This window comes from Dipodomys merriami, unplaced genomic scaffold, assembly GCF_024711535.1.
Source record: "Dipodomys merriami isolate MVZ:Mamm:240054 unplaced genomic scaffold, mDipMer1.0.p SCAF_1625, whole genome shotgun sequence".
In the NCBI taxonomy this organism is placed as follows: domain Eukaryota; kingdom Metazoa; phylum Chordata; class Mammalia; order Rodentia; family Heteromyidae; genus Dipodomys; species Dipodomys merriami.
The window spans coordinates 29,761-101,849 of record NW_027202966.1 but is presented as its reverse complement, the minus strand read 5'-3'; the positions used below and the strand labels follow the sequence as shown (position 1 = coordinate 101,849).

The 72,089-nt window shown below is 38.6% G+C and overlaps 1 pseudogene; it reads right to left on the bottom strand.

Annotated features, from left to right (window-relative positions):
• Positions 1 to 30,532: 30,532 nt before the first annotated feature.
• LOC138828707 (leucine-rich repeat-containing protein 14B-like) lies at positions 30,533 to 45,867 on the bottom strand (annotated as a pseudogene).
• Between the last annotated feature and the right edge of the window lie 26,222 nt (positions 45,868 to 72,089).

Below are 72,089 nucleotides of genomic sequence, written 5' to 3'. Positions count from 1 at the left end.
GCAGGAGTAGCAATACTAATATCAGATAAAATAGACTTCAAATTAAAATTAGTTAGAAGAGATAAAGAAGGTCCCTACATACTAATGAAGGGATCTCTCCTTCAGGAGGATAGTACAATTGTAAATAGTTATTCGCCAAACAACGGAACACCCAAATTTATCCGAGAAACACTCCTTTCTCTCAAATCTCATATAGATCTAAAAACATTAATTGTTGGGGACTTTAACACACCACTATCGCCACTAGATAGATCAACTCAGCAAAAACTCAACATAGAAACCGCAGACCTAAACAGCTGCATAGATCAACTAGATTTAACAGGCATCTACTGAATATTTCACCTAGCAGCATCAGAATACACGTTTTTCTCAGCAACACATGGAACATTTTCCAAAATAGACCACATTTTAGGTCACAAAGCAAATTTGTCCAAATTCAGAAACATTGAAGTTATACCTTGCATTCTCTGAGACCACAAGGGAATAAAATTAGAACTCAACACCAAAAGCCACCAAAGAAAGTCCTGTAACATATGGAGGCTGAACAACATACTGTTGAACCACCAGTGGGTCATGGAAGAGATTAGAAACAAAATTTAATTGTTCATGATATTCAAAAAAAATGAGCACACAAACTACCAGCTTCTCTGGGACACAGCAAAGACAGTACTCAGAGGCAAGTTTATAGATCTGAGTTCCTACATCAACAAATTGGAGAGAGCTGAAACCAACAATTTAATGAGACAGCTGAGCCTCCTTGAAAAAGAGCAGCAAGATAATCCCAATCCAGTAGATGGAAAGAAATAAAGAAAGTTAAATCAGAAATAAATGAATTAGAATCCAAAAAAATCATAGAAAGAATCAACAAAACAAAGAGTTGGTTCTTCAAAAACATTAACAAAATTGAGAGACCCTTAGCAAATCTTATCAGAAAAAGAAGAGAACACACCTAAATAAATAAACTCAGAGATGAGAATGGTAACATCACCACCGAAACAACCAAGATTCAGAATATTATAAGGGAATATTTCTCAAAACTTTATGCTTATAAGTTTGAGAACTTGCCAAAAATGGACCTTTTCCTAGCAAATATCGACATGCAGAGACTAAACCAAGATGAGTTAAACCATCTTAACAGGCCCATATCAAGAATTGAAATAGTAATAGCAATCAGAGACCTCCTTTCTGCTGTTTTACAGCGGAATTCTACAAGGCCTTCAAAGCAGAAATCACACGAGTACTCATTCAACACTTCAATGAAATTAAAGAGAAAGTTCACTACCGAATTCATTCTATGAAGCTATAATAACCATCTTCCCAAATCCAGGCAGGGACTCATCAAAGAAAGAACTATAGACCCATATCTTTGATGAACACTGATGCCAAACTTCTCAACAAAATTTTGGCAAATCAGCTTCAACAATTCATCCAAAAACATCATACAGCACAATCAAACAGGATTCATTTCAGGGATGCAGTGCTGGTTCAATATACGCAAATCAATAAACATAATTCATCACATCAACAAGGGTAAGGACAAGAACCACATGATTATCTCAATAGATGCAGAAAAAACATTTGACAAGATCCACCACCTCTTTTGAAGGTTCTGGAAAAATTAGGAATCCATGGAACATTCCTCAATACAATAAAGGCTGTATAAGACAAACCTACAGCCAGTATTATACTCAATTGTGAAAAACTAAAGCCATTTACTCTAAACTCAGGAAAGAAACAAGGATGCTCACTCTCTCCTCTACTCTTCAATCTAGTATTAGAATGCTTAGTTACAGCAATAAGACAAGACCCAAACATAAAGTGGATCCAAATAGGGAAAATGAAGTAAAACTCTCCCTCTTTGAAGATGAGGTGATCTTGTATTTTAAGAATTCCATGGACTCTGCTCCCAAATTACTCATGGTTATTAAAAACTTTGGCAAAGTAGCAAGGTATAAAATTAATCCCCCAATATCAATGGCTTTTCTATATGCCAACAAGGGGAAAAGTGTGGCTAAAATCAGGAAAACAACTCCATTCAGAATAGCCCTACAAAAAATAAAATAATTACGAATTAACTTAACCAAACAAGTGAAGGACCTCTATGATGAAAACTTTAAAAACCTGAAAATGGAAATCGAAACAGAATTTAGAAAGTGACAAAAAACTCCCATGCTCCTGGATTGGAAAGATCAACATGGTGAAAATGGCAATACTTCCCAAGGCTATCTACAAATTCAGTTCTTCAAGGAAATAGAAGAGGCAATCTAAAAATTCATATGGAACAATAAAAGACCCAGAATAGCAAAAACGATCCTTAACAGAAAGAACACTGCTGGAGGAATATCAATACCAAATTTCAAACTCTACTATAAAGCCATAGTAATCAAAAAAGCTTGGTATTGGCACAAGAACAGACCTCAGGACCAATAGAATAGAATTGAAAACCCAGAAATGAACCTACAGACCTATAGCCATCTAATCTTTGATAAGGGAGCTAAAAAAAATAGAATGAAAGAAAGACAGCCTCTTCAGTAAATGGTGCTGGCAAAAATGGTTAACTAGTTGTAGAAAATTAAGCTAGATTGTTATCTATCTCCCTGCACCAGAATCAACTCCAAATGGATCAAATATCTCAGAGTCAAAGCAGACACTCTGAAAACTTTACAGGATGGGGTAGGAGAAACCGTAGGTCTCCTTGGCACAGGCCAAAATTTTCTTAATAGATACCCAGAAACACAAGAAATCAAAGAAAAGTTGGACAAATAGGATTGCATGAAAGTGCATAGCTTCTGAATGGCAAAGGACATAGTTCGCAAGATTAATAGAAAGCCCACGGATTGGGAGAAGATCTTCACTATCCTTACAACAGACAAGGGTCTTATATCTGAAATATACCTGGAACTCAATAAATTAAATCCCCCAACAACAAATATTCAAACAAACAACTCCCCAATAAATAAGTGGGCTAAAGACGTAAAGGGAAAATTCTCTGAATAGGAAAGAAGAATGGCCAATAGACACATGCTCAACCTCTCTAGCCATAAAAGTAATGCAAATCAAAAAAATATTGATATACCACCTCACACCAGTTAGAATGTCTATAAACAAGAAGTCTAATTACAACAGATGCTGGAGGGGATGTGGACAGAAGGGAACCTTACTGCATTGTTGGTGGGAGTGTAAACTTGTTCAACAACTTGGGAAAGCAGTATGGAGGTTGCTCAAAATACTCCACATAGAGCTGCAATCCCACTTTTGGGCATTTACCCAAATGTTCACAATCAACAACACACTAAAGCTCCCAGCACAACTATGTTTACTGCAGCATTATTTACCATTGCTAAGATATGGAACCAACGCAGATGCCCCTTGGTGGATGAATGGATCAAGAAAATGTGGTATATATACACAATAGAATTCTATGCCTCCATCAGAAAGAATGGAATTGCCCCATTTGTTAGGAATTGGAAAGACTTGGAAAAAAATATATTAAGTGAAGTAAGCCAGGCCCAAAGAATCATAGGTCCCATGGTTTCCCTTATTTGCAATAACTAGTATATGTCTGAGTCAACCAGAAAAGGTCAGATAAGTTGATGTTAGGGGAATGAACCCCAAGGTACGTATTCAGATGTTTTTTGGTTTTTTTTCCTTTCATGCAATTGTTTCTATCATATTTACAAGATTATTTCTATGTTGCTTTGTATGTCCCTCCACCACAGTATAACCCATACTTTCACTGTTTTTGATGTTGGGATAATTTGTGGAGGAGGAGTGAAAAAACAAATCGTTTAACTAGGGATACAGGTGGACCCATTGCACCAATGAGATGTACAAGTTGTTATGTCGAAAAACGAACTTAACAACTTGGGGGAGGATCGGTTGGGGGGAGGGGAGGAGTATGGGAAGGGATGGGAAAGGGAAAGGAGGAGTCAACAATGCTTGATAAGAAATGTACTCGTTATCTTGCCCATGTAATTGTAACTCCTCTGTATGGAATTCTCATAGTAAAAAAAGTAAAAAATAAAATAAAATAAAATTTAAAAAGGGTGGCTTGTCTGAAATCTGAGCTACTCAGGAGGACAAGATCTGAGGTTTGAGGTTTGAAGCCAGCCATAGCCAAAAACTGACACTTTTGTCTCCAGTTAATCAACAAAAACCCTCAAGTGTATCTCAAGTGACAGAGCCCTAGCCTTGACCACAAAAGTGAAGAGAGAGTATAAGGCCAAAAATTCAAGCCCTAGGGCCATCACACACATATACACGCACACACACACACTCACACACTCACAGAGTGGGAGAAGCTACGTGGACTAAATGAACAATTGGGACTCTGCCAGTGGTTTTTTGTTTTGTTTGTTTGCTTTTGTTGGTCATGGGGCTTGAAGTCTGACGCTAGGCACTGTCCCTCAGGTCTTCAGCTCAAGGCAAATGCTCTACCACTTGAGCCATAGCGCCACTTCTGGTTTTCTGGTGGTTTATTGGAGATAAGAGTCTCACGGACCGGGCACCAGTGGCTCATGCCTGTAAACCCATGGTTTCCCTTATTTGCAATATCTAGTATATGTATGAGTCAAGCTGAAAAGGTCAGATAATGTGATGTTAGGAAAATGAACCCTTAGATATGTATTTTAATGTTTTTTCTTTCATGCATGTGTTTCTAACGCATTTATAAGATTCTTTGTTGCTTTCTATGTCCCTCCCCCACAATATAACCCCTGCTATCACTATATTTGATGTCAGTATAACTTGTGGAGGAGATGGGGGAAAAAAAGTCGTTTAAGGATTCAGGTGGACCTGTTGCAACAATGAGAAGTGCAAGTTGTCATGTCAAAAACGAGCTTTACAACGTCGTGGGGGGGGAAGGATTGAGTGGGGGGAGAGGGGGGAGGCTGGGAAGGGATGTGAAAGGTAAACAAAGGAGGAGGCTGCAATGCTTGGTAAGAAATGTATGCATTATCCTGCCCATGTAATTGTAACCCCTCTGTACAGTATGTTCACAAATAAAATAAAAAAAAAATTAAAAAAAAAGAGTCTCACGGACCGGGCACCGGTGGCTCATGCTTGTAATCCTAGCTACTCAGGATGCTGAGATCTGTGGAAAGCGGTTCAAAGCCAGCCCAGGCAGGAAAGTCCGTGAGACTCTTATCTCCAATAAACCACTAGAAAACCAGAAGTGGTGCTGTGGCTTAAGCGGTAGAGTGCTCACCTTGAGCTGAAGAGCTGAGGGATAGCGCCCAGGCCCAGAGTTCAAGTCCCATGACAGAACAACAACAACAAAAAAGAGTCTCATGGACTTTTCTGCCTAGGCTGGTTTTGAACCATGATGCTCAGATTCAGCCTCTTGAGTAGTTAAGATTGCAGCGATGAACAACTGGCACCCAGCTATGCCAGTGTTTTTAATGATCTCCTTCCCTCATGAGTTCTGCTTGAGAATGTGGCTTCTGCCTTTGGACAGTGGCCACCGGTAGCGCTAGCTCTGGTCAAACCCAGGCAGGAATTTCTGAAGCTTCTCTGACCCTGTGTACCCAGGCACCCTCACCACCAGCCCTCGCTGCCAACAGGAATGAGTAATGAACAATCACATGACCAGATGAAGTGCAGAAAATTCCATGCTTAGTGATCTTTTACTCTAAATAGCATTTTTAAAAGAAACGTTTGGTAACACAATGAAGAGACAAAGGTCAAGGGGGGAACCAATACAACAACAATATAAACAAAACAATATGTTGGAAATGATCTGTACAACTTGGGGCTGGGTGATGGGGGTAGAGAAAGCAGGAGAAAATTGAGGGATGGGGTAACAAGTTTGTCAAGAAATGTATTTATTACCTTATGTAACACTAAACTGTACATCATCTTGACAATAAAAATAAATAAATAAAAATGTATAAATAAAAGGAAAATTTCAGCATAGCAGACTGGGAGTGAAAAGTCACGTTTATGAAAGCACAGTCAAACAAGAATAGTTTCTTAGGTTAGTGAAGGAAAAGATGATGTCATATTCATTTTTATATTACTCAGCTTCAGAAGACAATGAGCACATATTTAAACATACATTTTATGCGAGGCACTATTGTCTCATGGATACAATTCTAGCTACTCAGGAAGCTGACATCTGAGGACCAACATTCAAAGTCAGCATAGGCTGACAAGTTTTCAAGACTGTTATCTCCAATTAACTAGCAAAAATAATGATACTAGAGGCATAACTATATGGCATAGCACCAGCCACAAGCCAAAACAAAATAAAACAAAGAACCCCAGTAAGAATGAGAGATCCATTTTTCAAGACCTAATAGTGGGACACATGCACACACACACACACACACACACACACACACACACACACACAGGTAAGCAGGATGCTAGCACTGTATGCCAGAGATTAACTTGTAGGTATGCTAGAAACTACTTCTCAGGAGATCTCTCCCAACCCTGAGCAAAGGACAGGCTCTCTGGGAAGATCCTCTCTTCCCCTGGCAAGTCCCACATATGCACAGCCCTCTGTCCTCCAATTAAATCACTTTGTTTTGTGTTTGCTGTTATGTGGTCTTGAACTCAGGACCTTTTACTGTGATGTAGCTTATTCACCTTTTCAGTGCTTACTTGGAAATAAGAGTCTCATAAACTTTCTTCCTAAGACTGGCTTTCAATCTCTTATCTTTGGATCTCAGATTTAGTACCTAGGGTTACAGGCGTGAGAAATGAGTGCATGACCTCTAAACTATTTTTAAGCCTTAAATTTCTTTTTTGTGCATTCATGGTCCCCCCTCTTCTTTTCAATGGCAGTCTCTGTGGTTTTCTGACTCATTTCCTTTGGCATTCAGTGATATCAGTAACCAGATCTCTGATGGTGGGACAAATCTCATTGTTTGATAGACATACAAGGAAAAAGTTGGGGCTTGAAATTTTTCCCCAGGTAACAGGAGATTAAAAACTTGGTGAGGAGGATAGGAGTAGAGAGCTGGTCGTTAGGATTCTAAGGTGTATTAGTTAATATTGTTTAAATAGAAATTAGGATATACTTACATAATTTTTCCAATTTTTAATGCTACTCATTAAAATCATATTCATTATGGTTCGGACCTGGAATGTCTCCAAAAAGGATAGTCATCCATTGTAGCGATTAATGTTCAGAGATGCAGCTTCAGTGAAGTAATTGCATTTGAGTGCTCTGTCCTCATCAGTAAGTAAATCCATTGTTAAGTTCCTAATTTGATAGACTTTTGGAAGCGATGGAATCTTTGAAGGTTAAAAGACCTAGTTGAAAGACCTGGGGTTTTAAAAGTGATATCCTTTCCTGGCCTGTTCCTCTCATTTATCCTCGTGCTCTGTTTGCTTCCTATTTGGTCCATGAGCTGAGTAGCTTTTTCTTAACACATGCTTCCATCACAATGTGGCAGACTCTCTGGAATCTTCCCAGATTCATCAAAGGACAAAACTGCCCTTGAGTGTGTTTACCACAATGATAAAAATAGGTAAATCTGTCATTTTTGGAGGTTAATTGCTTTTAATTAGAACAGTGATTCTCAGAGTATGGCTCAAACCTACATCATCAGCACTGAGGAATTGTCAGAACTGTCCGGTTTTTTGTCTTTTAATATTTTTTGGTAGTTCTGAGGTTTGAATGAAGGGTTTTACACATTGTAGGTAGTCACTCTAGCAATTTGAGCCATGCCTTTTAAACTTTAGTTATTTTTCCTATAAGGTTCTATGTTTACAACCCCAAGGCAAGCCTCAAACCATTATCGTATCATCTAGCTTTCTGAGTTGTTGGATTTACAGATGGGTTTGATCCTGAGATAGGATCTTGATAATATTTTTTCTGAGTTTTCCTTGCTTCCTAAGTAGCTGAGATTATTGGCTAATGCAAACCCAAATTGTTGGCTGTCCTTTTCCTTTGCCCCAGATAAGTTAATTAGAGAAGAAGGGTAAGAGTGAGCCTATCCAAATGATTTTGGGGAAATGTAGATTAAATGTAGATTGGATTTGCAGGAACTGTGTTGAGGACTGCTTTAGTAGAAATTTAAAAAAATATTCTAAGGATGATAAAGGCTGATTTTTGAAGAGATATGAGTGATGGAAAAACATGTTTATCACTCTTTAATTTGTTATCTGTCCCTTCACAAACATGTGACATCCAAAGCTGGCAAAACTATGTCCATATTGTCAAACATAGCTAACATCCTGTCCACACACAGCCAGCAGGCAGCAGATATCCATTATTAAGTTAACATGCATAATTGAATAATAGTAGAATAATAAACTATTATTTCAGTCTTTATTAGAAAGACAGTCAGCAATGTAGGCCCATATAGTTCAAGCATTTGTGTGTACATCTCATTGCAACAATGAGATGTACAACTCGTTATGTCGAAAACGAACTTTACAACTGTGATGGGGGAGGAGGATTAGGTGGCGGGGTGTGGAGAGGATGGGAAGGAATGGGAAGGGGAAACAAAGGGGGAGACTACAATGCTTGATAAGAACTGTACTCATTATCTTGCCCATCTAATTGTAACCCCTCTGTATAGTATTTTCATAATAAAAAAGTCTACAAAATATCTGGGTTCAAGTTGTAATTAATTAACTTTAATTTTTGTGCCTTTCCTGGGCTTGAATTCAGGGCCTAGACAATGTCCTCATGCATTTTTGCTCAAGATTTTTGCCCTACTGCTTCAGACATGGCTCCACCTCTGGTTTGTTGATGGTTCATTCGAGTTAAGAGTATTACAGACTTTCCTACCCAGACTGGCTATACATATGATTCTCAGATCTTAGTCTCCTGAGTAGCTGGGATTTATGAATATATCATCAGTATCCTGAAAGCTTTTATTATAGAGATCTTAACATGTTCATTTGTATGCAGAATTAGAACAAATCATTATTCTCCTTAAAAGCTTTGATTGCATATTCTAATTATAGCATGTGCATTAATTTTGTTGCTGTCATTAAAAATCCCTACAACTTCGGGGATTTAATTGACTTAAATTTTGTATATCAAAGTGACATATAAGCTTGGTACTGGTGGTTCGCACCTGTAATCTTTGCTACTCAGAAGAGTGAAATCTGAGAATCATAGATAAAACTAGCCCTATCAGGACAGCCTATGAGACTTTTATCTGCAATTAAGAGCCGAAAAATGGCAGAAGTGGGGCTGTGGCTCAAGTTGTAGGGCATTAGGCTTTTATCAAAGCAGTTTAGGGACTCAGAATTCAAGCCTCAGGACTAGCAGACATAAAAGGAGACAAGGGAGCTGCACAGAGGCAAAAGGCCTGAGAAACACTGAAGGTTTGTGTTTTTAAGTTTTAATACAAAGTTGTATAAAGTTGTAGAGATTTGATTACTCACAACGGTGGTACTTAAATGAATTAGCAAGCAACAAGTGAGTGTTTGTGGGTCTCCTTAGATGACTCAGTTTATTAGAGTGTCAATGGAAAAGTTCACCTGACAAAATGAAAAGGGCAAAGATGAATTTTGGCTATTACAATACGAGTTATTCAACTCAGCTGAAACAAAAATTGGGTGAGAGTTTGCTGTGTGTGCCAATTCTGTGGTTTAGACAGGGCCTGGGTGCTGTCCCTGAGCTTTTTATTGCACAAGGCTAGTACTCTGCTCCTTGAACCACTGTTCCACTTCAACTTCTCTGTGTTTAATTGGAGATAAGAATATCACAGACTCCTCTGCCTGACCAGTCCATGTTGCACATGTAGTGACAATACGAAATGGAACCTCATTATCAAAAAATAACCATGGTTAAGTTCATACTTATGATAAAATATTTGAACTATAATTTTTAGATATTAACAAATATATTTTTGTATGCTACGCATTGGTGGCTCATGCCTGTAATTCTAGCTACTAAGGAGGCTGACATCTGAAGATCAAAGCAAATCCAGGCAGGAAAGTCAATGAGAATTTTTTTTTAAATTTTTCTTTCATTTCTTTTGTGAACATACTGTACCGAGGGGTTACAATTACAGTGGCGGGATAATGCGTACATTTCTAATCAAGCATTGCAGCCTCCTCCTTTGTTCAAGCTTCACATCCCTTCCCAGCCTCCCCCCCCCCCCCCCGCCACCCGATCCAATCCTCCCCCTCTCCCTCCCCCCCGCACCAACGTTCTAAAGCTCCTTTGCTACATGACAATTTGTACTTCTCATTGTTGCAACAGGTCCACCTGAATTCTTAAACGACTTGATTTTCCCCAATTCCTCCACAAGTTATACCAACATCAAATATAGTGGAAGCAGGGATTATACTGTGGGGGAGGGACATACAAATCAACAAGGAAATAATCTTATAAATGCATTAGAAACAAATGCATGGAAGAAAAAAACATTAAAATACATATCTAAGGGTTCATTTTCCTAACACCACATTATCTGAACTTTTCCGGTTGACTCATACATATACTAGATATTGCAAATAAGGGAAACCTTGGGACCTATGTTTCTTTGGGCCCGGCTTACTTCACTTAATACAATTTTTTCCAAGTCTTTCCATGTCTTAACAAATGAGGCAATATCATTCTTTCTGTTGGAGGCATAGGATTCCATTGTGTATATATACCACATTTTCTTGATCCATTCATCTACTGAGGGACATCTGGGTTGGTGCCATATCTTAGCTGTGGTAAATAATGCTGAAATAAACATAGTTGTGCTGGTAGCGTTAGTGTGGTCTTGTTTGTAAACATTTGGGTAAATACCCAAAAGTGGGATTGCTGGGTCATAGGGGAGCTCTTTGTGGAGTCTTTTGAGGAACCTCCATACTGCTTCCAAAGTAGTTGAACAAGTTTACATTCCCACCAACAATGAAGTAAGGTTCCCTTCTGTCCACATCCCCTCCAGCATCTGTTGTTGTTAGAGTTCTTGATTTTTGCCAATCTAACTGGAGTGAGGTGGTATCTCAATGTTGTTTGGATTTGCATTTCTTTTATGGCTAGGGAGGTTGAACATTTCTTCATGTGTCTATTGGCCATCCTCCTTTCTTCTTCAGAGAAGTTTCTCTTCAAGTCTTTAGCCCACTTATTTATTGAGCAGTTGTTTCTTTGAGGATTTGTTGTTGGGGGATTTAATTATTTGAGTTACAAGTATATTTTAGATATGAGACCCTTATCTGTTGTATGGCTAGTGAAGATCTTCTCCCAATCCGTGGGATTTGTAGTGATCTTGCTAGCTATGTCCTTTGCCATGCAGAAGCTCTGCAAGTCATGCAAACCCATTTGTCCAACCTTTCTTTGATTTGTTGTGTTTCCGGGTCTCTATTAAGAGAATTTCAGCCTGAGCCAAGGAGACCTAGGGTTTCTCCTATTCCATCCTGTAATATCTTCAGAGTGTCTGCTTTGACTTCGAGGTCTTTGATCCATTTGGAATTGATTCCGGTGGAGGGTGATAGATAAGGATCTAGCTTTAGTTTTCTAAAAGTAGTTAACCAATGTTCCCAGCACCATTTACTGAAGAGGGTGTCTTTCTTCCATTCTATTATTTTAGCTCCCTTATCGAAGATTAGATAGCTATAAGTCTCTGGGTTCATTTCTGGGTTTTCAATTCTATTCCATTAGTCCTGAGGTCTGTTCTTATGCCAATACCAAGCTGTTTTGATTACTATGGCTTTATAGTAGTTTGAAATTTGTTATTGATATTCCTCCAGCAGTGTTCTTTCCGTTGAGGAGCGTTTTTGCTATTCGGGGTCTTTTATTGTTTCACATGAATTTTTGGATTGCCTCTTCTATTTCCTTAAAGAATGAGTTTGGAATTTTGATAGGTATCGCGTTGAATTTATAGATAGCCCTGGGAAGTATTGCCATTTTCACGATCTTAATCTTCCCAATCCAGGAGCATGGGAGGTTTTGCTATTTTTGAAGTTCTGTTTTGATTTCCTTTTTCAAGATTTTAAAGTTTTCATCAGAGAGGTCCTTCACCTCTTTGGTTAAGTTAATTCCTAGGTATTTTATTTTTTGTGGGGCTATTACAAATGGAGTTACTTTCCTAATTTCAGCCACAGTTTTCTCATTGTTGGCATACAGAAAAGCCATTGATTTTGGGGGGTTAATTATATACCGTTCTACCTTGCGAAAGTTTTGAATCAGCCTGAGTAATTTGGGAGTGGAGTCTATGAGATTCTTTAAATACAAGATCATGTCATCTGCAAAGAGGGAGAGATTTATTTCTTCTTTCACTATTTGGATCCCTTTTATGTTTGCATCTTGTGTCATTGCTGTAGCTAGGCATTCCAATACTAGATGGAAGAGAAGTGGAGAGAGTGGACATCCTTGTCTTGTTCCTGAGTTAAGAGAAAATGGCTTTAGTTTTTCACCATTAAATATAATGCTGGCTGTAAGTTTGTCATATTCAGCCTTTATTGTATTGAGGAATGTTCCATGGATTCCTAATTTTTCCAGAACGTTCATCATAAAGTGGTGATGTATCTTGTCGAATACTTTTTCTACATCTATTGAGATAACAATGTGGTTCTTATTCTTGCTCCTGTTGATGTGATGAATAATATTAATTGATTTGGGTATATTGAACCAGCTTTGCATCCCTGAAATGAATCCTGTTTGATCGCGGTGTATGATTTTTGGATGAATTGTTGAGGTCGATTGTCCAAAATTTTGTTGAAAAATTTTGCATCAATGTTCATCAAAGTAATGGGTCTATAGTTCTCTTTCTTTGATGAGTCCCTGCCTGGTTTTGAGATGAGGGTTATGATGGCTTCATAGAATGTGTTCGGTAGTGAACTTTCCTATTTCAATTTCATTGAAGAGTTGGAAGAGTATTGGTGTGAGGTGTGTTTTGAAGGCCTTGTAAATTCCACTGTAAAACCATCTGGTCCTGGACTTTTCTTAGAAGGAAGTCTCTTATTGCTGTTTCTATTTCCATGCTTGATATGGACCTGTTAAGATGGTTTAACTCATCTTGGTTTAGTTTTGGCATGTGAGTATTTGCTAGGAAAAGGTCCATTTCCGTTATTCTCAAACTTATTAGCATAAAGTTTTGAGAAGTATTGCCTTATAATGTTCTGAATCTTGGTTGTTTCTGTGGTGATGTTTCCATTCTCATCTCTGAGTTTATTTATTTGGGTGTGTTCTCTTCTTTTTATGATAAGATTTGCTAAGGGTCTGTCAATTTTGCTAATTGTTTTGAAGAACCAACTCTTTGTTTTGTTGATTCTTTCTATACTTTTTGGCTTCTAATTAATTTAATTCTGATATAATTTTAATTATTTCTTTCCCTCTACTGCATTGGTGTTTATCTTGCTGCTCTTTTTCAAGAAGGTTTAGATGTGTCATTAAATTATTGGTTTCAGATCTCTCAAATTTGTTTATGTAGGAGGTCAGAGCTATACTCTTGCCTCTGAGTACTGCCTTTGGTGTATCCCAGAGGAGCTGTTAATTTGTGTGTTCATTTTTGTTGTATAGCATAAACATTTGAATTTCCTTTCTAATGTTTTCCATGTTCCACTCGTGATTCAGCAGTGTGTTGTTCAGCCTCATGTGTTACCAGAATTTCTTTGGTGGCTTTTGGTGTTGAGTTCTAATTTTATTCCCTTGTGGTCAGAGAGAATGCATGGTATAACTTCAATGTTTCTGAGTTTGCTTTGTGGCCTAAAATGTGGTCTATTTTAGAAAATGTTCCATGGGCTGCTGAGAAAAACGTGTATTTTGATGGTGCTGGGTGAAATGTGCGGTAGATGTCTATTAAATCTAATTGACCTATGCAACGGTTTAGATCTGCGGTTTCTCTGTTGAGTGTTTGCTGAGTTGATCTAACTAGTGGGGAGAGTGGTGTGTTAAAATCCCCAACCATTAATGTCTTTTGATCGATGTGGGTTTTGTGGGAGAATAGTGTCTCTTTGATACATTTGGGTGCTCCATTGTTTGGTAAATAGATATTTAGAATTGTAATATCATCCTGAAGGAGGGATCCCTTAATTAGTATGTAGCGACCTTCTTTATCTTTTCTCATGAATTTTAATTTGAAGTCTATTTTATCTGATATTAGGATTGCAACTCCCGCCTATTTATGGGGTCTGTTTTCATGGTAGATTTTGTTCCAGTCTTTAACATTGAAAATGTGTTCGTTTTTACGGGCAAGATGTGACTCATGAAGGCAGCAGATAGAAGGATCTTGTTTTTTAATCCAACTAGACAGTCTATGTCGCTTACTTGGAGAGTTAAGTCCGTTAACATTAGTAGATAGAACTGAGGGGTATTTGGTATTTCCTGCCATGTTATCCACCTTCTTGGGGGCTGCGAAAACTAGGTTCTTCCTAAGGTTCTTGGATTCTCAGTTTGGGTGCAGTTTCTTGGCCTTTATTGTGGTCTTGTTGGTTTTCTATGTGTAGGACCTCTTTAAGAATCTTTTGTAGGGCTGGTTTGGTGGAGATGTATTGTTTCAATTTTTCTTTGTTATGGAAGGTTTTTATTTGGCCTTCAGTTATGAAGGAGAGTTAAGCTGGGTACAGTATTCTTGGTTGATAGTTGTTTGTTTTTAAGGCATGGCATACATCATTCCAGGCTTTTCTTGCTGTGATTGTCTCTGCTGAGAAATCTGAGGTGATTCTAATTGGTTGCCCTTTATAGGTGATTATTCTTTTCTCCTTGACAGCTTTAAGGACCTTTTCCCTGGTCTGAGTTGATCCTGTTTGGATTATAATGTGATAGTGGGATGTTCTATATTCTTCTTGTCTATTTGGGGTTCTAAAAGTTTCTTGTATCTGAATAGGCCTATCTTTTTGCATGTTTGGGAAGTTCTCTGCTAGCATCCTGTTAAACAAATTTCCTAGAACATTAACTTCTTTTTCTTGGTGCTCCTCTATGCCCATTATCCTTAGATTAGGCCTTCTGATGGTGTCTTCCAAGTGTTGGACAGATCTATCATATTTCTTGGACTTCTCTTGGATGGTAGTATGTTCTTTCTCTATAATATCTATGCTGTCTTCAAACCCTGAGATTCGATCTTCTTCATGGTCTAACCTGCTGTCCAGACTTTCTAATTTGTTTTTTATCTCTTTTCCTTCTAATTGGTCGCTTTGATGGCTTCAAATTCTTTGTTGAAGCTTTGTTTTAGATCTTGTATGAACTTCTTTACTTCCTTAATTTGATGTTCAGTGTTTATTCTCAAATCACTTAGTTGATAAGTTATGGTTTCCTTAGACTCCCATTCCTTCTGTTTGGTTCCATTTAGCATTGCCTTTTTGGTCTTCCTGACTTCCTTCAGCTCTTTGTTAATGTATTCCATGAATTCCTTTAGTGATCTTTGTGTATTCTCATCCTGCTCTCTCAATTCCTGTATTACTCTTTGCTAGCTTCCTCCCTTTCGTGGGATTCCTGTAGTTCTCTTTGAGTATTCTCAGCCTGCTCATGCCATTCCTGCCTTTCTCTTTGTGTATTCTCATGCTGCTCACGCAAATTCTGTATCAATTTTTGAGTAGCTTCCTCACGCTTATGATATTCCTGTATAAACTTTTGGATTGCCTCCTCTCTCTCCCTATCATGCTCATACAGTCCTTTTTATGTTTTCAATCTTTTCATTTATCATTTTTGCCAGCAGTGTTTGTAGAGCTATTTGGGAACTCTCCTCTGGATTATTCATTATTTGTTCCTTCCCCTGGTTATCAAGAGTGGGAATTGAGATACCCGGATTTGCCATTTTTCTTGTGTTTTTCCGGCTTACTCTGCCCGTTTGAGATGAAAAGAGCTCCAGTGTTGTGCTAGTACACTATCTTAAGGCAAGCATCAACCAAAGTCTGAATTTGCACACACAATAGTCTACAGATACAATCTAGTTCAACAGATACATCTATTCCACATCAAACAACTATATGTTAATGGGCTACGAACTGCAAAGAAGAATTTTCACAACCAGAAATTATTAGGTTTAGGGAGAGATGTGGTTTAAAAAAGTAATAGATTGATGTGGGAAGGCACAGGGAGAGTTAACTAAGTCCTAATCTCAAAGCAGGAAATAGGTTGTGTAGGATGAAAGTAGAGAGAGAGATAAAAAAGAAGAAATGGAAAGGGAAAAGAAAGAGAATAGAAAAAATATAAAAGTAAAAATTAATAATATTATGCAGAACAGAAACAATCTATTTAGAGAAGAACGTGAATATATTGAGAGAAGGGGAGGGATATAAAGGAGATTTGAAAAACTTAAAAATAAAAATGCTTAAGGGGCTGGGATGGTGGCTCAGTGGTAGAGTGCTTTCCTTGCATGCATGAGGCTCTGGGTTCGATTCCTCAGCACCACATATACAAAAAAAGCCGGAAATGGTGCTGTGACTCAAGTGGTAGAGCACTTGCTTTGAGCTGAAGAGTTAAGGGACAGCACCCAAGCCCAGAGTTCAGGCCCACAACCGACCAAAAAAATAAAAATAAAAATAAAAATGCTTAAAATATTATATAGGTATAAAGAGGTAGTACTGCTATTAAGGAATTTAAGCCTCAGAGGTTTTGAATTGAGTAATAAATTTGTGGATTAAGTGTGTACACAATGGGGGATATTGTCTAATAGTCAACTAAGAGTTTATCTGAGGATGTGCAGGACAACAATTAAGTCACATAAAGAAGAACAAAAGAGAGGAAATGGTGAAAAGGACAAGAAAGGAAGAAAAAAAGATCAGAAGTCCAGTAGAGCTAAACAAAAAACAAAAAAGATAATTATAAAAGAAAAAAAGAGAAAGAAAACAAAAAAAGAAAGAAAAACGCACACTCAGGTATCCCTAAAATAAAAATTATAAGAGGAATAAAAAGTTACTGGAAAACAATTTTTTTTAAAAAACGCAAAAATTAAAGATTAAAAAAAGTTTTAGAAAAGAAAAAAAAAATTATATAAGGTACCAAAAAAAGAAGAAGAAGTACAAGAAGAAGAAGGAGAAGAAGAAGGAGAAGAAGAAGAAGAAGAAGAAGAAGAAGAAGAAGAAGAAGAAGAAGAAGAAGAAGAAGAAGAAGAAGAAGAAGAAGAAGAAGAAGAAGAGGAGGAGGAGGAGGAGGAGGAAGAAAGTTCTTTGATTTTTTTGGGGAGGGGTGGGAAAAATCCAGTATCTCCCTTGTGTATGTAACCAGCCTCTTGTTGGAGTCTCTGGTCTGCTTGTGGTCCTGTGTCTTGGTTGGTTTCTTAAGTCAGTTTTTTCTAACAGGCAGAAACATGCTCTGCTTTACCCAGGATTTTGCGATCCTCCTCCAAGGCTAGTTCAATGGGAGGCAGATCTACTTTGAGAATCACAAAAGAGGGAGTTGCAGTGATGAAGCTAGGTTCTGGGTAGAGTTGAGGCCTTTCAACAAACAGTAGCTTTTCCCGCTGGCTAGTTTGTGAGAAATTCACAGCACCCACTCTGGAGCCATTCTCAGGGTTTCTGTTTACTGAATTTCAATTGATTGTCGAGGCTGCTGAAGGGAGGGGCAGCTTCTGGCTCTGATTACCCAGTTTGAAAGCCACTGCTAGGGCTGGCGCCTGAGCTGGATGACTTTTCCCTGGGTGGAGCTGAGTCTGGCAGGTCACGCCGCCGTTAAGTTCTTTTGACCTGCTAAATGACTTGTTTTATTCCAAGGCTTGAGTTGGGGCTAGCAGCTCCAACGAGCTTTGTCGGTATCCAAGATGGAGATCTCCGGTACTGGGGGGGGTGGGTGGGGGTGGCCTTCCTTCCTCTGCTCCCTGGGAAGGAGTGAGGATGTCAGGCTTCTACTCCCGCCGAGTCTTGGTTCCTGGGTCATCTCTGGTTCTCTGAACTGCAGGATGAAGATGTCCGCTCCTTGTTGGTTCTTGCTGGTGTTGAGTAGAATCCACTTGCCCGCTGCATCTGGCTCCTTCATGCCAGACTCTCTGTGGTTCAGGTATGGCCCCTGCAGTCGCCGCCACCACCGCCGCCGCTGCCGCAGCTGCTAGCAAGAGCTCAGATCTGTCTCCTAGCCTGGATTTTCTCTCTCTGGCCTGACTCTCTTTTCTGTGATGGCACACTTGGTGTGATTCTCTGGCTTAGGACTGTTCACTGGAACTCTAAAACTGCTTTCTATGGGAGAGCTTGTTTAGACTCCAGCTTCTGCTCCTCCATCTTCCCGGAATTCCATCTCCATGAGACTCTAATCTCCAATAAACCACAAGATAAACCAGAACTGGCACTGTGATTCAAGTACAGTGTTAGCCTTGAGCTGAAGAGCTAACTGACAGCGCCCAGGCCCAGAGTACAAGCCCCATAACCAAAAATGTGCATACTCACACACACACACACACACACACATACGTAGGGATTGTGTTATTCTTTTACCCATTCATCATTGGTGGACCTACAGCTTTCTTAATGATTGCAATAAATATGGACAAGATCACATAGTAGATCTACTATTGCCAACTTAGATATTTTAAAATGTGCATTTCTATGCAATTTAGTACATTAATGATGTTGTCCAGTGATCTACTTTGAAACTTTTTCCATCTTCTCTAATTGAAACATTGGAGAAATGCACCTTCTACAGATCTGCTTTGCTAATTACATCACCATCAATTATTTAATGCATATGGCATTCCATCAAGGTAACTGTCTTTTGAACTAGTGCAGCTGCAAGCACTTAATCATTCATATGTTTACTCATATTTTTTTTTATTTTCAAGATGATGTACAGAGGGGTTACATTGACCTAAGTAAAGTAGAATGTGCATTTCTTCTCAAACATGTTACCACTTCCCTCATTTTTCTCATAATTTCCCTCCCCTCTTACACCGTCCCCCCAAGTTGTACAATCATTTCCGACATATTATTCTGTGTATATTGCTGCTCTGTCATCTTTTCTCACCTTTCTGTTGTTCCCCTTCCTTTTCCTTATTCAGATAAACGTATATAAAATACCAGAGTACCAAAATCAAATACAGTGACAACAGGGGATATATCATAGTGGGAAGAAAATACAAAAAATTTACTTGTTTTTATTTTTTATTTTTGGCAGGGGGCTGGTGGTCATGAGGCCTGAACTCTGGGCTGGGGCCTGTCCCTCAGCTCTTCAGCTCAAGGCTAATGTTCTACTACTTGAATCATAGCATCACATCTGGCTTTTTCTGTTTAGATGTTGCTGAAGAATTGAACCCAGGGCCACATGATTGCAATAAATAGAGGCAAGTACTCTACTACTGAGCCACCTTCCCATCCTGTTGTTGCACTTTTAATGTACTATGTGATTTTTTCGTTTTTTTGGTACATTCTCTTTTTTTAAATGAGTTTCAAATAATTGTGGAAAATTCTTTCATATACAAATAGATCCTGTGGAGATTTTAGCTAGAAAAATTTTCTATGTGTTTCATTATTTTTTATTTTTGTCGGTCATGGGGCAAAAAAAAGAAACTTTGCCACTTTAGCGGGGAGGGGGGGAGGGAGGAGGAAATGGGAAGGTATGGGAAGGGGAAACAAAGGAGGAGCAACAATGCTTGATAAGAAATGTACTCATTTCCTTGCCCATGTAATTGTAATCCCTCTGTGTGGTATTTTCACAATAAAAAACAATAATAAAAAATTGCTATGTGTTCTGGTATATAGATATAATACTGTCTTCTTTGGAGGCCAAAGTAGGAAGATTTCTTGTTCAAGTCCAGCCCTAGTAGATTAGCAAAACTATATTAACCCCCAAGTATAAACAAAAGGGGTTGTGGACATAACTCAAATACTATAGCACCTACATAGCATGCACAGGCTTTGGTTCAATCTTCAGGGGAAACAAAAGTGAAAAGGAAGAGAAAAAATCCTGAATTATCAAAGTTGATACTGTGCAGATATTTCTAGATAACCATTTAGCCATCAAATCTATACAGGAATTTTTAGAAAGAGATAAGAATTTGAACAAATTGCAATTGCAGCAAACATGGCTTATTTATCTTATTTATATTATGGTGGGAATAATAGGCAATTAGAATGAATATGAGAGCTTCAGAAGAAATTATCAATTTATCGAGGAAGAATGTCAAGCATTGCTTTGAGACACTAAAAATGGAAGCAGCAGGTCAGATTTCAGACATATTTGCAGCTGAACTGGGATGTAGACCAGCCATGCCCTTACTACAGTCCCCTGAAAAAATTTTTGCCAACCTCTGCTATCCTTCTGGGCTGTAAAGCCATTCTCCTAACCTGTTCAGAGACAGGGGCTTCACCCCAACCAACGTCTTACAAAACAGTTCACCTTTTGCCAGTCCCAATCAAAAGTCCTGACAAATAAGCAATGGAATTCCCATCTCTCCTTCGTGTTTTTGAGCTAAAATTCTGCAGCCATATTTTAAGAATGTATTTTCAAGATTGTTTGAATTCGTGTTTCCTGGATGGGAAACTGGAATAGCCCCAAATGCATCTATTTTTATTTGTTTCCCACTCTGCTGATGTTGTACTCACTTGACACCATGGAAATCATTGTGGGTAACCCTTGAAGTTGAGCTAATTTTTCAAGGCCCCTGGGCAGTGGGATAGATCACCCTCTCAGATTAGCTATTACAACCAGTGATTAAAGTGTAACCTGGTCTTTCAGAAATAACAGAAATTCTGCCACGTTTTTCAGTTCTGTTAAATGTGGTGGACAGAGCTAACCCTGAATGCTGGCTGCATGTTGGGTTGCCATAGAAGCAAGCGGCATCCTTGGCCACTTGTTCCACAGAGAAGCTCCTCCCTGTGCCAGCTTAATAAAGCAGAAAGTACCTTTCTTTGTTGCTGGCATAGCTATCTCTGCCCTCCCCAAGATAGCTGAACAATAGAAGGGATATCTCACTAATATGTGGCATGGAAAATACAGGCAACAAAGTGATGGACTTAGCTGTGTCCATCGCTGGCCTTAATGACCATAGGGGATAGGTGAGATTTTACATTAGACAAGATCATCAGTAATGCCAGTGGGAGATTCTTGTCTAAGCATTGGGAATAGCTCTCAGTGTTTCTTTTGCCTACATTAAAGGCTGCTTAATGCACTAGAGCTTGTCTTGGAAAAGACACTGAAAGGAAAAAACAGAGGGGATCGAAAGGGCCACAGAGACACAGAGTTGTCCTAGCCCCTTGTTAGGGATCTTAGAAGAGGAGGTGCACACATGTGGAAGCCCTCAATTTAAGCCTCACTTGATTTGTGAAATAAAATCATTCACTGAGTTGATGTGCCTCCTGGATTCTGCCTACCTGCATGTTTCCCTTTACAATTCACCCAAATGCCAAGGATGATACAGTACACTGTACTCAACACTCTTTAAATAAACTGAGGCTCAGGGATATGAGCCTGAGTTCCTTGGTAAGCAGCAATGCTTGCACTTGGATCTATGACTCCAGCTGTGAACCTACACTTCATTTGTCTTTTCTGACCTTGAAATAAGAAAATTCTCTTTTCCTGCCTGCCAGCTAACTAGCTCCATGCTCAGTACCCACTTCCCTATACTCCAGTTCTATCTAGAGAATAAAATACTTGAAGTCATCTATTTTCCATACTGATGTGTCTCTGCTTACCAGGAATCAATTCCTGGGGTGCTGGTAGGGCAGCAGAGGACAGCCTCCTTCTGCCTTCCTTATTTCATGCAAGTTTCTTTGTATATACTATCTCTCTTGTAACGCAAGGCTCTGGTGGAGCAGTGTTGCTAATGGGGCAAGATAGAAATCCTTGGAGGTGGAGTTCTCTTTTAATTTTAAATTCCTTAATTCTCAGTTGTCTCACTTTCTGAGGTATAACATATAAGCAAGGGGACAAAGAAATATGCTTTTAGCAAATATCAGAAGAGTTCTCTGTGTCTATTAGAATTGTTGTTTTTGTTGATCATAGAGTTTGAACTTAGGGTCCCGGCACTGTCCCTGGGCATTTTTGCTCAAGACTAGAGCCCTACCACATTGAGCCAAATTTCCACTTCCAGTTTTCTGGTGGTTAATTGGAGATAAGAGTCTCACAGACTTTCCTGCCTGGGCTGGATTTGAACCACAATTCTCAGATTTCAGCCTCCTGAGTAACAAGTATTACAGTCGTGGGCCACCAGCACCTGGCAGAAATTTTTTCTTTTTTCTTTTTTTAAATACTGTGAGATTTGCAGAGAAAGCAAGAAATTAGAATCTATTGTTGGGAGAGCAAATTAATTAAATGTTTTGTGGACAGCTTGACAAAGTACATTAAGTAATGAAATATGCCTCATCTTTGACCCAGCTAAATACATCTGAATATTCCTCAAAATAAGTCACAGAGAGAGGAAGATATTCTGGGCAAGCATGCCTCAGCACCATATGTCCGTCCTAGGCAAGGTCTGGAAAAATAACCTAGGTGATAAAATTATTACCGCATGTATTCAACTAACTGGAAAGCAATTCTTAAAATACTACATGCCTATTGAAAGGAAAAGGTATTCTTGACACAGGAAGCAAAACAAAAACAAAGTGTTAAAAATAATAGAGTTATCTTGGGGTTCATTTCGCCTAGCATCATCTTTTCTGACCATCTCTGCTTGTCTCATATGTCTATAGTTCTAGCTATTCTGGAACCTAAAGCCAGAAGCTCACTTGAACTCTAGTTCAGGGCTCACCTAAGCAACATATTGAGATACTGTCTAAACACAAATAGCTGTCTTCATCCAACCAGACCATGCTCAAGAAATTATGTAGTCCCAAATGTTTGTATAAAGTACACTTAGGAAGAAGAGGTTCAGGTGTACCTTCACATACAAGGGTGACAGATAGGTAATGACAAATATTTAAGGCTTGAAGACAGAATTTTTATTGTGTTCACTATAAATGCTGTATTTGAACAGATCAGACAGACAGATAGAATTGTGTCCATTCATTGAGCCTAAATCAGAATAAAACATACTTAATTGAATCCATTACATGTTACCACAAATTATAAGGCAGCTATCCAACCTGGGTCCTTGCATCCAGCATAAGGAGAATTCAGGTAAGAAGAAAACATATGTAAAGATGATCGAAGGGTTTAGTAGAAGAGAAAAATAACAAAGAGCACATATTATAGACACACCACAGAGAAAAGGGCAATTCGGCCCAGGTCAGCCATCTTGGCCATCTTCCTCATTACAGAGATTGGTCTTGGGTTAAATAGGGAGAATTGTAGACCTTGAAGATGGCTTTCCGATTGGTGGCTATCCTTTCTGTTTCTTGTAATGTTATGACTTCAAAGATTTATTGCCCCATCCTTATGTACTCAACATTTTGAGCATACTCTTTATTCTTCTGTAGCCCTCTTCGCCCATATCCATGTCAGCTAGCTTTGGTTTAGCAGCTGATCATGCCATCTGCCAGTTCTATAGACCACATGTTCTGATTGACTACTTTGCACTAACTCACACTAGAATTACTCTGATTTAAAAAATATGCCATGTTATACATGCATCTGAACAACATGTGGTAGCACATAGTACATTATGTATCAGGTAAAAATAGGGAATAAACATTTTCAGAACAAATACTGTAGTATATTCCCTAAAGTATTAAGTACTACAATTGTTTTATTGAAATGTATAATCATACGTAACTGGTATTTTTGTCAATAAACCTGCTTTTATTTAGGAGGTAGTATGTACAGAAATAGCTCTTAGACAGAATATTAAGTTATCGTAAAAACAACTCCACTTCCATTTCTATTCAAGATGGGTAATTTAGGTATCAATTCCCTCACTTTCTAGAGCAATGAGTTCTCTTCTTCATAGGCAGAACACAGATTCTGATAGCCTTCTTGCTTTAGAGCTGGCCCTGACATCACCCTGACACACTGGCATGGCTTTTTCTTCCCACCAGGTTTCTATCAGTTAGGGAAGCTTTATGGTTGCACACTGAAGACTGACCACCCCAATCTCCAGTCCATGTCTCCCAACTTGAGATAGGATATTCCTTACAGTACCTGAAGTCCATTAGTCCATTAGTCCATTATCTATCTATCTATCTATCTATCTATCTATCTATCTATCTATCTATCTATCTATCTATCTATCTATCTATCTATCTATCTATCTATCTATCTATCTATCTATCTATCTATCTATCTATCTATCTATCTATCTACCTACCTACCTACCTACCTATCTATCTATCTATCTATCTATCTATCTATCTATCTATCTATCTATCTATCTATCTATCTATCTATCTATCTATCTATCTATCTATCTATCTATCTATCTATCTATCTATCTATCTATCTATCTGTCTGTCTGTCTGTCTGTCTGTCTGTCTATCTATGCTCTATTTTGTGTGCCAGTACTGGAGTTTGAACAGAAAGCCTCATGCTCTTCCTTAGCTGTTTTTGTTCAAGGTTGTCAGCCTCCCATTTTAGCCACACTTCTGCTTCCAATTTTTTGCGGGTTAATTAAATATAAGAGGCTATGGACTTTCCTGCCCAGGGTGGCTTTGAAACACAATCCTCAGATCTCATCCTTCCAAGTAGCTAGGATTACAAATGTGAGCCACCCCTGGGTGACTTCTTATCTTCATACACCTCCTATGGTTTGTGTCATCACCCAAAGGGCTTCTAGCCATAGAAAGCTTACCCATTCTGTCCATGGTTTCAAGATGGAGGCAGCCAAAACTGACAGTCTCAAAGCCTGTGATTTCATCCCACTAGACCCTACCGAAGCCTTCACCACATGAGGCATCTCCCTGCCATGTTCTAGCTCCAATCTTTTTATATCCTTTCTCCCTTTTCTCACCTTCTACCCAGACATGCATAATCTCATCATTACCTTGGAACTAGTCATCTATCCATCCCATTCCTGGCATTTAAAGAACCCCTGGATTCCAATAGCTCAAGCCTGTATTCCTAGCAACTCAGGAGTCTGAGATCTGAGGATTGTGGGTCAAAGTCAGCTTAGTAAGAGTGAAGCCCACGAGAACCTTACCTTCACTTAACTACTAGAAGTTGAGCTGTGGTTCAAGTGACAGAACACGCTAGCATTAAGTAATAAAGTTCAGGGACCATGTACAGGCCCAGGTCTGTTATGCATGTACACAAATACGCATTAAAACACATAATGTAATCTGGTTTTATTGTTTGGTGTTTGAATAAGGCTACTTGTTTACAACCTTAGGAAAGAGCACATTTCAGTTGCTTTTTCTACAGTGAACTTGGATGTAAGTCCTGTGTTGTCCTCAAAACCCTGAGTTTCAACAACTGAATATTACAAGTACTGGGATGTTATGCCTGAATGAAATCAACTGATGGTTGAGTCTGCCTTTGCCAGCTGACACTGTCCACAGGGTACTTCTAGTCTTTAGACACTTCCTATGGAAGTGACTGTCCCTTGTAATGTAAAGACTTTTCAGCGGGGGGGGGGAGGGTGTTGGGCTGGTAGGGATGGTAAGGGGAAAAAAAGGAGGCAACAATGCTTAATAAGAAATGTACTCATTACCTTGTTCATGTAATTGTAACCCCTCTGTACAATGTTTTCACAATAAAATTTACTAATAATAAAACAAACAAACAAAAAAGACTTTTCTGCCCCCTGGCTCCTGAAACCTCCTCTGAAGTTTTCTTCCTCCTGTTGTCAGGATTCAGCTCATGTGTGCTCCTCTCCAAAAGGCTGAGCAAGCTTTGTTGGAAGATGCATTCTGTCTCCAGGGAGAATGAGACATAATACCTCTTTGGGCAGTAACTCAGGTTTCTGCCCAATCCCATCTGCCAGGATTTTGACTGGGCACTCAGAGCTGCAGCTAATATGGAATGAATGAAAAAGACAACAGTGAAATAGAAGACCTCCCAAAAGAGCTTTGAGAAAGAGTCATAGATTGGAAATTGCTTGGAATATGGTCTTCCCTCCATGAGGCCTCTCCATTTACTAGCTAGCATTCCTGGGCTGGAGTGCCTCTTTGTGGCTCCACCCTTGGTCATGTAGACAATTCCTATATTGCCAATGTAACATCAAAAGCTGATGTTCCCAGGGACATTGGAGAGGACAAACTACTTAGGCTGTCTAAAGAAATGAAGTCTGGTCATTTGTAGCATTGTGTTGGCAAATTCACCATCTATGGATGGGAGTGCACCTTAATCCTAGTGGAGCTAGAAGAGTCATACAAACGGATTACCCTGAAGCTTTGAGCAGAGCTAGCTGTTGCTGCTGGCTTCTCGACTATTTTGTCTTTGAAGTACCAAGAAAATGATGAAAACATCAGCACATCAAAGCAATTCTCAGTGTTCTTTTGTCACAAGAGTTCCAAAATAAGTTTCCAGCAATAGTTTTGCAAAAGCTTTGGCTGCTCTGTCCCCAGGAGAGACGTCACCTGCCCAAAGTGCCTATTGGACCTGGACATCATCTTAGAAACCAGCTCATCTGGGCTTGTTTGAGGGCTCTCGAGGTAGAGGCGGGGGTGGGAAGTTGATATAACCAGACCTTATGTCTTTTATTGAGGCATTATCTCTTATTATAATGGTCTCTTTTCTTTTCAGTGAATATCAAGTGTTGTCCTGAATACTGGGTACAAAGCTGTGAACAGAATGAGGTACTTTCATCATGGGGCTTATTTATTGCTGCAAAGCCTAATGCATCATAAATAAGTGGAGATTATGCAGAATATTATGAGAAAAAGGCATGGTAAGGAAAGCCAAACTGTATGATTTCACAATTGAGGGATGTGTAGCTTATACACAAAGCCCAAAAAACAAACAGCTTTAATGTTGTTTCTCTTTTTTTTTTTTTGGTGGTAGTAGGGCTTGAACTTTGGGATTGGGCGTTGTCCTTGTGCTCTTCAGCTGAGGTCGAGAACTCTATTTGGTTTTCTGGTGATTATTTGGAGATAAGAATCACAGGGAGGGCTGGGAAGGTGGCTCAGTGGTAGAGAGCTCTCCTTGCATGCTTGAGGCCCTGGGTTCGATTCTTCAGCACCACATAAGCAGAAAAAAAAAGCCAGAAGTGGCGCTGTGGCTCAAGTGGTAGAGTGCTAGCCTTGAGCTGAAGAGCTGAGGGACAGCACCCAGGCCCAGAGTTCAGGCCCCACCACCCGACCCCCACGCCAAAATAAAAAAGAATTGCAGGGAGTTTCCTGCCCATGTTGGTTTTGAATCGTGATCCTCAGATCAGCCTCCTCAGTAGCTAGGTTTACAGGTGTGAACCACTGGTGCCTGGCTAATGTTGCTTCTTACTTGCTCACCTTTGGTGCCAACGACCTCCATGAGTCAAATCTCGAAGTGTCAAATTGAGAACTATCTTGTACTTTGAGAAGTTATAGGGAAATAAAAAATTCAGAGATATATGCCACAGGTTAGGGAGTCAAAGTTGGATTTGAATGTTTTGTCTCCCTTTGGGTGAATGCTTCCTCTTCAAAGATTTAACACTTTTCTCAAAAACAAAACCAAAAAATATGGGATGGATATACTTAAGCCATATCTTGTCTTGAAAGCCTTCTTGTTTTGAAATTATTTTAAACTCAAAGAAGAGTTGCAAAGAGTAGTGAGAGTTCCCACATACTTCTTCACTGCTTTTTTACTATGAACATACTATTAACATCTTATATAACCACTCTCATTTACTGATTCTAAGACATTCACATTTGCACAATATTTTCAAGCTCCAGATGTTATTTGAATTGTATCATATCCCTCTCTAATGTCTTTGTGTATGTGTTCTTGTATTAAAGTACTGATGGCCACAAAAAGGGGTCAGAAATAATTTTTTCCTTACCTGAAAAGGAAGAGGCATGGGACATAGTGCTAACAGTGTGTAAGTGTGGAGACTGCACATTTTGGAAATGGTTACAAGCCTTATTAAAAGAACTATCTAGTTAATAAAAGTTGTCACCCTGGTCAATTGTCCTGGGCCACTGCCTCAAATGTTGCCTTAAAAACCAGCTGGACACCCGCCTATCAAGCCTATGCCACATATCCTTAACCAGTCTTAGTAGAAATTTGCAGCCCAGAAAAATGTGTGATAACCCTTTTGAGTCAGTGTGGGACCCTGCTGCTGCTTCTACCCACCCTTCTGGATAAAGTTCAAGGACGGCCTTATAGTCATCTGGAAGGAAATCTATGTTGTCATCCTGACCATGTTGACCATAGTGACAGTGGACTGGACTCCTGCCTGACTCCATCACCTCTGACTGCTTCCCAGTGGAAAGCTGCTTTGGATCTGCTGAAACTGAGTCTGTGGTATATTATTTTAGTGATATCCAGTAACTCTCTCTATTCCCACAGTAGATATTGAGGGCAAGGATGATATCACTGGCATGCCTCAGGCACTTCAAGGATTAGGAAACTAGAAATCCACTCTACAATCAAAGCCTTGCTTGGTTTGGGTGTGGTAAAAGGCCGCTTCCAACAATAGCTATAAAGGAGAGATCTTTATCAATGGAGGTAGTAAGAGGAATGAAACTCACCCCTGCTATTAGAATTAAAAATTTAACAAAATTCTCCACCCAAGGGATGCCTTGAGGCAGTTCTGATAACCTGGTTCCTCAAGCCAAAGAAGCAAAATGGGCCCAAAAGCCACAAAGAAACTCAGGGAAAGAAAGAGTGTAGTAAAGAAAGCCTTAGAAAGGAATTGAAAAAAAATCTCATCTGGATTAAAAAAAAGATATAAAAATAAGGATTGTCTTAAAATGTTTGTCACAGTGAAAAGGGGAAGAAGACAAACCCCAGAAAGTTTAAGTATGTAACAAATGGTAGGAGTATGTCTTAAAAATGAAGCTTATGAGTAAGTTGGTATGAAATTAAACTAGCTTTCATATACATAGAGTCAGGATGGGTGAATTGATGTGGAACTATTCTTTATGTTTATCTGTATGGTAGGGAGGAAGGATATGCCCACTTCAATCTAGATGCTGGTTTAGCTAATTAGAGCAGCCAGGTAGACTCGTTGTGAGAGGGGTTTCTCTTAAATTTACCATGACTGAATGACTCCTTCCCTTTGCCCTTTTGCGCTCCCATTGCATTGTCTATTCCAAAGGGTTTATGCCCTGTGAAATTATGTTTGGCAGACCATCCTTCTTGTGTCCTCGCTTAAAAACTGCAATGTTGACATAGATGACTGCTCCAGTCTTTACAGGCACTGCAGACTGTTCAACAGGAACTCCATTCCCAATTTCAGGCACTCCTGCAGGCAGCCCCTGTAGTTGGCCCTAATTACTGATCATGAGACACTGTGTGGGTCATATGACATAAAAAAAAACTAACTATCCTCAATGGAAAGGACCTTATACTGCTATCCTAACAGCTCCAACCACTGTCAAGGTGAATGGGATCTGGTCCTGGATCCACGCTTCACCACTTAAGGTGGCCCTGCTACCAGAAGAGACAAATGGATGGTGTATAAGGACCCTGAAAAGCCTCTCAAGCTAAGACTTATCTCATCATAATTTTTCATTTATGCTTCTGTGCTCTAAATGATGTTAACTACCACTGGCAGTTTAAAATCAGAGACAAGGGGACAGTTTTCTTACTTCTGCTATTGTAATGTCCCTGATTGTAGCAATTTAATTTTACCAACCAACTCAACTTGTGGAATATGACAAACTGCTTCAGGTATCTTGATGTCACACCCCTTCTCCTACTATGTTCTGGTGCAATGGAAGCCTATGTTCATACATTAATCCAACCTTGGTCTCTTGGATTTTGATAACAGCAGTTCCCCAATTAAATCTTTATACCAAAAGTGAAAATTTTCAGAGATTGTTATCCCACCTCTTAACCAAGAGGACAGATTTTATTCCTATAATGTTAGGGGTGAGTATGGTTACCTCTGTTGGAGGAGTAGCTTTTGCTGGAGGTGCTGTAAGACATAGTTTAAAACTTGCTCAAGAATTTGAGGAGAGGGTAGATGAGGATACTCATGCCTCTTCAGTGTCTCTGGCATGCATACAAAGACAACTGAACTCTCTAGCGGGGGTGGCCTTGCAGAATCATAGGGCACTAGACCTTCTCACAGCTTCCAAAGAGGGAACCTATGTTTTTCTAAGGGAAGAGTGCTGATACTGTGTAAATGAATCACGGCTGGAGAAGAAAACATAAAGGTTGTAGGTAAACTGTGTGAAGGACTCCAACAGCATCCATCTGCTAAACTAGATCTAGTATGGGTTCAAAGCCTTTTGGCCTGGTGGCTAGTATCCCTAGCCACCAGCAATTATACTATTTCTTCTACTTGTTATTACTGGTTCCTGTGTGGTTAAGTCTTTGATATCACTTATAGAAAAAATAATTGGGACTGTCAAGCTGATGGCCCTTCAGGCCCAGTACAGCCTCCTGAGTCAGGAAAAAGAGTCAAGAATTTGACTCAGTTACAAAAAGAAAGGGGAATGTAAGGATCTCTTAGGATTAAAGACCCCAAGACCAAGCAAGGACACTGAGTCAGAATATTAACCTCTTATGGGGAACTGAGGAATGCAATAATCTCTTGCTTGAAACTGAGGAATGAAATAACAGGAAATTGCCATTGTAAAAGTCCCTTGTTTGAAAAAAAAAGTTGATGTTATCATATTAATAGAACTTTGCAGCTTGTACCTGCTTGTGTTTTTTGCCTTCATTAGCCTAGGCTGTGTTCATGTTTAGGGTCATAGTGTTAGCTCCCAAGTCTACACTGTGTCCCTGGCAGGACAACTTCTGTAACACCTAAAAAACTTCTTTAATCTCTAAGCCCGCTTTGATGGACTCATTCTCAGACCCTGTAAGAATTGAAATAACAGTGATTAAGTTGTCTTAGACACTAATGAGGGGAATTTGTTTTAAGGATATCTCAGGTAACCTCAAAGTAAAAATAGAGTAGGATCAGACCTAAAATCTAGAAGTAGCCATGAACATCCATTGGCAACCTGGGAATGATTGTCTCCTGAACCCACATACCTGTTTCAGCATTCTCACTGTTAAGAAAATGGAGGAAAACAGAAAAGGAATAGGCCAGACTCAATGATCAACAGGTGGGGACTGTTTATTGCCAGCAAGGTGCATAGACCTTTCAGGTTTGGAGGTTGTTTGAGGGACTATATTTTGGATGGACTTATATAGGGCTTGTTTTCACAAAGAAGCAGAAAATAAAAAGTGGCTTATGCTCTCTTAGGCCACAAGGAGACTTCCTTGACCAGGCCCACAAGTTGAATGTTCTACACTGGATGAAGGGCTATTGTCCCCTGGGGACCAAGTGTTATATCCTTGGCCAGGCACTGATTGGAACCTGCCTGCTGACAGGCATGTGGCCACCCTTGTTTTCTTGTACCTGGTGTCTTGCTTGAGCTGGAGGAATTAGGCAGGAATCAATCTTTCACTCACTGTAACAAATTTTTCAAGCCAAATTGCACAGATTCCAGCCTGTTACCTTTCCTGCAGCAGAATGTGGGGACATCAGGTTATACAGTGCTGTGGCGTTTTAGTGAGAGCAATGAAAAGAGTCCCCAGTATGTGACTTCTGTTGGAGTCATAGGAACTCTTGAACAGAAAAGTGTTGGTAGCTAGTTGTGATTCAGCTAGCTGCAGAACGTCTCTGGCATCTCTAAAGGAGAACTGGGTCTCTCTGTTGACTGCCACTGGCAGGTAAGAATGTTACTGTAACAGAATAGAGTTCTAATGCCTGTTCCCAGAGCTAGGGCTGGCTCTGATTAGTAGAACCAAAGGACGAGGCTTGGGAGTGGTAGAGGCTGGTGGTCAAATGAATCTAGCTGCTCAGCAGAAAATGGAATATGAATTTTACTAAGAAATACTGGAGCATCTCTTAGTCATGAGATACCCTCAAATCAGGCTTTCACTGAGCTGGATGCAGAGCAAAACAAGCACAAAGCCACTGGTAACAACCAAAAACCAGCCCTGCTTCTATTCCCTGCAAACATTCTCCAGGAAATATTGCCACACCATGCAGAACAATTCCTACCAGATCTGCTGAGTTTCTGCTAGGCCCAAAAGTCGGGTTCCCTTTCCATTTTACTTTTCATTTTCAGTCTTTTTCTCTTGTTTGTTTTTCTATGAGATCTTCTTTTATTTGTATTTACACACACACACACACACACACACACACACACACACACACATTTGTGAAAATACCTTACAGAGAAGTTACAATTACATGAGTACATGAGCAAGGTAATGAGTACATTTCTTATTAGGGATGGTAAGAGGAAACAAAGTGGGAGGCAACAATGCTTGATAAGAAATGTACCCATTACCTTTTATTTGTATTCTGTGACAAGTGATCTGATTTTTCCCTGTTACTGCTTCCAGCACATGCTGCCCTAGGTCCAATTGAACACTCTACCACAATGCCTGGACCTCTGCTGTAACAGCTTCACCTAGTCCTATAATTGAATCCCAGGAGGCTGGGAATATGGCTCAGTGATAGAATGCTTCCCTAGCATGCATGAATTCATGGGTTCGATTCCTCAGCAACACATAAGCAGAAAACACCAGAAGTGGTGCTTTGGCTCAAGTGGTACAGTGCTAGCCTTGAGTAAAAGAAGTTCAGGGGCAGTGCAAAGGCCCTGAGTTCAAGCCCCAGGACTGGCACAAAAAAGGAAAAAGAATTGAACCCCAGGGCTTCCGATGTCACATTTAGAAGGCATGTTTTCTTCCTACATTGTCTGTCATGTGTATCTACAGCTTTCTCTAACAAAGGTTTTTCATTGAAACTACATTTGCTTTCATCTTAGCCTTAGGATCTGATATAGGGATTGATCTCTGGGCAACAGGGCTGGTTGAAATGCAAGACATTTCCTTAGCACAATTCAAGGGCCTACTCTACTTGTTTTAATGTTCTGGGAAAGTTTTCTTTTTTTTTTTTTTGGGTCCAGTCGTGGGGCCTGAACTCTGGGCCTGGGCACTGTCCCTCAGCTCTTCAGCTCAAGGCTAGCACTCTACCACTTAAGCCACAGCGCCCCTTCCAGGGTTTTCTTTTTGCTTATGTGGTGCTGAGGAATCAAACCCAGGCCCTCGAGCATGCAAGGCAAGCGGTCTACCACTGAGCCACCTTCCCAGCCCCTGGGAAAGTTTTCTAAAGCAGTTTTGAAAGTTTGAAACAAGAAAGCACCAAGCTCATGGCTGGTCTCATTAACTATTGGGTGAAAACTCCAGAAAAGTGGTGGGAGGTGGGGATGTCTTCCTGCTTGGCCCATAGTAGCATGGCATGCAGCTCTTCTGCAATCAAGCATATTTCTACTGATCATATGTGGACATGGCCAGCTCATACTAGTACTCTCCAGGTAGTATTTCTTAGGCACCAGGAACTCCATGTAATGAAGTTCAGGGAGTTTACACAGTGCAGAGAAGAGGCGCTTGAGGGTGCAGGCTGACAGCAGGTTAGCAAGGAACTTGAGCTCCTAGAGATAGAGGCAGGAACACAGGCCCAGGATCATCATGACCACATAGCTATGGGTAATAGCACACTCCACTGGGGTCCACACCCGCACTATCTGGGCAACCTGTTGCCGGAGCTTGAGGAAAGTAGAAGGATATAAATAAAGCAGATTGTGTCTACTGAGGTGCAACACATCCAGCTGGGCAGCATGGATACAGTCTGCCAAGAAGTTCATGTCCACATGGTTCAGAGCACAATTGGCCAGGTCCAGCATTCTCAATCATGTCCTGAACGGGCTGTAGAACATGGAATAATCAGCACTAATCAGAGGAGTTCCATGTGAGCAACAATGGATGTGAGCAATCCATCTGCTTGTCTGTCACAGAGAACAAAGACTACACCTTGCAGGGCAAGTCTTGTTCTTACCTGACTGCATGCAGTCTATGAAAATAGTTTGTGACACATGATGCTACATGAAATGCAAATGTCTGTGTCCATAAATATGGTTCACTGGGATGCAGGCTGGCTCCCTTGCTTTCAGACAGTCTACAGCTTCTGGGCTTGCTGTGTGGTTCAGAATTAACCTGAACGAACGAAACCTTTGTCTTCATCTCACCTAAATGGCAGATTTTATCAACAACCATTTTCTTTTTTTTTTTTAATTGTATTTTATTTTATTTGAGAACATACTGTACAGGGGGGGCTACAATTACATGGGCAGGATAATGCATACATTTCTTACCAAGCATTGCAGCCTCCTCCTTTGTTTACCCTTCACTTCCCTTCCCCGCCTCCCCCCTCCCCCCACCCAATTTTACCCCCCTCCCCCCACCCAATTATACCCCCCTCCCCCCCACACACCGACATTGTAAAGCTGGTTTTGACATGACATTTTGTACTTCTCATTGTTGCAACAGGTCCACCTGAATCCTTAAACGACTTGTTTGTCCCCATCACCTCCACATGTTATACTGACATCAAATATAGTGAAAGCGGGGGTTACACTGTGGGGGAGGGACATACAAAGCAACAAAGAAATAATCTTATAAATGCGTTAGAAACACATGCATGAAAGAAATGAAAACATTAAAATACATATTTAAGGGTTCATTTTCCTAACATCACATTATCTGACCTTTTCCGCTTGACTCATACCTATACTAGATATTGCAAATAAGGGAAACCATGGGACCTATGCTTCTTTGGGCCTGGCTTACTTCACTGAATATAATTTTTTCCAAACCTTTCCATTTCCTAACAAATGGGGAAATGTCATTCTTTCTGATGGAGGCATAGAATTCCATTGTGTATATATACCACATTTTCTTGATCCATTCATCTACTGAGGGGCATCTGGGTTGGTTCCATATCTTAGCTATGGTAAATAATGCTGCAATAAACATAGTTGTGCTGGTAGCTTTAGTGTGGTCTTGTTTGTAAACATTTGGGTAAATGCCCAAAAGTGGGATTGCTGGATCATAGGGGAGATCTATGTGAAGTCTTCTGAGGAACCTCCATACTGCTTTCCAAAGTGGTTGAACAAGTTTACATTCCCACCAACAATGAAGTAAGGTTCCTTTCTGTCCACATCCCCTCCAGCATCTGTTGTTGTTAGAGTTCTTGATTTTTGCTGTTCTAACTGGAGTGAGGTGATATCTCAATGTTGTTTTGATTTGCATTTCTTTTATGGCTAGGGATGTTGAACATTTCTTCATGTGTCTATTGGCCATCCTTGTTTCTTCTTCAGAGAAGCTTCTCTTTAAGTCTTTCGCCCACTTATTTATTGGGCAGTTGATTCTTTGAGGATTTGTTGTTGGGTGGTTTAATTTTTTGGGTTCCAAGTATATTTTAGATATGAGACCCTTGTCCGTTGTATGGCTAGTAAAGATCTTCTCCCAATCGGGGGGCTTTCTATTGATCTTGCCAGCTATGTCATTTGCCCTGCAGAAGCTCTGCAACCTTATGCAATCCCATTTGTCCAACCTTTCTTTGATTGGTTGTGCTTCCGGGTCTCTATTCAGAAAATTTCGACTTGAGCCAAGGAGACCTAGGGTTTCTCCTATTCCATCCTGTAATGTTTTCAGAGTGTCTGCTTTGAGTTCAAGGTCTTTGATCCATTTGGAGTTGATTCTGGTACAGGGTGATAAATAAGGATCTAGCTTTAGTTTTCTACATGTAGTTAACCAATTTTGCCAGCACCATTTACTGAAGAGGCTGTCTTTCTTCCATTCTATTGTTTTAGCTTCCTTATCGAAGATTAGATGGCTATAGGTCTGTAGGTTCATTTCTGGGTTTTCAATTCTATTCCATTGGTCCTGAGGTCTGTTCTTATGCCAATACCAAGCTGTTTTGATTACTATGGCTTTATAGTAGAGTTTGAAATTTGGTATTGATATTCCTCCAGCAGTGTTCTTTCCGTTGAGGAGCGTTTTTGCTATTCGGGGTCTTTTATTGTTCCATATGAATTTTTGGATTGCCTCCTCTATTTCCTTGAAGAATGAGGGTGGAATTTTGATAGGTATCGCGTTGAATTTGTAGATAGCCTTGGGAAGTATTGCCATTTTCACGATGTTAATCTTGCTAATCCAGGAGCATGGGAGGTTTTGCCATTTTTTAAGTTCTGTGTTGATTTCCTTTTTCAAGATTTTAAAGTTTTCATCATAGAGGTCCTTCACTTCTTTGGTTAAGTTAATTCCTAGGTATTTTATTTTTTGTGTGGCTATTACAAATGGAGTTGCTTTCCTAATTTCAGCCACACTTTTCTCATTGTTGGCATATAGAAAAGCCATTGATTTTTGGGGGTTAATTTTATAACCTGCTACTTTGCCAAAGTTTTGAATCAGCTTGAGTAATTTGGGAGTGGAGTCTATGGGATTCTTTAAATACAAGATCATGTCATCTGCAAAGAGGGAGAGTTTTATTTCTTCTTTCCCTATTTGGATCCCCTTTATGTCTGCATCTTGTCTTATTGCTGTAGCTAGGCATTCTAATACTAGATTGAAGAGAAGTGGAGAGAGTGGGCATCCTTGTCTTGTTCCTGAGTTAAGAGGAAATGGCTTTAGTTTTTCACCATTGAGTATAATGCTGGCTGTAGGTTTGTCATATACAGCCTTTATTGTATTGAGGAATGTTCCATGGATTCCTAATTTTTCCAGAACCTTCATCATAAAGGGGTGTTGGATCTTGTCAAATCCTTTTTCTGCATCTATTGAGATAACCCTGTGGTTCTTATTCTTGCTCCTGTTGATGTGATGAATAATATTAATTGATTTGCGTATATTGAACCAGCTTTGCATCCCTGAAATGAATCCTGTTTGATCATGGTGTATGATTTTTTGGATGAATTGTTGAAGTCGATTGGCCAAAATTTTGTTGAGAAGTTTTGCATCAATGTTCATCAAAGAAATGGGTCTATAGTTCTCTTTCTTTGATGAGTCCCTGCCTGGTTTTGGGATGAGGGTTATGATGGCTTCATAGAATGTATTCGGTAGTGAGCTTTCTCTTTCAATTTCATTGAAGAGTTGGAGGAGTATTGGTGTGAGCTCTGCTTTGAAGGCCTTGTAAAATTCCGCTGTAAAACCATCTGGTCCTGGACTTTTCTTAGCTGGGAGGTCTCTTATTGCTGTTTCTATTTCAATACTTGATATGGGCCTGTTAAGCTGGTTTAACTCATCTTGGTTTAGTTTTGGCATGTCAATATTTGCTAGGAAAAGGTCCATTTCTGTCAAGTTCTCAAACTTATTAGCATAAAGTTTGAGAAGTATCCCCTAATAATGTTCTGAATCTTGGTTGTTTCCGTGGTGATGTTTCCATTCTCATCTCTGAGTTTATTACTTTGGGTGTGTTCTCTCCTTTTTCTGATAAGGTTTGCTAAGGGTCTGTCAATTTTGTTAAGTTTTTCGAAGAACCAACTCTTTGTTTTGTTGATTCTTTCTATAGTTTTTTTGGATTCTAATTCATTTAATTCTGATTTAATTTTGATTATTTCTTTCCGTCTACTGGATTGGGGTTTATCTTGCTGCTCTTTTTCAAGGAGGTTTAGATGTGTCATTAAATTGTTAGTTTCCGATCTCTCCAATTTGTTGATGTAGGAGCTCAGAGCTATAAACTTGCCTCTGAGTACTGCCTTTGCTGTGTCCCAGAGGAGCTGGTAATTTGTGTGTTCATTTTTGTTGAATAGCATAAACATTTGAATTTCCTTTCTAATCTCTTCCATGACCCACTCATGATTCAGCAGTGTGTTGTTCAGCCTCCATGTGATACCGGACTTTCTTTGGTGGCTTTTGGTGTTGAGATCTAATTTTATTCCCTTGTGGTCAGAGAGAATGCAAGGTATAACTTCAATGTTTCTGAATTTAGACAAGTTTGTTTTGTGGCCTAAAATGAGGTCTATTTTAGAAAACGTTCCATGTGCTGCTGAGAGGAACGTGTATTCTGTTGCTGCTGGGTGAAATGTTCGGTAAATGTCTGTTAAGTCTAGTTGATCTATGCAGCTGTTTAGATCTGCCGTTTCTCTGTTGAGTTTTTGCCGAGGTGATCTATCTAGTGGGGAGAGTGGTGTGTTAAAATCCCTAACAATTAATGTCTTTGGATCTATATGGGATTTGAGGGAAAGTAGTGTCTCTTTGATAAATTTGGGTGCTCCATTGTTTGGCGAATAGATATTTAGAATTGTAATATCCTCCTGAAGGAGAGATCCTTTAATTAGTATGTAGCGACCTTCTTTATCTCTTCTCACGAATTTTAGTTTGAAGTCTATTTTATCTGATATTAGGATTGCAACTCCCGCCTGTTTATGAGGGCCGTTTGCTTGGTAGATTTTGTTCCAGCCTTTAACTTTGAAAATATGTTTGTTTTTACGGGCAAGATGTGACTCCTGAAGGCAGCAGAGAGAGGGGTCTTGTTTTTTAATCCAACTAGACAGTCTATGTTGCTTAATTGGAGAGTTCAGTCCGTTAACGTTAAGAGATAGGACTGAGAGGTATTTGGGGGTTCCTGCCATGTTATCCACCTTCTTGGGGGCTGTGAAAACTGGGTTCTTCCTAAGGTTCTTGGATTCTCAGTTTGGGTGCAGTTTCTTGGCCTTTGTTGCGTTCTTGTTGGTTTTCTATGTGTAGGACATCTTTAAGAATCTTTTGCAGGGCTGGTTTGGTGGAGATGTATTGTTTCAATTTTTCTTTGCTATGGAAGGTTTTTATTTGGCCTTCAGTTATGAAGGAGAGTTTAGCTGGGTACAGTATTCTTGGTTGATAGTTGTTTGTTTTTAGGGCATGGCATACGTCATTACAGGCTCTTCTTGCTTTGATTGTCTCTGCTGAGAAATCTGAGGTAATTCTAATTGGTTTCCCTTTATAGGTGATTAACCTTTTCTCCTTGACAGCTTTAGGGATCTTTTCCTTGGTCTGGGTTGATCCTGTGTGGATTATAATGTGACGGTGGGATGCCCTATTCTGGTCTGGTCTATTTGGGGTTCTAAAAGCTTCTTGTATCTGAATAGGCCTATCTTTTTGTATGTTTGGGAAGTTCTCTGCTAGCATCCTGTTAAACAAATTTCCTAGACCATTAACTTCTGTTTCTAGGTGCTCCTCTACACCCATTATCCTTAGATTGGGCCTTCTGATGGTGTCTTCCAGGTGTTGGATAGACCTATCATATTTCTTGGACTTGTCTTGGATGGTTGTATGTTCTTTCTCTATAATATCTAGGCTGTCTTCAATCCCTGAGATTCTATCTTCTGCATGGTCTAACCTGCTGTCAAGACTCTCTACTTTGTTTTTTATCTCTTTTCCTTCTAATTGGTCAGCTTTGATGGCTTCAAGTTCTTTGTTGAAGCTCTGTTTTAGGTCTTGTATGATTTTCTTTACTTCCTTAATTTGGTGTTCAGTGTTTGTTCTCAAATCACTTAGTTGATTGGTTATGGTTTCTTTGGACTCCCATTCCTTCTGTTGGGTTCCATTCAGCATTCCCTTTGTGGTCTCCCTGACTTCCTTCAGCTCTTTGTTAATGGATTCCATGAATGTCTTTAGTGATCTTTGTGTATTCTCTACCTGGTCTCTTAATTCGTGAATTACTCTTTGATTAGTTTCCTCCCTTCTGTGGGATTCCTGCAGTTCTCTTTGAGTGTTCTCTGCCTGCTCACGCCATTCCTCCCTTTCTCTTTGAGTATTCTCAAGTTGTTCACGCAAATCCTGTATCAGTTTTTGAGAAGCTTCCTCATGCTTATGATATTCCTGTATAAACTTCTGGGACGCCTCCTCTCTCTCCCTATCACGCTCATGCAGAGTCCTTTGTACATTGTCAAACTTCTCACTTATCATGTTTGCTATTAGTGTTTGTAGAGCTATTTGGGAACTCTCCTCTGGATTATTCTTTATCTGTTCTAATCACTGATTATCAAGGTTGGGAATTGAGATACCCGAATTTGCCATTTTTCTTGTGTTTTTCCGGCTTACTCGGCCCATTTGAGATAAAGATTGCACCAGTTTTGTGCTAGAACACTATCTTAAGGCAACCATCAACCAAAGTTTGCATTTGTACAGTCAATAGTCTACAGATACAATCTAGTTCAACAGATACATCTATTCAACATCAAACGACTATATGTTAAAGGACTTCGAACCGCAGAAAAGAATTTGGAAAACCAGAAATTATTAGGATTAGGGAGAGATGTGGGTAAAAAATAGGAATAGATTGGTGTGGGGAGGCACAGGGAGAGTTAACTATGTCCTAATCACAGTGCAGGAAATGAGGTGGGTAGAATGCAAGTAGAGAGAGAGAGAAAAAGAAGAGACGGAAAGGGGAATAAAGAGAGACCAGAAAAAGAATAGAAACGTAAAAATTAATGTTATTATAGAGGTTAAAAGACCGTCTATTTAGAGAGGAATGTGAATATGTTCAGAGAAGGGGAGGGACATAGAGGAGATGTGAAAAGCTTTAAGGATGGGAACGGGAGAAGAAAAGATCAGAAGTTCAGTAGAGCTAGATAAAAAACAAAAAGATAATTAAGAAAGAAAGGAAAAGAGAAAGAAGACAAGAAAAGAAAGGAAAACTCTTATTCACATATTCCTAAAATAAAAATTATAAGATGAGAAAAAAAAAAGGTTACTGGGAAACAATTATTTTTTCAGAAGAGGCAAAAATTAAAGATTAATAAAAGTTTTAGAAGGGAAAAAAATTTATATATATATATATATATATATATATATAAGGTAACAAAAAACAAAAAAACAAGCAAAAAAAGAAAAGAAGAAGAAGAAAAAAAAGAAAAAAAAAGAAAAAAAAAGAAAAAAAAGTCTTTAGATTTTTTTTTTTGGTGGGGGGGAGGAGTGGGAAGAATCCTGTATCTCCCTTTTGTCTGCAACCAGTCTCTTGTTGGAGTCTCTGGTCAGCTTGAGGTCCTGTGGCTTGATTGGTTTCTTAAGTCGGTTGGTTGGAAGAGGCAGAAAAATGCTCTGCTTTACCCAAGATTTTGAGATCCCCCTCCCAGGTTAGTTTTCTGGGAGGGTGGTCTGCTTTGAGAGTCACAAAAGAGGGGGATGTGTTGATGAGGCTAGGTTCTGGGTAGAGTTGAGGCCTTTCAATAAACAGTAGCTTTTCCCTGGGGCTATTTTGTGATAAAGCTCACAGCGCCCAGCCTGGAGCCATTCTCAGGGTTTCTGTTTTTCAATTGATTGTCGAGGCTGCTAGAGGGAGGGGCAGCCTCTGGCTCTGGTTACCCAGTGAAGCAAGGCACTCCGATGGCTGGCGCCTGAGCTGGGTGACTTTTCCCTGGATGGAGCTGAGTCTGGCAGGTCACTTCGCTGTTAAGTTCTTGTGACCTGCTAAATGACTCATTTTATTCCAAGGCCTGAGCTGGAGCTAGCAGCTCCTCCGAACTTTGTCGGTATCCAAGATGGAGATCACCGGTGCTGGGGGGGTAGGGGTGGCCTTCCCTCCTCTGCTCCCTGAGTAGTGAGGATGTCGGGCTTCTACTCACGCCGAGTCTTGGATCCTGGGTCGTCTCTGGACTGCAAACAGCAGGATGAAGATGTTCGCTCCTTGTCGGTTCTTGTTGGTGTTGAGTAGAATCCGCTCGTCCGCTGCGTCTGGCTCCTTCGTCCCCGACTCTCTGTGTCTCAGGTATGTCTCCGCGGCGGTGGTCGCCGCCGCCGCGGCCCCGCCGCCGGAGCGGCAACTGCTGCGTTTCCTTGGCTTCCCCTCTCTTGTCTAACTCTCTGTCCTGTGATGACACACTTGGTGTGATTCTCTGGCTTAGGACTGTTCACTGGAACTCTAAAACTGCTTTCTATGGGAGAGCTTGTTCAGATTCCAACTTCTCCTCTGCCATCTTCCCAGAACTCTCAACAACCATTTTCATATGAAAGGAGTTATGTACATGATCCTGGAGAGAACATCCACTCTGAGAGCTTGCTACAGAGGAAATGAGGCATTAGTAAGAAAAAAGAGCCATTACTCTAACAATAGAAGAATCCATTACTGTAGAGCCAGGAAGGGAAAGCCAGACATCCCCAACTGAGGCACCATATCCACAATCCAATAATTCTGATTTAGATAGTGTTGGCAGCAAGCATCAGCAAAGGGGCAGCTGGGCCCTGTCTCTGACTGAGTCCCTCACTGTCTGTGCATGCCCCTCTTGATATCATAACTGCAAATGGGTGAAACTATTAGCTAAGACCTTATGATAATCCTGCTTATGGAGGAGGCCAGGCATTCCCCCAATTCCCATGAATGATCTTGGGTTAATATCTGCTCAGAAAGGCCAGGGTGACACTGCAGTCCCACAGTCAGCTGACAACAACCTCATGTCACCCAGCTGAGCCAGATTTCTATACCTGACCTGAGATAATGCCAGTCACACAGTGTTGGGAACTTTTTTTGCACCACAATAGACAGCTATAGGAGTCACTATAGTTAGCTTTGCCTTATAAAGCAACATTCTAGACCCATTAGTTAGCATGTTCTTTTCACAGAGACCTCTCCCTCTCCCTTCCCCCTCCCCCTTTCCCTCTCTGTCCTGCTCTTCTTGCTTTCCCCCACTCTTCCTCCTATCTATGCTAGGGATTACAGCCAGGGTTTTTCATGTGCTAGTCAAACACTGTAGCATCAAGGCACATTTTAGCCCTTATTTTTCTTTCTTTCTTTTTTCTTTCTTTTTTTTCTATCTTTCTTTCTTTCTTTCTTTCTTTCTTTCTTTCTTTCTTTCTTTCTTTCTTTCTTTCTTTCTTTCTTTCTTTCTTTCTTCCTTCCTTCCTTCCTTTCTCTCTCTCTCTCTCTCTCTCTCTCTCTCTCTCTCTCTCTCTCTCTCTCTCTCTCTCTCTCTCTCTCTCTTGGTCTGTCTCTTTCTCTCTTTCTTTTCTTATTTTGAAGACCAAGACACCATTCAAACTCAGTATCTGATGCTTTTGCTCACTGGCTGGTACTCTAATATTTGAGCTACACCTCCAGACCTTGTTTTTTGAGGCAGTCTCCCCATGTTATCCATGCTGGACTTGAACTCACTTTCCTTCTTCCTCAGGCTTCTGAGTGTTGGGATTGCAAGCCTGGTTTTGATGCCTACCTTACACATTGTCTCTTTCTAACTAGAAGCAGTCCCCTGAGGTCCCTCACTATTCTGGATCATTCCTGGTCCTCCAACTTCTTTATTTCTCTTTTGTGCTCTCTTATGTGCAGCTCCAGAGAGCATTAAGCTTGGGGCTTTGTGAATAAGCTGTTCTTCTACCTATCACCCAGTGCCCCTACAGCCTGTGAAGCCAATGACCAGAGTGCTTGACCCATCCCTCCTCCTTTCAGTCTCTGAGATTCACCCTCGGAGAATCTGGATCTTCCCTGTCAGCATGGAGAGGGCCATACTCAGCTCTATCAGGTAAGTCATGTGACTGAGCTCTCAGGAGATGGAGCCAAGGAGGCAGTCTTCATGCTTAGAAGTTGGGACAGAAGTGAAGGGTGTGTCAAAGGCCTTAATGGGGAGGATGAGTGAAGTCAGACGAGGGAATCCCACCTGGGCTAACAACTGCTGCACATGCCAGCATGTAGCCGCACATTGTGGGCCACTTCCAGCTTGCACAGCTAACCTGTCCTGGCTAGGCCTAACACCTGCAGAAGCTACCCAGGGCTCAAGCTGTCTTCCCTAAATGAGGGGCAGTGCATTTGCAGAGCAGCCATACCTGCTGATTCCAGGGCCTGCACCACTATCTCAAAGTTGCCTTCAATGGGCTGGGAAGGTGGCTCGGTGGTAGAGCACTTGCCTTGCATGCCTGAGGCCCTGAGTTCGATTCCTCAGCACCACATAAGCAAAAGGAAAAAAGCCGAAAGTGGCGCTGTGGCTCAAGTGGTAGAGCGCTAGCCTTGAGCTGAAGAGCTGAGGGACAGTGCCCAGGCCCAGAAGGGCCCCACGACCGGACCCCCCCCCCCGAAAAAAAAGTTGCCTTCAATGACAAAGAAATAAATGAGGACTTCAATAGGTCACCTAACTGCACAGGGCTCTGCCTGTAGTTGGCAGCATATTCTAGCCAGGAGCTCATTGTGGCTCCATATTCCCAGAGCCCTTCCGCAAGGGCATTGCTGTACCTGCACATCCCGGATACCCATAATGTCAGATCTCTGCAGCTGATGAATCCTTTTAAAGAATTATTTAAGAAAGATTTTTCCTTTGTTTTATTTAGAAAAGAATATTTTAAAGGTTCATTCCCTGGAAAACACTTCCCCAGTTTTAAATGCCAAGACAAATAGTTGGGTTCCACATGAGAGTGCCATTAAGATACTAGAACTCTACGTACTTTTCAGGGATACAATGAATTTTGGGATGACTCAATGTTTTAGGTATCCATGATTCTAACACTAGATACATTTCTACTTTCTCAATACACTGAGAACAGATTTTGATTCCAAGAGACTTTGAAAAATAGTATGAAGTCTTTCATAACTCCGCATCAACTCTTCATTTTATGAACTTATTTTCCTAATATAATTTATGAAGCTTTATAGTTAATTATTTTCTCCAAAGTCACAAAATCATTTTTTGAAGATTTTCTAATAGGGATAAACTTTGAGACTGAAAGGTCAATATAATCCTTTTTGTCTACTATAATCAAGAATCTCTTAAAATTATTGTTGAATGTTAAATTCCTCCAAAGCCTATACTTGAATGGAATCGCTTCTATCTTGAAGGTATGAATTGTGTGTGCTTGGGAAAAATTCCATTTATCCCATTAATATGTGGAGGATATTTCACAGTAAGGAGATCCAGGTAGTACTTACCCACTTTGGTCTCATCTCTGTACTCTGTGCATTTGGGCAAACTTCAACTTTGTTCACGACTCATTTAACTTCTGTAGATTCTATGATGAAGATACTCTTTTTTTGTGGGGGGGGTCTGGTTGTGGGGCCTGAACTCGGCCTGGGCACTGTCCCTCAGCTCTTCAGCTCAAGGCTAGCGTTCTACTACTTGAGCCACAATGCCACTTCTGGCTTTTTTCTTTTTGCTTATGTGATGCTGAGGAATTGAACCTAGGGCCTCAGGCATGCCAGGCAAGCACTCTACCCCTGAGCCAACTTCCCAGCCTGATGAAGATTCTCTTAAATTTAATTTTTTTCTAAAATATATCAGAAGCCTGTAAGTATTCCTCAATACATCATGTATTCCCACAACTTATGCAATCCCTTCCTTTGATAAAAAGTCCTTCCTCTAATTAATATTAGCTAACTCCAATAGTATAGTATAAATAATTACTCAGGTTGAGGAGAGAAAGTTGTTCTATAAGTGAAATAAATACTTAGTTTTATCAAATTTTATCATTTTTAACCTCTGAAAAACTCTAGAGCTCCTAACTAAAAGCAGCTTTTATTTACACACACAAGAAAAGAGGTTAATTAATCTATTATACACTAAGAAGAATGAACCTCTGAGAGAAAAACCCATGGCATTTTTAATTATGGCTGTTATTATTATTTTAAGAACTTTTGTATCCCTTTTTATCCAAAGAAAAAAATTAGATACTATTCTTAAACAGACCAAGTTTCATTACCAAGAAAGCTAAAAGAAAACCTAAATAATGTGAGAAAATAACTATATATTATAGATTTTAACCTCAGAGAATATATGAAGAACTCCTCAATCAAGTAACACAAAAGGAAATTCACTTTAAAATAGTTGTGGAACTTCAACAAACATTTCTTCAAAGCAGAGAGATAAAGCACCACTAAGCAACCCCAAAGTTGCTAGGAAAATGCCATCAAAATCACAGGAAGATACTGCTTCATGCCTTCTACAATGACTGTGACTTAAAAAAAAATACAGAAAATGGTCTGGGAATGTGGCTTAGTTGTAGAGTGCTTGCCTAGCATGCATGAAGTCCTGGGTTCAATTCCTCAGTACCACATAAACTGAGAGAGCTGGAACTGATGGTGTTGCTCAAGTGGTAGAGAAAAAGAAGCTCAGGAAGAGTGCCCAGACCCTGAGTTCAAGACCCAGGACTAGGAAAAAAAGAGGAGGAGTTGAACTCTTTTGGCACAGCTAAGGTAATGAGAATGTAGAATGTTACAACCACATAGAAAACAAGTTGGTGAATCTTCCAAGAGTCTAACATAGAATTACAATATGACTCAACAATTCTATTTGTAAAGATACAAACAAACAATGGACAATAGAACTTACATGGATGCCAGTGTTCATTGTAGCCTTATTTATAAATACTGGAGAGAAACCTTCCGAATGTTCATTTATAGATGAATGAATAAACAAAATATGGCATCTCATAGTGTGGAAATTAATGTGCCACAAGAAATAAATGACACTCTGTCCATGCTGTAACATGGACTGCACCAACCTTGAAAAACATTATAAAACTAAGTATTTCAAACCAGACACAAAAGCATAGCTCATGTATGATTGTACTTATAAGAAATATCTAGAATAGACAACAGAAACTGATAGCAGATTAGAGATTGTCCACAGTTAGAGGGAGGAAGAGATGAGTGACAATTTATTGATTAATGATGATACAGTTTCTGTCGGGTCTTTGTCCGTCCCACGAAAGACGGACGGGGTCTGAGGAAAGGTAAGTGCGGCGCTCGCCCATTCCCCAGCCTCCCTCAGCCCGGGAGACAATCAGACACAGGAGGGAGCCAAATCCAGCAGGTAGAAAACTCATTTATTAACAGAGAGCAGCCCTTTTTAAAGACAAAAAGGCAAGGGAGGAAGAGGAACCAATCACTGTCAAGGTCATACCCTATCATGCACCTAAGCCTTCACGGACTGGTTAGGAACTGATCAGAAGGTCAATTGGGCTCTGCCCACTCTACTCCCTCCCAGCACCATCTTTGCTGCCCATGTGCTCTACAGTTTCTGTTTGAAGCAATAAAAAATTTAAATACTGGTGATGGTTGCACAACACTATGAATATGAGCAATGTAACTTAAACACTTATATATTGGAAATTTGGTTATTTATAATTCACCACAGTTTAAAATGTCAAAACATGAAAATTAGTATTAAAGATGTGTTTCATGGGCTGATAAAAACCAAAATGACAGCTCAACATGAGTGGCTCATGCTTGTAATCCTAGCTACTCAGGAGGCTGTGACCTGAGGATTACAGTTTGCAGCTAATCCAGTCAGGACTTTTGATCTCCAATTATATACAAAATAAACTAGAATTGTGGCTGTGACTCACATGGTAGAGAGCCAGCCTTGTGTGAAAAGGGCTAAGGGACTTGGGCTCAAGCCCCAGTACTAGCACAAAAGAACAAAAAAAAAAACCCAAATGATATTGGTTGTTCTCAGCACTCAAGAAACCTACTAATATTTGTTCTTTCTCAATGTTTCCCTAATGTTAGGATATGAAAACCACATCCAGGAACTTTTAAAAATTCATCTTTCCTCAGCGTTTCCATAAATGCATGGCAAATCCCAGAATTGCTATACTGATTTCTATTACAGGCTTGTGACATCATGATTTCAAAACCACACACAAGGGGCTAGGGATGCAGCTCAGTGGTAGTGTTCTTGCGAAGTGTGCACAAGACCCTGTGCTCCATCCCCACGACTTCTATGAAAAAACTCCAAATCACAACACACATACTCATAAACAAAAGTATTGTTTTAACTGATCATTTCCTATAAGAATGGCTTCTATTATTTCTTTGACTAATATTTAGCAAATCTGTGGCTCCTAAGAGAGACACAATTTACACTAACAGAGTTAACTGAAGTGATAATTTATGCAGAAGGTAGAAATTTCTCATAAACTCTAACGGAGAGCATTATATTTCAAGTGGTACTAGGGAATTTCTTTTATCTTGCAGAAACCAGTAACATTTAGAGGCACATCAAAGACCTTTTAAAAGAAAATATGGGAAAGAATAACACGACCATTTAGGAATGCCTCAATTTCTTTTTGAGACAACAAAATAATAATAATAATCAGAATGAATATTTTCTGGATTTTTAAGATTCTGTGTATTAGCACAATGAAAATATGAAGTTTTTATAAAATTTAAAACTCTTCATTCTAACAGATCACATACAGTTGGATTTAAAAGTTTCTCTTTCTTATTTGGTAAAAGAAAATGTTACATTTTGTCTGGCTTGCCCCACAGGATCAAAAAAAGCAAGAAAATCCAAGTATTCCAGCTGGTTGCTGGTGGCTCATACATGTTATCTTAGCTGAGGATGAGATCTGAGGATTGCAGTTGAAAGGCCAGGAAGAAAACTTCCTGAGAAATTTATCTCCAATTAACCACCAAAGAAAGCCAGAAATAGGGCTGTGGCTTAAGTGGTAAAGTACTAGCCTTGAGCAGAAATGTTCAAGTACAGGACCCTAGTCCTGAGTTCATGCCCCAGGATTAGCAAAAACCAAACGAAACCAAACAAAAAATACCACCCAAGAGAAAACCCCCAAATATCCCCTTTATTCCAATCTTGCTTTCTCAGATATTAGTGAGCACATGCCTGATAAATCCTGCCCCATATTGGTGAGCATTGTCCCCCCAGGAAAACTTGATCATTCTCCATCATGTAAACTCTGAAGTGGATGAGAAAGAGAGGTGTTTGAGACTTAAGCACTAATATTTCGTTTAGTATCTTTTTTCCAGTAGCAGGAAAAATTGATGAAAGTCTGTTATTGCAATATCTCAAAGCTGGGATTCAGCTGAGCTGCATTCCTGAGTTCATAGAAGAATTTACATTAGGAAGTGGCGCTGTAGCTCAAGTGGTAGAGCGCTTGCCTTGAGCTGAAGAGCTAAGGGACAACGCCCAGGCCCAGAGTTCAAGCCCCACGACCGACAAAAAAAAAAAAAAAAAGAATTTACGTTATGCTCCTCAGTTCAACAAGAAGAGGTCCATGTTTTTATTTTCCATGCTACTTCAACACTTCAACCCTTGACATTCAGATAGAACACACACACATATGCCTTAAAGGGCCTCTCTTCCACATTTTGCAAAAGATAACGTTGAGCATGTAGGTTTAGGTATCCATTTCTGTTGTTGCCAGGGGCCAGCCTCGGATCACAATCCTCTATATACTCATCCTTCATAGCTCAAATTATAATGTGTACCATTATCCCTGCTTGTTGGTTGATCTGGAAACTCACATTTTACCCAAGCTGGCTTCAAAATGCAATCTTCTATACTACTTTCCAAAGTGGTTGAGCAAGTTTATACTCCGACCAACAATGCAGTAAGGTTCCCTTCTGTCCACATCCCATTCAGCATCTGTTGTTAATAGAGTTCTTAATTATAGCCAATCTAACTGGGGTGAGGTGGAATCTCAATGTTGTTTTGATTTGTATTTCTTTTATGGCTAGGGAGGTTGAGCATTTATTTCTTCATTGGCCATCCTTCTTTCCTCTTCAGAGAAATTTCTCTTTCATTCTTTAGCCCACTTATTTATTGGGCAATTGTTTCTTTGAGGATTTGTTGTTGGGGGATTTAATTGAGTTCCAGGTATATTGTAGATATGAGACACTTGTCCGTTGTATGGCTAGTGAAGATCTTCTCCCAATCAGTGGACTTCCTATTGATCTTGCCAGCTATGACCTTTGTCTTGCAGAAATTCTGCAATATCATGCACTCCCAATTGTCCAACCTTTCTTTGATTTGTTGTGTTTCTGGATCTCTTTTACAAAAATTTCTGCCTGTGCCAAGGAGACCTAGGGTTTCTCCTATTTTATCTTGTAATGTTTTCAGGGTGTCTGCTTTGACACCCAGGTCTTTGATCCATTTGGAGTTGATTCTGGTACAGGGTGATATATAAGGATCTAGCTTTAGTTTTCTACAAGTGATTAACGAATTTTGCCAGCACCATTTACTGAAGAGGCTGTCTTTCTTCCATTCTATTTTTTTTAGCTCCCTTATCGAAGATTAGATGGCTATAGGTCTGTGGGTTCATTTCTGGGTTCTCAATTCTATCCCATTAGTACTGAAGTCTGTTCTTGTGCCAGTACCAAGCTGGTATCATTACTATGGCTTTGTAGTAAAGTTTGAAATTTGGTATTGATATTCCTCCAGCACTATTTTTTCTGTTAAGGATCGTGTTTGCTATTCAGGGTATTTTATTATTCCATATCAGCTACTTTGAAAAGTAGTATGGAGGTTCCTCAGAAGACTCCATATAGAGCTCCCCTATGACCCAGCAATACCACTTTTGGGCGTTTACCCAAATGATCACAAACAAGGCCACACTAAAGCTACCAGCACGACTACGTTTATTGCAGCATTATTTACCATAGCTAAGATATGGAACCAACCCAAATGCCCCTTCATAGATGAATGGATCAAGAAAATGTGGTATATATACACAATGGAATTCTCTGCTTCCATCAGAAAGAATGGCATTGCCCCATTTGTTAGGAAATGGAAAGATTGGTACAAATTATACTAAGTGAAGTCAGGCCCAAAGAAACATAGGTCCCATGGTTTCCCTTATTTGCAATAACTAGTATATGTCTGAGACAAGCAGAAACGGTCAGATAAGTTGATGTTAGGCAAAATGAACCCTAAGATAAGGACTCATGTTTTTTTTCTTTCTTGTGATTTTTTCTTTTTTTGAGGGGGGGGGGTCTGGTTGTGGGGCCTGAACTCTGGGTCTTGGTACTGTCCCTCAGCTCTTCAGCTCAAGGTTAGCGCTCTATCCCTTGAACCACAGCACCATTTCTGGCTTTTTTTCTTTTTGTTTATGTGGTGCTGGGGAATTGAACCTAGGGCCTCATGCATGCAAGCAAGTGATCTACCACTAAGCCACTTTCCCTGCCCCTTTCTTGTGATTATTTCTAACATATTCATAAGATGATTTCTTTCTTGCTTTGTATGTCCCTCCCCCACAGTATAACCACTGTTTTCACTGTAGTTGATGTTGGTATAATTTGCGGAGGGGAAGGGAATAAACAAATTGTTTAAATAAGGATACAGGTGGATCCATTGCAACAATGAGATGTACAAGACGTTATGTCAAAAAACGAACTTTACAACTTTGGTGGGGGGGCGCATATGGGGGAAGGGATGGGAACAAAGAAGGAGGCAACAATGCTTGATAAGAAATGTACATTACCTTGCTCATGTAATTGTAACCTCTCTATATGGTACTTTCACAATTTAGAAATGCAATCTTCCCTATATCCACCTCCAGAATAGCTAGGATTATATATATGCCACCGTGTTCAATGTAAAATTAACTCATTTTTTTGTTTGACTGAGGTTTGAACTCAGGGTGGCATTCTACCACTTTGTCCATACACCAGCTCTTGTCAAGTTTTTTATCTTTAGTTTATGGATCACTTAATTCACTCCAAGTATCAATTTCATTTTAATTTTAAGAATTATAGTTTATTTTTGTTTTCCTTAAAATATTTGTGCAAAGGAAGGAATGTTCTGTTTGAAAAATAAAGATAGTTACCCTTTAAAATATTTACTCTGTATTGAAACTCTTAGAAGGCAAGGTATGGCTCAAGTGGCAGAGCACCATTCTTGAGTAAAAACCAAGCAAGCATGTGAACAAGCCCAATTTTACCGCACACACACACACACACACACACACACACACACACACACACACACACTACAACACTTGGCATGAAATTTTAAGCTTTACAGGTATTAATAATTTTACTTCTCACAAAAATGATTGTGTTAACTAATACCTATAGTTAACACACGAAAAGTCACTAGAATTATATATACTATTTTATTTTCCAGATGAGGAAACTGAGTCATGGGAAAGATCAGAGGATATTTTAGAAGAGGAAGCCAGGAATTCTGTTTTAGAACCCACAGGACTTAACACACCATTGACACTATAATACTGCTTGATTTAGTGTATTAAAAATCCCCTCTGTACATTATTTTTACCACACCTCTGATGGACTTCCTGCTCATTGTGTTGATTAAAATTTGACCACTTTCATTAATTCACTAAACATTTTCCCAGAGCTGCCCAGGCTTCTGAAAACACTAAGCTAATAGATAATTTTGAGGGTCAAGTAAAAATCTGCAGAGATAGGTTTGTATGAAGCTAATGAAGTTTAAGCTTATCCTCTTGGGAGCCCTTCAAGATCCTGGAAGAGGAACAAGCTGTGGTCACCCAGTCAAAAATTTTGATACATTTTGAGACATATAAATTCAAATGGATAGAACTAGTATATCTTTCTAACCCAATATCTCCTGTGTCATTTGGCATGCTTTCTTACCTTCTTAATTATTTTTAGATAGTTGTAGGAGTTTCAACTAAATGTGTCCCTTTACATGTACAGTGCATTTTGATCAGTTAATGCTTCCATCATTCTCCCCTCCACCTATCCATTTCCTTGCCTATTTTCTAATATGTCTGAGTTCCATTTCCATATGTACAAATTGAATATTATGACTATATTTGCCCACCATTCATCCCTCTATTTGTCTACTCACTTCTCCTTATTTCCCAACCCTCTCACTCATATTTGAGCTCCTTAGTATTCTTTTTGTTCAACTGTTGTTCAAAGTTGTACTAATTTATATTTCCACCAATTAAGGTTCCTTCTCCCCTCCTACTCCATTCTTGTCAGCATTTGTTGCTGTTTGTATTCTTGATGATGGCCATTATGTCTAGAATGAGATGAAATCTTGATTCTGTTTTGATTTGCATTTATTTTTTGGCTAGAGGTCTTCTACAGGTTGTATTTTTAGGTTAATAACCATGTCCTTTGCTGTGCAGAAGCTTTTTAGCTTGATACAATCCTATTTGCCAAGTCTCTTTTCTATTTTCTAAGTTCCTGGAGTTATATTTAGGGAGTTTCTGCCTATGTCAATACATTCTAATGTTTACTCTTTCCTGTAGTAAAGTTTTAAATCTTATATTGAGGTTTTTGATCCACTCTGAATTGATATTAATTTAAGGTGTGAGAGAGGTCATATATATGGACATTTGGTTTTCCCAGCACCATTTGTTGAAGAGGCTGTCTTTTTCCACCATACATTTTATCAGATAGCTGTGGGTTCTTGTATTCATTTCTTCGCCTTCTAGTCTGTTCCACTTCAGGTCTGTCATACTTTCTAGAGTGGCTAGGACTATTTTGAGATTAACTAAGGAGAATGTGAGTTGGAATTCATTTAGTTTGACTTTACAGAAGTCTCTGATAATCACATATTGAATAATTTATTTACTGATAGTGATTGTACTGTAGCAATAATTTTTATGGCACATTTTTAATAGAAACATTGAGCAAAGCTGTTTAATTGTTTAATCATTTGTTAATGAAGAGGAATTCATCACATAGATTGAGAGAATATTTTGGTTCTCTTGCTGATTGATATATATACACTTAAAATTGATGAAAGCAACATAATTGTTAGACACACAGGTTAATGAGTGTCTAAGTAAGTTGAAAATGATTTAAGGTTAGTCTCTGGACAGGAAAAAAATAAAAGGATCTGAGAATGTAGAACTCACCTAGAAAAAACTTCAGAGAGAGGATTTCACAAACAAGACAATTCAAAACTGAAAATATGGAAGAATGAAAATATAGTCAATTATATTGTATGAAAGTATGAATTATTTTTTATAAAATATATTAATAAACAATTATCATTTTACAAAAGATTTATAGTATAACCTAAAATATTAAAATACCTTTTCATTTCAAAGAATGAAAAAAAAGATACCAAAGGAATATGGGATAATTGCAAAAGACGTTACATATGGATGATGGGAATATCATAAGGAGTAAAGGAAAAGAAATAGAAAAAGTATTTGAAATAATAATGACAGAACTTTCCCCAAATTAATGTCAGGTATGAGCTACACTTTCAGGAGAAACTCTGGTAACAGCAAGTTACCAGAATGAATTCTGCAAACAACAATAAAGGCCCCTAAAAGAAGAAAAAAATCCTCACACAAACAGGTATATGTGGCATGCTGTAATAGTTCATGGTTATAAATTAAAAATAGCCAAAAGGTCTAAGCATCTTGCAGAACTGTAGTACAGGTGATGACAAGTCCCTGGACACTTTCCTGATGTCTATGACAATCAGAGGGAAACCTTCCTTGACCCCATGAGAGCAGAACTTTCTAGAGGATTACGAGGTTCCTATGACAATGAATCTGAAATACCTTATTTTCCCTGGGGACAAAGTCATTACACTACTTATAAGCTATATGAATCTTTAAATGAAGCTTACTCCTGCAAAATCTGCTTAAAGTGCATTTATGAAAGAAAGAACTGATAGCTCAATATAAGAATAAGAAAATGGGAAGCATTCCTAAACTCTGAAAATGGAATTCTCAAAGTTAGTCAGCTGACTACTGACCATATACATGCCCTGGACCTGCTTCTATTTTCTACATTGTAACACTGCTAGTGGTTCATACCTGTAATTATAGCTACTCAAGAGGCTGAGATCCTAGGATGGCAGGTCAAAGAAGTCAGACTGGGCAGAAAAATACCAGGAAATCCTATCTCCAATGAACCAGCAAATAGCCAGAAGTATGACTCAAATGGTAGCATGCTAGCCTCAAATCTCAAATAAATAGAGAGAGAATCCAAGGCCCCGAGTTCAAGTCTCAATTACGGCACACAGAAAAACAAACTAAAAGAATACTGTTATGGGGGGAGGGGAGCATCAAAAATATAAAAAATAAAAAATAATACTGCTAAAGGAAAGTTTTTGAGTATTAGAAGGGGCTCAAGATTTATAACTTTATATTATATACGCATGTAATACGTACAGCTATAATTTAAAATATATAATCAATTTATACATGTAAGAGAGTCCAATCATGATATAGATTATATAATATGTTTTTCCTTTTTTTACTTTTTTATTGTGAAAATACTGTACAGAGAGATTATAATATATTTTTCTATGGACGAACAAAGACAAGAATTTCATTTTTAGAAGCCAAACAAGTAAGAATATGAAGTGAAATACTTAAACTCTATTAAAAACAAAAATCACCAACCTGGAATTCTGAACCCATGAAATTATCCTTCATCAGTCAGATAAATATAATTGACATCTACATTAGAAGGGATTGTATTCAAGTTCACACATGAAAAAAAAAAAAAAAAGGTCACACATGAGCTTTCATCGAGACAGAGAAAATTCCAGGTAAGAAGATAAATGAAAACAATAGAAATAATATAATACCTGCTCTTGGACCAAATAGAATTAAACTTGAAATCCATAATATAAATTAATAATAGAAAGATACTTAAAGATTAAACACTGCTAGGTGTCCAGGGTACATATCTCTTGTCTTAGCTATGTGAAAGGCTGAGACTAGGCAGATTGATGTTCCAGGCCAGCCAGGGTGGAAAACAAAAGTCTTCAAAACTTCATTTAATGGAATGAAGATGGTATACACCAGTCATCTCAGCAATGATGAAAATCCATATGGGAAGGAGGTGAGACACATCTCAGAAGTATATAACCAATGCTAAAAAGACTGGAGATATGGATCAGCAGTATGACACCTGACTAGCAAATGTGAGGGCCTGAGTCAAACTCCAGTGTCACCTAAACAAAGAAACGAACAAATATATCTCAAACTGTGAAATGCATCAGAAGCAGTGCTTTGAAAGAAACTTCTAGCACTGAATGCATACAGTAGGAGGTAGACCTCAAGTTATTAAACCAAGTTTCTATTTTAGTTAACTAGAAAAATTCCTGAATTCAATCTCTAATACCACTACCACCACCCAGAAAAAATAAATGAAACTTGTAGAAAATCCATACACCGAAACCTGCAATGATAAATTCAAAAGTAATTCTTTGAAAAGATCAAGAAAATCAGTAAGATACTACTTAAGATGAGGATAAGATAAATTAACAATATGAGAAATAAAAGAGAAATCTGATAATTTCAATGATGTTAAAGTATAATAAAGATAACAAAGGAATATTGTGAACAAACCTATGCCACAAATTTGATAATCTAAATGTAATAGACCAATTTCTTCCAAAATATTTGTCAAAACTTACACAAGAAGAAATCAAGCAGGATAAGTCTGAATCAATTGAAAAAATTGAATAGCTAGGAATACAGGTGTGAGAACCAGAACCTGTCCATCTTAATGTATTTTTAATGACTTCAAGTCTATCAAGTTATCACAAAGACTGTGAAATCTTATTACTTATTTATCCCTTTTTATACTAGGTGCTATTCTAGTTTTTTTTTCCATGTATTATTAACCTGTGTGATAGTTACATTATGCTTTGAGGTTGGTGTAACTACAAATTTTCCAGAAAGAAATTGATGCAAAATAAATTGTTCAATTCTATGAGGCGGTTTAAATGGCAGACCGGGGGCACAAACCAGAATTTGGTGTTTGTGCCTTAGTGCAGTGTACTCCTCTCTGTGCCACTTCTGTGAGATAGGATGCATTTATAATTCCATACCTGGATTTCTATTTCACTTTGAATTCTATAGCATTTGCTATGGGTTCCATAGCTTTGTTTTTATTTCCTCTGTTGTAATTTTAGGTCTTAGAAAGGGCAGTGATTATTTTTTTACTCTGTCCTATTGTTTCAGACTTTTAGACTATATATGGACCCAGCATTATAAAGCAATTTTCCACTGGTCTAGATAATTTAGCACACACTGCAAACTCTGAAAGCTTCAATTGGGAGATATGTCCAATTACTTTCCAATCTATTTTTATGTAATAATCAATTTTGAAAGTATAAACCATATTCTGTTTGTAGGATTTGCATTTTGCTTAAAATAAAGTCCAATTTCTGAGATTCTCTAATAAGCATTGTAGATTATCCAAAACCTTAGCAAGTCAAATACTTGTCTCACTTCGTCTACCAAGAAGAAACCTGGAGTTCCCCAATCTTAATATTTTGTGCCATTTTGAGCATAATATTGTAACAGGTCCGAAGGCCCTTTGACTGAGGGGCACTATCATTTGGGCTCAGAGATTAACCAAAAGCAGTATAAAAGCTTGGTATCTCAGCTTCCACTTTATATCCACCTACCAGACCAATGACTTACTGTATCCAGGTTCCAGCTGAGAAATCCTGAGATGATGAACTGCCTGGCTCTCTATGAGTACTGCCTTCCAACTCTCACCACATGAACACGTGTGTGACTGGGACTTTAAAATTATGCATTTGTTATTGGATGCTGGTGTCTCACACCTGTAATCCTAGCTACTCAGCAGGCTGAGATCTGAAGATCCTGATTCAAAGCCAGCCAAGGCAGGAAAGTCAGTGATATGTATCTCCAATTAGGTAGCCCTGAAAAGCCCAAAGTGGAGCTGTGGCACAAGTGGTAGAGTGCTAGCTTGACTATAAAAGCTAAAGGAGTACATCCAGGCCCTGAGTTCAAGACCTAAGAGTAGAACAAAAAACCAAACTACAAAAACAAAAAAATATGCATTTCTCTCCTGCCACTGCCTTTTCCTCCTATATAAAGCTAAAGAAAATGTGTACTCAACTTGGGAGGGGGAAGGAAGGAGCTGGGGAGGTGGGGAGGGAAGGTATGGTAGAGGAAAAACAAAGGAGGAGGAAACAATGTTCGATAGGAAATGTATTCATTACCTTACTTATGTAACTGTCCCTCTGTATTCTATTTTTATAATAAAAAACATAAAAAAGAAGAAAATATATGGTTAGACTGGACCTATGGAACCAGGAGTATATTCCTGGACCCTGTAACAATGGGTTTCATCTATCAAAGTTAATGGACGTATCTTTGATGCTTATATTCATAAGCCATCTATTTGGCATTTTGAATTTATGACAACATTTTCTGCTAACTTTCAGACTTGAACTCAGAGCCTTGCACTCTTGCCTGGATTCTTCTCTCAAGTCTGGTGATCTCCCACTTGAACCACAGCTCCACTTCTGACTTCTTGTGGGTTAATTGGAGAAAAGAGTCTCTTGGATTTGCCTACCTAGGCTCACTTTGAACTGTGATCCTCAGATCGCAGCTTCCTGAGCAGCTTAGAATACAGGCCTGAGCCGCTGGCACCCTCCTATAACAAATATTTTTAACTTTTCAAAACCTCTGTGATCACCTGCCATTGGAACAGGTAGCAGTACTCTGTTCTATACCAATTTTCCTCCACAGCACCTAAGCAATCGTCCCAGAGAAATCTTCCCTTACCTCCTACTACCCTGTCCCTAGACACTTCTCTAACCCCAATTTCTGTCTCTCTGCTCACACTGTGTTCATTTTCTCCACACTACTTACTGTCTTCTAAAATAACAAGTTGAACTATAAGAAATTGTGATTCACTTAGGGTAGAAGCTCTTGTTTGGTTTCTATGTTTACTTCCACATGGTCCAACATTAAAACAAGACATTTTATCTGCTTCATCAGTCACCTATCCCTACTTCCCTAAATCCAGTACCTGGCAGATATAATAAGATATAAACCATCTTTTCAATCTCAATCATTTCCTTCAATATTGAGTTAAGATAAAAAAAAAATCAGGATGATAATTGACAGCACTTCCACAGAGAAGGCCTTTGGGTGTGATTTCTCTACATGTCTAATGATACACCTTTCAATACACACACACATCAACCCTGATCCCAGCACACGTTGTGAACATGCCACAGCCATTGCTCTGTCATGGGATTGTAATATAAATTCCATTTAATAGTGTCATTACATAATGGAGTTTTTTGTGTTTCCCTGTGAGCATGGTACTTGTTAACTTTGTAGCAAATTTAACAAGCATCTCAGTGACAACCAAACCTCTACATCTTTTTCCTGTGAAAGGTGCAATGGGGAATGATACCAGGCAGGCCTGTGTCCTTATATTGATTCAGTTAATCAACTTTATGATGGAATCATTATTTTGAACTTATTCTGCTAAACTGTAGTTAGTTTGCCAGATATGCATTTTTTGAAAATGGAAGAGCTTTGTGGTGCTAGGTCCTTTCCAGGAGCAAACCCATACAAAGGGATAGATTTTTCTATATCTCTTGCTCAACAATCTATTTTGTAAATATTTCTAATTGTGGATTGTTTTTTGCAACTCCTAACTCTTGAACTCAAGTCCTGTGCAATGTCCCTGAGCTTCTATTACTCAAGGATAACACTCTACCACTTGAGCCACAGCAACACTTCTGGCCTTCAATGAGGAATTGAACCCAGAACTTCATGCAAGCACTCTACCACTAAGCCACATTCCCAGACTATGGGTTTTGTGTGTGTGTGTGTATTGGTTCTGGGCTTGAACTCAGGGCCTGAACACTATCCCTGAACTTTTGTACTCAAGGCTACTGCTCTATCACTTGATAGCTCCACTCCAGGGTTTTGGTGACTAATTGGAAATAACAATCACACCAACTTTCTTGTTCAGGCTGGCTTCAAACCATGATCCTCAGATCTCATCCTCCTGAGTAGCTAGAATTACAGGCGTTGGAAATCTAATTCTGTTTGTTTTATTTTTGCTTGCAAATAAACCTATGCACATTGAATTTCAAACTTTACACAGGAATATTGTTTATATGTTTGATGAATAGTGATATTTCTATTGCAATGTTCATCAGAAAAGTATGAATAATTTCTGAAATTGGGTCATTATTTCTGTAGTCAATAACATTGTGATAACAAGTCCAGTCTCTGGCAAATGATTTAAAAATTTATTCTCTGAGATCAATTCATCTTTTTAAATTTGTACCTATCTTCAGTGATCTTAAGGATCACTTAAGGAATAATAATAGGAAGTACTAGTTTGGGGACTATAATAACTGCTCTTGCATTTTACATTAATGAAATGTATGTGAGAAAAATTAAGTTTTTAATTACCTTTTCTCTGAAATTTCCAAACTACCAACAGATTATTTGATAACCTGAAGTTAGTGGTGACTCTGGGGAGGAAGGACCTTGATTTGCAGCATTTGCCAAATTTTGTGCTGTAAGTAGTCCCATAATGGGCTATTTTAAGCTAATCAAAAGTTAAGCCCTTTTATATTTCTAAGTACTTTGTCACGGATTTTTGTAAAGTCAAAGATGCCTTCCAGCTGACTATTATACTATGAAACTCCTCTTCAACAACATTGGCCAAGATAGAAAAATAACAGTTACTCTGTCATTTCAGAACTATGGTTAACAGGTGGCTTATTGGCTTCAACTCTTGATAATCCAGCACTGATCCTAGATTCAGAATCAAAGTAAAACTTCACAGTTACAGCCAGAGTTTATTCAGTACTTGCTTTTAAATTAGAAAATACGCTTAAATAGTTAAAACACAAATAGGACACAGATTTACTTTAATCTGTCAAAAAGATAAATAAATATTTAATGGTTTAAATTGTGACCTTCAAAAATAGGTACAAAGTCTGACCCTTCTATTACCTTTGCGTACCTGGGAGTATGATCTCATTTAAACATAGGCTCTTTGCAAATGTAGTCAATAAAGGATCTTAGTGAGACAACATGTGAATTTAGAGTAGACCCTAAACCCAATGATAAGGTAATTTCAGGGATTAGATTTGTTTGGGTTGTTGTGCAGTACGGCACAGATCATAATTTACCCAAAAGACTCAGCTACTCAATCCCAAGCTGCTTGTTGCCCATGGAAATATGACCTGCCAGATCTTCTGGGTGTTGTTCTTTTGTTTCGTTTGGTTTTGTTTTCCTGAGGAGAAGCCAGAAGCAAGATTTTCATTTGATAGCACTGTAGTTTTAAATGTCTCAAGCAAAGGAAAAGGAAGAAAAGAGAAAAAAATGATTGGTTCTTTTCAGGTTTTGAACAAATGTATGACCTTTGCTTTATAAAGTAACATCTAGATCTAAAAGAGTTATGCTAATTTGTTGCTTTGTAATTGTCATTGTTTCTCAGTGCCTTCAATTAACAATGCTTCCAAATAAAATAGGCTTAAAATTTGTCATCCTTTATCATCCTAGTTAGAGTGGCCGATGTGTATACAGGAATATCTTAAATTTACAGGCAACTGGTTTTCTAGAACCATTTTGAAGTAAAGAATTTCAAATGATGAAAGTGTGGTATTACAAAACAATAATTTATTTTGAAGGTTCAGCTTTTTCATATACTGCAAGGTAAGCTATTGGGCTGTTGGGTGCTCATAATAAAATGATTGTATAAAGAATTTCAATCTCCCATTTTAGGTTTTAAGCCTACAACTTTTAGAACTAGTTATGTCTTTAAAAAGTCAACTATCCAAGTGAAAAAGGAAATCCATTTTCTCAATTTTCAATCTAATTTGAAGAACATATTTTTAGCTATGGGAACAATAGTTAGCTCTGCCTGATGACATGTTGTCTTTAAATTTTATGAAAAGAAAGAATTAGAAACAATTTCGAGGCTATATATTGCAGAACATAGAGGAGGAGGTTATATTGTAATTTGATTCTTTATTATTATATGCTGTGAGGTAACAAAAGATGGTGACAATTTACATTATTCAGAGGTACAGCTCATGAAGCACTGCCATGGTAGCTGGAAGTCTGACTACAGAATTGGTCCAGACAAGACCCGCCTGCCAAGAAAGCAATCTAAAATGACGTGATATGATAAAAACAAATGAGTAAAAAAGTGGCTACAGCCATTTCCTATCAAATAAAATGATGAAAGAAAGACAGATGGGCCTCGTGGAGCAAGATGGTCGGGTTAACAGTGAGGATAAAATATTTAACTAAAGGCAGCCACTATTGTTGCAAATATATTTAATAAGTTGAAATAAACAAGTGTATATAGCCATAAAGACGAACTGTAGTTCATTGTAGTTCTCTGAAGAGGAATATGGGAAAACAAATTATCATAGGAATAGGAATGGGCAACAAAGATTTGCATAAATGAAATAGAAATAAAAGCTGTTTTCTGGAAAACTAATTGTTTTTTATAGGTGGATGATTCATAGATGATCTGTGTGTGTGTGTGTGTGTGTGTGTGTGTGTGTGTGTGTGTGTGTGTACATGCACGCGCGCTGTTGTCACTGGGCACTGGGACTTGAAATCAAGGCCAGGGTACTACCCCATAGGCTTATTGCTCAAGGCTGGTGCTCTAGAAGTTCCAAATATAACTTCTCCTAGTTAGCTGGAGATAAAGTCTTCTCTGTCCTGGCTGTCTTCAAATTGTGATCCTCAGATCTCAGCCTCTTGAATAGTTACAATTACAAGCATGAGACATGAGTCAGTGCCTACCTGATAAGTCTATGCATGTTTTTGTGTTTTGTATGTTTTTAAATATTCTCTTTTAAGAAAAACCATGAAACATATGAAAATAAAACTTAGTTGAATTAAAAATTTAGCCAGACTTTGTGAAATATTAAATGCCTTAAGATGTGTATTGCCTGGGATTTCACTTCTAAAATAAATAATTTAAGCCTTTTTATTTGAGAGATGAGAAATAATTTTCTTCTCAAATGCACATTTGCAAAAGATTTTGGAATGTTGTCTCTAGTGATTTTGACTTTTTTAGGAGATGAATAATGATGAAATTATATTTTATTCAAGGTTCAGAAAACTATCAAACATTTTTGGTTTGCATAAATAAACAAATGGTTAACATTCTATTTTAAAATAAAACAAAATATTCTCTTTTGGTAAAGTTTCCCATAGAAACCTAAGAAAAATAAAATAAATAAATGAGAACATCACTGAGGCTTTGCTCCGAATGATTTACAGTATCCAAAAGTTTTCACTTGCTTTGTGCTAATATTGTCCATGACCATTACATGGGTTTTCAGGAAAAGCTATTATCCATTATGTATACCATTCATAATTGACTCATAGCTCTTACCAACATGCTGTTGAAATTCTTTTCACTTACTATTTTGGGAACAAAGAAAAACTCAAGGGATTTTTATGCAAAATTGGTAGTATTTCCCCCATTTCAGAGTCCAGGAAGGCAATGTAAACTTTTATGACTCTCCTGAGTCTCAAATTATTCTGCTTTAAATATTCCCTGTATGAGAAATAAAAAGAAGCAATCTATATGTGTGAACTATTTTTAATGTCAGTTTAAACAGATGTTTATCCAAAGAAGTCATACAAATCATCATCATTAGTCTTTGAGAGTATGTTCGCCATCATTATCAGGGAAGGCAAGTAAAATTATCTTAAGATATTATTGCTGTTAAGATCGCTATTATAAAAAAAGATAAGAAAATAGATAAGAGGAGTAAAAACAACTATTGTCAATCAGATAGAGAATTCAGAACCTAGATCTCAGAACCTTTGTGCTCTCTTGAGGGTAATTCAAAATAGTGCAATAACTATGGAAACCAGTATGAAGATGCCTCATAAAACTAAAAATAAAACTTCTATATGATTAGTAATTCTACATTTGGATATATATCTAATAGATTAAAATCAGGATCCCATCAAAGACCTTGGAGTCAAAGCAGACATTCTGAAAACATTACTGGATGGAGTCGAAATAAACCCTAGGTCTCCGTTGCACAGGCCGAAATTTTTTTAATAGAGATCCAGAAACACAACAAATCAAAGAAAGGTTGGACAAATGGGATTGCATGAAATTGCAGAGCTACTCCATGGCAAAGGACATAGCTAGCAAGATCAATAGAATACCGACGTATTGGGAGAAATCTTCACTAGCCATACATTGGTCAAGGGTCTCATATCTAAAACATACCTTGAACTCAAAAAAATTAAATCCCCCAACAACAAATCTTCAAAGAAACAAGTGGGCTAAAGACTTAAAGAGAAACTTCTCTGAAGAGGAAAGAAGGATGGCCAATAGACACATGAAGAAATGCTTAACCTCCCTAGCCATAAAGAAATGCAGGAGCTGGGAAGGTTGCTCAGTGGTAGAGCGCTTGCCTTGCATGTATGAGGTCCGGAGTTCGATTCCTCAGCACCACATAAGGAAAAAGAAAAAAAAAGGCGGAGGTGGTGCTGTGGCTCAATTGGTAGAACGCAAGCCTTGAGCTGAAGAGCTGAGGGACAGCGCCCAGGCTCAGAGTTCAGGCCCCACGACCAGACACCCCCCCCAAAAGAAATGCAAATCAAAACAACATTGAGATACCACCACACTACATTTAGAATGGCTAAAATCAAGAAGTCTAATAATAACAGATGCTGGAGGGGATGTAGACAGAAGGGAACCTTAAGTCATTGTTGGTGGGAGTGTAAACTTATTCAACCACTTTGGAAAGCAGTATGGAGATTCCTCAAAAGACTCCACAGAGAACTCCCCTATGACCCAGCAATCCCACTTTTGGGCATTTACCCAAATGTTTATGAACAACACCACACTAAAGCTACCAGCACGACTATGTTTATTGCAGCATTATTTACTATAGCTAAGATATGGAACCAACCCAGATGCCTCTCAGTAGATGAATGGTTCAAGAAAATGTGGTATATATACACAATGGAATTCTCTGCCTCCATCAGAAAGAATGGCATTGCCCCATTTGTTAGGAAATGGAAAGATTGGAACAAATTATATTAAGAGAAGTAAGGCCGGCCCAAAGAAGCATAGGTCCCATGGTTTGCCTTATTTACAATATCTAGTATATGTCTGAGTCAAGCAGAAAAGGTCAGATAAGGTGATGTTAGGGAAATGAACACTAAGATATGTATTCAAATATTTTTTTTTCTTTCATGCGATTTTTTCTAACACATTTATAAGATTATTTCTTTGTTGCTATGTATGTCCCTCCACTACAGTATAACCCTGCTTTCACTGTACTTGATGTCGGTATAATTTGTGTAGGGGAAGGGGAAAACAAATTGTTTAAATAGGGATACAGGTGGACCCATTGCAACAATGAGATGTACAAATCGTTATGTCTAAAACGAACTTTACAAACTTGGTGCGGGGGGGGGAGTGGGAGGAGGATTGGGTGCGAGGGAAGGGGTAGGATGTGAAGGGATGGGAAGGGGAAACAAAGGAGGAGGCTACAAGAGGCTACAATGCTTGATAAGAAATGTACTCATGGGCTGGGAAGGTGGCTCAGTGGTAGAGCGCTTACCTTCCAAGCATGAGGCCCTGGGTTCGATTCCTCAGCACCACATAAGCAAAAAGAAAAAAAATGGAAGTGGTGCTCTGGTTCAAGTGGTAGAGTGCTAGCCTTGAGCTTGACTGGACTCCCCCCCAAAAGAAAAGAAAAGAAAAGAAAAGAAATGTACTCATTATCTTTCCCATGTAATTGTAACCCTCTGTACAGTATTTTCACAATAAAAATAAATAAATAAATAAATACATAAATAAATAAAATAAAATCAGGATCCCAAATAGACATAAATATTTTATATCTTTTGCAAAATTATTCACAATAGCCAATATAATGAACCAAACCAAGCATTCCCCAATAGATGAATGCAGAAAGTACAGTATGTACATATAAAGGGATATAAATGTGCCTTAAAAAATTCTGCTACAGAAAAGGTCAAAAGCTATGCACATGTGGCCATAGAAGATGACCCTAAGTGAAATTAACCCCAAGATGGGGACAAAAGTGGTTTTTTCTTTCTCACTGTTGTTTTTAATTTACTAGGTGATTTTTTTGTATGTTCTTCCCATCATGGTATAACCCCTGTTGAAACTCTATTTGATTTCAGTGCTCTTCATCTTCTAATGTGGGGAGTGGAAGGGAAATAACAAAGTGCTGAAACAAGGATACAGTTTGACCCATTGTAACAATGAGATGTGCAAGACACTTTGTTGAAAATGAACTTTACAACTCTGTACAACTTCGGTGTCGGGGAGAGGGAGGAGTTCGGGAGATGGGGAAGGAAGGAATAGTAGGGGAAAAACAAAGAATAAGTAACAATGCTCCATAGGAAATGTATTCATTACCTTATTCATGTAACCATAGCCCCTCTGTAGAGTATCTTTACAATAAAAAAATAAGTTCTGCTACGTTCCCCAAAAGGTGTGAACTGGAGGACTTTATGTTAAGTGAAATAAGCCAGTCACAGAAGAATGCCTACGAGATTTGGCTTCTTTGAGGTATCTATAATGATCAAACCTACAGAGACAGGGAACATAGTGGTGGTTTCCAACAACTGAGGGGAAGGGGAAAGTGGAAAGTTGCTTGATGAGAATAATGATTGGGATTTTTTTTCTTGTGACTATCCTGGGACTTTAACTCAAGGCCTGGATGCTATTTTGCTCAAGTTTAATGCTCTACCATTTGAGCCACATCTCCAATTCCAAATTTCTTAGTACGTAATTAGAGATGAGTTCTATGGGCTTTCTTGCCAGGGCTCACTTCGTACGAAGATCTTTAGATCTCAGCCTCCTGAGTAGCAAATATTACAGGCATGAGCCACTGGTGCCCAGTAAGAAAAAAACTTTATGTTGGATAAGTATGTTCTGGAGATTGGTTTACAATATGGTGCTTGTAGTTAACAATTCAATATTGCATATGCCAAAATTTAAGATGTTTAGATTTCATAGCAAGAGTTTTTGCTACAAAAGAAAAACAAGGGAATATGAAGAAATTTTGGGTTGGATATGTCTATTACCAGGAGGGAAAAAGGAGCAAATTATTCTGTAATCTGTTTATATTATCTCCAAAAGATCATGACCTAAAAGCCCAAAAGCTTTGTCTGCATTTAGCAGGTGACAGTGGTAATCATTTCTACTAGACATTGAATCAGCAATGTTGAGTAGAAATCTAGAGTGGGAAAGTGAATGTTTTATGGCTTTTCAAGTTCTCAGTTCCTGGAAATTTCCATACTGATTACAAACAAGTGAGGAGAAATAGGTGAAATTAATCCACACAAATATACTCTAAAACATATAGTGGTCCTGCAAATTACACACTCTCAAACATATTTCTCATCTATTTCTGAAAACCACTCACAAAATTCTCAAGTAGAGAGAAAACTTTTGAAAGAATTTTATATTTAAAATGCTAATTGGAGTCATATACTGCTTTTTTGATTGGGAATTTAGTTTGTCAGGTAGCATTATATTTCTTCTAGAGTTAATGAGGTTTATAAAAAGATGAGGCAAAGTAAGAATGTTCCTAAACATTGCAAAGATACATTCATTTCCCTGTCCTGAATAAGAATCAATTTTCAATACCCAAGATACCTTCTTTTATGACCTTTATAGAATTATAAATATCAGAACATGCCCTTTTTAATTGTCCAAATTTCTGACAGGAAAATATCTAAATTATTTACCGTCAGCTTTCTTACTTTTGTACTCTTAGCTCTAAGCCCAGTGCTTGACATGTAAGTGTCTAATAATTGTTAGATGAGAGGAAAGGTATTCTTAGAAAAATTCAGTCCTTTTGATCAAAGATATAGCCTCTGTCAGTATTGTTACCTTGTCACCATAAGGTATTCATTAACAACTTTTGTCAATGTAGGAGAAAATCTTGTCAAAGTAACGATGTTTTATAACAAAGGCAATGCTTGCCATGAAAAATTTTAACTTGGGAAATGAAATCAGTATTAATCATCTCTGTCACTATAGTAGCAACTGTATTTCTGCTTGTTTTGATCTCTATCCTTTATCTTCTATCTTTTATCTTCGATCCTTTATCTCTGCTCTTTCAAAACTAGGATTGAGAAGGAGTTCATGTCTAAGGAGGGGGATAGAAGAGTAAGATAGAGTAGAAAGAAGGAAAAAATTACTGTAGAATATTAATTGATTTCAGTATAATGCTGCCCATTTAGGAAGTATATATGGTTACTTATTTTTATCCGAACATATGAAAATACTAAGATGGTCTCAGTAAAAATAGCACTTAAACCAAATTTACACCAAAGCCTAGTGTTTACACCAGGTGGTCACAACAGTTCAGGAGAATTGAGCATCAGCAATTGCACATCATAACGAAGGATGACAGGTTGTGTTCAGGATGAAAAAGGACTCAAATGACCCAAGAAGGGATTAATGATGACAACTCAGTTTTTCTCTACCACCTTGGAGACAACTCTAGAAGATCTTAATAATATTAAAAAATAATAATAAACATATAGAAGTGTAACAATATTAAAAATACAGGTCGATATCTTAAGATGAACAATGGATTATGGTTAACCTTGTCATTATTTAAAAGTACAACTTACAACATAACTATGCAGATAAAATGATTAGTGTAACTGACTGTGGAATGCATCATTCTAGTTGTAGACCCTGAACCACGAAGATATTTTGAATTGTGGTCACTTTTGTAGTCATGTTTGTAATATTTGTGATGTTATTCTGGATACATAAAAGGCAAATAAATGTTTTAATACTATTAGTAAGAAATATTTTCAGAGACAGAGATGAAAGAAGAGGAGAAAGCTGAGGAGAGAAATTCAAAGATGTTGAAGTAAAAACCTTGTGTATTTAAACTTAAGTTAGAAATATTAGACAGAATTCATGATTGCTATTTTCCCCTCTAAGGAAAAATGCAGCTGTTTTTAAGGCATGGGAGTATGACAAATCAGATGCAATGAACATGAAGAATTCCAAATTGTCATATAAAAATGTGCTCCTAAATGGAACCAGAGCTCCTTGGGAAAATGGTTGGTTCTTTGTGTAGGACAGGAAGTATTCTTTCAGTATGAACATCTGATGTATTTTTGTATCAGAAAGCAAGAAACAAAAACTAATGAGGTTATGTCAAAAATAGGATGCAAAAATCTAGGTGCCAGTGGCTCATGCCTATAATCCTAGCTATTCAGGAGGTTGAGATCTCAGGTTTGAAGTCAGCCAGGGTAGGACTCTGATCTCTGGCCAACCACCAGAAAATCAGAAGGTAATGATATTGTTCAAAACATGTTTAGCTGACTTAACTGTAACATCTCCATACATCACTTTATAATAATAATAAAAGTGCACAAAAGGAAAATAAAGTAAAACTAAAAAGAATAAAATTGCAATGTAATATAAGTTGCTTCTGTTGGTACTTAAAAGGAGGCAGAGGAACAAAAATGAAAATCACATACCAAACTCATTGAAATATGTATGTCATTGTTAAAACATCAACTCATTATTTTAACTATTAGTAACTTTAAAAAAAGTTAAGCAATTATCCTATATTTACTTACAAATGTTATTTCAGATAACTATAAAGAAATAAATTATAAAGGAATACAGAAAGATTCCAGTTAGTTAATTGTGAAGGATAAAAAAAAGTCATATTTAAACACTAAGTAATGATGATCAATATATGCCAGAACTTTTAGCTAAGATCTTGATGTAGAGCTTTACAATGAAAGGAATCAAGTTGGCAAATCCTTGAATTCACTGATGGTCTCAGCACCAGTAACTTCTGGCATAATATATTACTAAAGCAATAGCACCTCCTATTAGTTATCCTTAAGAGCACTTTCTCCTTCAAATAATGAATCTGATTCACTTCAGTATTTAGTGCTCATTTCCAATCAATGGGAAATACTTTAGTACACGTCAATTGCCATAGGAGGAAATAACCACGTGCATTTGCAGATATTCAAGAAAATAATTGACTAATTTCTATAATATGCTAAAAACATAAAGGAAGAGAGTGAATGAAAGAGCATGAGATTTTAACACAACTTAAAAGACCAACAAATAGGAGCAATACAAGATAAACTCAGATATACAAGAAGCATAGATACGAAAATGATGGTCCAAGGCAGCCCCCGAGAGAAAATGGAAATGGGTGACTCTCTCCAAAAAATAACGAAGGCAAAAGAAGGGCTTGGGACATGTCTCAAGTAGGAGATCACCTGCCGAGCAACTAAAAAACCCTGGATTCAAATCCCAGTATAAGCAAACAAACAAAAAAGTAAGACCAATAAATATCAGCAGATTGATTTTTATGCTTATTTCCCAAAACAAAATGAAATAAAACAATGGTAATGATAATTTGGAAATGGGCTCCTAATTGAAATATAACAAAGACTCACTAATTTGGGTAGCTGTGATAATACTCCTTTGTCAGAGACATCTTGAAATGTTAAAACATGGAATAACATGATTTTGCTATTGCTTTAAAATATTCAAGGAGAAAGAGAATAGGAAGAAATAAAATAATTTTGGAAACATGTTGATGGGGGTTTCAGGTAGTGAATGGGTGTTAGAAATGTTATACTTCGCTATACTTTTGTCTGGAAAATGTTATAATAATTCTTAAAAGTTTCACTTTTTGGTAAGTTGTGCCATCAAGTTACATAGAAGAGAAACATATTTAAAAATATGGATTGCTAAAGTTTAGAGTTGAATCCAAGTTTAAAGAAGAAATTAAGTCATTTGGTTTAAACAATAAACAATCTGCCACAAACTGGTATCCTTTACTGATGTGGTGAGACTATCACAAACCTTGGAAGATGTCAAAATAAGTCCAAACATGATGAAGAGAGTAAGTCTTATAGTGTAGCTCTGGTCTTAGTCTGGTGTAAAATCATAAAATGTTAACACATGATGCTGATATGTTTTAATAAATTTAATTGTATACTTCGTAACACATTTTGTAAGTCATTGAATTTGTGGGACCTTTGCTGTGCAAAGATTTGATGTATTAAAAGAATCAGTTATGTTAAATTATAATTGCAACGTTGTATAGAAATACTCAAATCTGCTGGGCGCCAGTGGCTCACGCCTGTAATCCTAGCAAATGAGCTGGCTGCGATCTGAGGATCACAGTTCAAAGCCAGCCCGGGCAGGAAAGTCTATGAGACTCATCTCCAATTAACCACTAGAAAACTGGAAGTGGCGTTGTGGCTCATGTGGTAGAGCACTCTCCTTGAGCTGAAGAGCTGAGGGACAGCATCCCAAGCCCAGAATTCAAGCCCCATGACTGACAAAAATTAAAATTAAAAAATTAACTAAATAAATAACGAAATACTCACATCTGTAATCAATGGTTAGATGCTCAGAAAAATATTTGTTTCCAAACTTTCAAAAGATTCATAAGATTTTCATTAGATGCACAAAAAGACCTTAGTGAATTTTTGAATTATTTAGCACATACTTGGCATTTAAAAATCCTGTCAAAATTAGTATTCAGAAATTTAAAGCTTTATGTTATTTTTTTTACTAAAGAAGAAAAAAATCCATCCTATGAAAATTGAAACACACTATGTTTATTTTAAGATGCTTTCTTTGTTCAGGATTTTATGAACTTTTTAGAATTCTAGTATCTTTCATTTGCATATTGAAAAGGAATCATGACACTTCACATTTGTCATGACTGATATAAGTTGATTTGATTATTTGCTGTTTAAAATAGAGGAGGTTGTGTGTTTGTGTACTGTACATTCACATAATCATTTTCGTAATGAAACAATTGTATTTGCAATACATACCTCTTGGTGAATAAATCTGATCAGGACACTACTTAAGACAGACGTCATTGAGATATGCCCTAGAGCAATGTATCTCCAGAGACAATAAAGATAATGATTACAGGACTAAATGTTCATATTTTAATTAATTAATTTTAATTTAAAAATTATTTTTACATAGCTAGTCACATCTTTTTTTTTTAAAGAATTCTGTTATATACCTGCAGTCTGAAGTTCTGTGCATTTGAAATTTCAGGTATTCTACAAATTGAATATGAAGATTTCATTTATTTTTCCCAATAATATATCAACCAGGAGATATCTGTTCAGAAAGAGATCATTGTCTTCAGTGGTTCTGGGTAGACGGCAGAGGAGAAGCTGGAGGCTAAACAAGCTCTCGCATGTAAAGCAGGTTTAGTGTTCCAGTGAACAGTCTTAAGCCAAGGAATCACACCAAGTGTGCCACTACAGTACAGAGACTTTGGCCAGAGAGGGAAAATCCAAGGAAGGAAACAGACCTGAGCAAATGCCAGAAGCCGCAGCTGCAGTGACGGCAGAGGTGGCAGCGTCCGTAGCCACCATACTTGCAACACAGCGAGTCTGGGACCTAGGTGCCAGACGCAGTGGGCATGCAGATTCTACTCAACACCAGCAAGAACTGACAAGGAGAAGACATCTTCATCCTGCAGATCTCAGAAGAGAGACAACCCAGGAACCAAGACTCTGGAGTGAGTAGAAGCATGACATCCTCACTCCTTCTCAGGGAGCAGAGGAGGGAAGGCCAACCCTCCCCATCCCCACTACCAGAGATCTCCATCTTTGATACTGACAAAGGGCTGGCTGGGCAGCTAGCTCCAACTCAGGACTTGGAAGAAAACAAAAGATTGATTTAGCAGGTCACAGGAACCTAACCTGACTTGGCAGGCTCAGCAACACCCAGCCCAGGCAGAAAAAGCTCCACCCATACAGGAGTGGCTTTGTTCACTGGGTAAATAGAGCCAGAGGCAGCCCCTTCCTACAGCAACCTTGACAATCAATGGAAATTCAGTAAACATAAAGCATGAGAATGGCTCCAGGATGGGCTCTGTGAGTGTCTCAGAAGCTAGCCCCTCAGGGAAAAGCTACAGTTTGCTGAAAGGCCTCAACTCTACCCAGAACCTAGCCTCATCAAAGCATCTCCAAAATAGAGGAAACAGCCATCTCTCTCTTCTGTGATACTCAAAGCAGATCTCCTCCCAGAGAACTACCCTAGGAG